This window comes from Triturus cristatus, chromosome 3_1 (assembly GCF_964204655.1).
Source record: "Triturus cristatus chromosome 3_1, aTriCri1.1, whole genome shotgun sequence".
In the NCBI taxonomy this organism is placed as follows: Eukaryota; Metazoa; Chordata; class Amphibia; order Caudata; family Salamandridae; genus Triturus; species Triturus cristatus.
The window spans coordinates 443,505,772-443,577,860 of NC_140583.1; positions in this window are offsets into that span (position 1 = coordinate 443,505,772).

Below are 72,089 nucleotides of genomic sequence, written 5' to 3' on the forward strand. Positions count from 1 at the left end.
GGTCCAATTCAGTCCCAGGCCTGAGCCTCTCCGGAACTTCTCAAGTACCAGCTCGATGTCTCCAAGCCCCTGCTGGATGTCCCTATGTAAATGAGGACATCATCTGCTTATAGGGAGATTGCATGACGCTCATTTCCCAGTATGATACCCCACTCCAATCCATCACGATGCAGTCATTGGGCTAACAGTTCTACTGCCAACGTGAAAGGGAGTGGCAACAGCGGACATCCTTGACGTGTTCCCCGACTGATCTCAAAGGGTGAGAAGGAGCAATCGCGCTGGAAGCCCAAACCGCAAAGGCGCTGCAAATAGGTATGCTCAGTCCACTGTATCGAATACTCGTTAACAGTCTATCACATAACAAATGGCAAAGGGCCAGTGGAATGGGAGCAGCTCCAACACTCTATGAAGTCTACGTATGTATGCAATTGGGAATAAAGCTGTTCTGATCAGTATACACCAGAAGCAGCATATATTCCATTACGCTTCCCGCTATGACTTTGCTGAGAATCTTATATTCCTTGGCTAACATTGACAGGGGGAGATATGATGACACCTCAGGCAGATCTTTGTCAGGTTTCAGTAATAAGATTATAAGTGACTCAAGTAACGTCAGCGGCAATCTCCCCTCCTCCAGGGTCACCCGATATACTACTAACAATTTTGGGACCAGGATACCCTCATAAGCTTTATAAAGCTCGGTCAGGAGACCATCCAGGCCAGGGGTATAGTCGCCCTTATTTCCTGCTCCATTATGGGTTGCAGCAGTTCCTCTTGGGCCACTCAATAATTGGAGGGTAGCTCAAGGGTTCTTAAAGAAGTTTTGTATATGTAGCTCTCTGGCAACCGGGGAGAGAGGTCATATAATGCTTTGTAGTATAACATGAATGTGTCATGTATGCCCAACTGGTCAGCGACTGTGCTAATAGGGGATTGTCGGATCGCAGTAATTAGTACTGTTGGGTTCACACTGCGCAGCGGCTAGTACAGCAGGCTCTGAAATCAAATCTTTACAGCTAAGCCTCTAACTGTGCATGCTGCTCCCTACCATCCACAAGGGCACGTTGGCCCAGGAGATTCCCCTGAGATTTCTTCTCCTGGGCGCCCAGGGACGCCTCCAACGTAACTAGGTCCCTGTGCGGTCTGTCTGCAACCCCACAACAGTATTGATACAGTGCCCCCTCAGGACCACTTTCAGAGCCTCCCATTCTGTTTGTCTGGACGCCGCTGTGCCCCAGTTTTCCTCACTATAGCAGTTTAACATTTCCCGCATCCCGTCTCGAAATACGCTATCCTCCAGCATGGCAGACTGCAGTCGCCAGGTGGGGACGGGCGGGTGGGGCCCCAAGCTATGTGTAATAGCAGTGAATTGTGCCCTGAAAAAGTCTGGCCTAGGTACTCTCCAGCCGTTAGTTATGCATGAATAGTTGGATGGCAAAGAATCCGGTCTAACCGGACATGTAAATTATGGGGGTGGGGGGATAATAGGAATATTTCCTCTTGTGGCACTGATCCCCTAAATAGTCCTTGCAAAGATGAATGCACTCTTGTCAAAATTCATATTGACAAGTTACAGTGGTTTCCACAGGGTCCAGTTCCTGGGAAAATATTTTTGAAACTTTATGAGCATTCACTGAATGTCTGTGGAGAAACAACTGTTGATTCCAGTTCTGCATGGGATTGGATATCAGCGATTAATGACTTCTATAGGTTCCACTTGGTAGATGTCCTCTAGTTGTCACTGCTGGATATATATGTTTGAATTTTGAAAAAAAGATGTTCCGTTTGATCCACTACAAACCATATGTGAGATCAACTAGCACTTCCTTCAAGGTCTGCAAGAAACTCTCATAACAGTTTCCCAGCTGAAAAGCTATTAAAACTGGAGACATGCATCACTTAATTCTTCAGTTTGCTTAACACGAGAAAGCTGATGCAAGCTGCTGTAAAGGGTTAAGCTGCACAAACGTCCCTCATGCAAGAATTCTTATTTTTTATGGAATTGATACATTCACAAAATAGGAAAAAGGGACAGCTTTTCGAAAATCCTTCTCCTATTATTTCCAGACAGAATTTATTTTCAAGTTTGGCTTGACTGTGCATCTATCTGAAAAAAAACCTATTGCTTCAATTTTTTAAAAATACTTAGTGATCATTGGCTCCGCCCTCAGATTCACTTTTCCCTCACTTTATGCCATTTGCTGTTTGGTGGATTATTAGGCCTCCCATTGAGTGCACACATTGCAATGAATGAGGAACAACTTTACATCTCTAAACTACACAAAACTATTGCACATTAAATTACTTGCCATACATACAATGTTTACATTTTAACTGCAGCAGGCTTTTTAGGTCTGGTTTAACAGAGCATCTCTCACCTTGACCTCATGTCATCAGCATAAAAATATAGGTTCAAGAAGTACTACCGAGAGAGGGGCTTTGGCTACGGTATTCCAATATTGCCTCTATGCGGGTCCAATCTGTTTCATATCACATTGCCACCACAGTGCTGTCTACCGTTTCTCTCTCGCCTTGAAGTTTGCCGTTCAGAACAGAAAACAAAGTCATGTTAATACAGCGCTCCTTCCAGTGTGCAAACAAAAATATTAAGAAAGGAAAAAGACATTCTCACAAACAGTGTATGTAACTGCGAAATGTACTCTCTGAAGGCATGCAGCAGAGAAGGGAGACCTCGCAGGAAGCCTGGATGGCTGGAGGAACTAAGCCCCGCCCCCTGTAAAAAAGAGCTCTTCTACGGCCCAAAATTGGCAAAAATAGCCGCCATTTTGACCTGTGTCTGAGCCTAGTGTAGTTAAGCTATACGGGTACTGAGGCCCAGTCAAAGACCCATACAATGCTAGCAATTCACAGCAGGTTACGGAGAAAACACCCAGAAAGAGGAAACAGTATTCCTACCATCACACCCTACCCCTAACTTGATACAGCAAAAGAAGCAGCCAAGGATCTGGGGGTGCCCTGAGACTGCGGCCTGTGGTAATAGGATGCTCGAGACTCATCAATTCCTCCTAGAGAGCAAACCCTGGCGTAGCGAGGGAAGGCCTGAAGTCGCTGCGCAAGCTTTGGCATATCACATTCAGGGCAAACGCCGTGGGTCATAATAGCTAAACAGGCGCTCCCACACTGCTGTAAACCAACCCCACTAAATGGAAGACACAGTAGAGCTACAAGCAACGCACACAAGCTCTCAAAGATCCTTGAAACACCGCTAGAGAGATCTTGGATGACCCACCTGGGCTCCCATTGGGGGTGCAAGTGACTCACAAGTGAACCTCCTGAGCAGGAGTTTACAGCCTCGTCTACATTGCTATCCCACTTGTATGGCTCTTTGAAAATTTGCTACTCAACATGACTTATTGACGTCCTTTGCACCAAGGCTGAGGTGAGGTAGACAGTCCTGCTGCGAGGCAGGCATCATTGCTGCTGCACCAAGGCCCAGTGGGCTCCAAGGCTTCTAAGATGTAGTTTAAATATGAGCTTGTGGGAAATCTGTTTTTAATACATGAGGTCAGAATTTATTCTTTGATGGCTCGTTGCTTCGAGCGTTACCTCTCTCCACCCAGACTTGTGCTAAGAGTACAGAAGCAACGGTGGGCTGTTCTCCAATTGCTCCAGATGATTGAAAGTCCGTTTCCCATGCACGCTCTGCAAGGTTGGTTTGTGCACTCAGATGGTACCACTGCTGGTAGATCAATCTTCGAACCATGACGTGAGTCCTGAGAGGGGAGAAAAATAGATATCTTCAGGGCTGGATAAAACAAGCATTGGCTTAGCCAACAGGTCTCGCTTTTGGGATCTTATAAGTATTTAGTTATGCAGCACAATATCCTTGGTGCACCAACATTAACTGTTGCATGGTTAAACACTTATAAGGTCCCAAAGGCGAGACCTATTGGCTATGCCAATGCTTGTTGCTCTTTTTTAGCCCAACAGCAGCAAATAGGAAGCGAAAAATGGTGGCACAAGGAATTAATCAGGTGATGTCATGAAGGAGGTAAAAGGGTACATGATGTCACTTCTGCTACCACTGACCTTCTGCTCAAATGACATACAGAGGAGCTCCTGCTGGAGTATTCTGTTACATTCCGCTAACGTACAGCTGGCATTTAGAGTAGCCCAGTGGTGGCAGAGAGAAACTGCTTTGAGTCAATTAAGTGAAAAACAAACAACTGAGTTTGCTAACGAGCCAGAGGACAGTATCACAGAGGAGTGGACGCGGCTCAAGTCAATTCTCACCTCCCGCTTTAAATCAGACGGCAAACACCCTGGGAGAATATCTCTGTGGCACGATTGAAACAGTCGGGTCACTTTAAAAGACTGACTCAACAGACCCCGCGGAGACAAACAAAGCTCTGTATCCAGTCAACATGCACCACCTTGTAGGGACAGTGGGTCGAAAAGATTGTTTACAGACCTCAATTTTGTGGGCAGATGGGTGTCACTTATTCTGTCACAACTCAGTATCATCTAAAATACGTCAAACGTGTGTCTGCGTGTAGATGAGAACAATATGTAAGAAGGGCTCGTTAAGATCAGGCAGAAGAACATGTTTGCAAAACTATTTATTACAAAATCCCTTGAGAAAAATTGGGCAGAAAATTGCAAACTATGAGATATTACATGACTTTTCAAAAGCAATACTTTACCTCAATTAATACATCCCGATCAATTAAAAGAGAGAGATAAACAGTTCAAAGAAAGAGTGTCTATAAACGGTCAAAACGGCTCTTTACATATCTGGAACCTGACAATGGAAGACAGCGGAGAGTACGGCGTGGAATTATACAACAAGGACTGCGCGTGAGAGAGAGGGGGAGCAGGAGGTGAGCCCGGGAGTGGTGCTTGCGTGCACGCGCAGTCTGCTCATTTTCAAGCACTGCACTCGTGCTTGTGGCGCGCCGCTGTGCGCTCCCTCAAGGTGGATGCCGCCACAAGCACGAGTGTATGCTTGAAAATGACCAGAGCGACGGTCTAAAGGTCCTCCCTTGCAGCGCATGTGCGTTGCGTAGGCGAGACCTAAAAACAGCAGTCTGTCCGGTGGGATTGGGTTCTCACACGAGCAGCACTTGATCTATTGGAGAAGAGGCTGCTGTGCCCACTCAGTTAAAGCTCGGACCTCTTTATAAGGTCTGCTGGTATTGAATCAATGGCTTGCAACCAGGTTGGGACAGCGGTTTGGGGGAGGACATCTTTCCGAAAGGAGTTGGTCGTAACATGCCGGTCATCTTGCTAGGGTCAGAGAGCATGTGGGCAGTTTTACTGTTTTCTGTGCTTCCGCTAATTACAGAAACTGAATATTGGTTACGTTACTTGTGTAGTAGAGGCCATTCGAGTACTTCGAATCGTAAGCTATGAACATTGTAAAACAGTTCAAGATTGTACAGTTCCCCTGTCTAGGGGCCTCAAATTCACACTATCCTTAGACAGATTGTTCTACAATCTGTGAAAGGTGGGCATAGCTCCAGGTGTGCAAATACCCTAATTGTAGAGCAATCCGTTTCCTATTCAATGAAAACATTTCCATGGAGTACAATACGGTGATCACCTTATTTTCTCAAAATAAAGGCGGAGCTACTGTTGCTGCTGCTCAACTCGGCTTTTTGTGCATAGAAATTCCGTACTCGCCCTTTGAACATCTTATACTTTATAGTTGATGTAAAGAGGAAAAGGGTAAAAGGGCACCTGAGGGAGAGCTGGAAGGAGAACAGAGTTTCAGATGGATGGATACCCTGTAGGGAAACCAAGGCATATTCAGAGATAACGGGGCATATTATCAAGGGCAGGCGCTTTAGCGTCCATTTTCGGGCGAAAAGCGGCGATAATGTTATCGCTTTATTAACAAGGACACGCTAGTGCGTGTTTCCTTGCCTCAGCGCCCGGTTTCCTATTGCCACGCCTTGCATCGCTAATGAGATGCAAGGTAGGCGAGCCCCTTACAACTACATTATAAAATCTCGCTAGCGGTGCTTCACTGTATTTACAATGAAGCCCCACCCGGTTTAGCGCTGATTTTCTTCATGCTAACTGGGCCTTAACGCTGGAATTTAACGTCTGTTAAATTCCAGACTAAGGCATACCTAACAAGGGAGGTGGATTGTGTGGCTAAGACCACAGGCCCTATCATCAAGAATATTGCCGTTTTCCATGGAACATCGCTGCAAAACCAGCGTTGTTCCATGGAAAACGGCGATATCCCCGCTATCGCTGGATTTATCGCCATGGCGCTGAGCGTTGTTAATACAGCGCTAACATGGCAAAAAGTACCAGCGATAGGAAAATGCGCGCTAAGCGCGGTCAGCGATAATTATCGCTGCCGCTTGCTAATATGCCCCAACGTCTTTTATGACTACACATTTCCAGCTTCAAAACTGCACGATGTTCGCACCTGTTGGACTGAACCGTGTCCACCTATTTTGTCATATTTGCTCGGGAGTAGCAACGGGTCAAATCCTTTAAGGGCTGACCTAATGCTACATGTGTTTCGATCGCAATTGCCACAACTCAACTTCCCTTCTGAATACTGGAAGCTGGCTGATGCAAACTTGAATTCTCCTGGTACTTCTCACCCTTCCACAACTCAGCCCCTCCTTGGACACCTTTGTTCACCGTATAGTCTCCCACATCATCATGACTATCAATATGAAGAAAACGGGAGTGAATTAATTTAAAATGATATACCTTTTGAATCTCTCGAAAACATAGGCTAAAAGATGCAAATATAACCCCCTGGAAGAATTTCCAGACACCTTCTTCGGCGATCAATATCACAGTGGCCAATATGGGAAGCTTAAAACTGACCTCATCTTCTTCACCCATAACACTTCATCCTGGACCAACATTTTCCACAACAAACACAATATTACATCTTTTACCAACATTACCCATCCCCTCAGGCTGAACTCAACTCCCAAGTCAACACCCCCCTTACCCGCACTCATCCTCCCAGGCATACCTCCTAACATCTACTGCACCTCCCAGACTTACCTCCTATCCCCTACTCCCTCTTTTTTCCCCCAACAATGCACCCCCCACTCAACTCCTCTTAACTAGCACTGATATCCCACACTCTCAAGTACCATTCTCAACCGTCTTTGAAACTGCCACCCCCTAATCAGACCCCACTGGCACACCTCAATTCTGCCAGATCATACACTGACCAACCTATCCTCTGACACCACACCTCCAATGTCAATGTATACCCCTTCTCACACCTTGCTCATACACACGGGGCATTCTTCCCACACAATGACAAACCCCTTCACATACCACTCTCCCCCTCATTACAAACACCTCAATACACCACTTCCACCCCTGCTAAAAATCCTATGATCTCTCACATTGCACACCACCTCATATGATAACCCCTGCCCACTTCACCTTGCACCTTTCCCTCTCAATCTACTACACAAGAATGCCCCTCTTATACCAAATCTCCACTTGTACAATCATATCCCCTGACCACTTTACTGACACCCTCATACCTCAATGATTAATCTCACCTACAGCTACCCCGCTCCATCTGTGCACGCATCCTCCTCATTCACTCAGACTACAATTCCTCGTATATCTCTCAATGTACCCCTTCTCCCCACATGACATTAACACACAGCAACTGGCATCCATCCCCACTTTATCCAGCCACCAGCACAAAGGCCATCTCCTGAAACCCCACTGAGGACACGTCACACATAACTTCACTTCGCTCCTGTGCACTGCACCTTACACTCTTCTCCGCCTCACACACATGTGCAATGTAATCTTCTCCCACACACTATCACTACAGACTACACATTTTCCCACTTTCCCTTCCAACTCTGCTCCCCCTATACCTTCATCTCCAAAACGCAACATCTAGGACACAAAATAGATCTCCTCTACTCGAAATTCTCCCAGCTATATGGCCTTGTATCCCAACTAAGCACAAGACTATCTTCTCTCTTAGACTCTCCACTCCCCCTCTTGAAGGCACACTATACCTAGCGTTCAATACCAAGGAATAGTTATCTACCTCTCCCCAAAATATTAACACCCATGCTTCCTCTACTCTCACAACCTCCAGCTCTCTAGGCAATTTCAACTCAAACTATTTCCTTGGCTTGTCCCAAGCACCAGACTTGCCCATAGAAATTGCAGGCTAACAGGAACATTATTTCCATCATACTTAAAACCTATGACATTCTTCACATCAAATAAGTTACCTTAACTTTACACTGCATGCTCCACAACTGCAGATCTGCAATAAAGAACAAGCTGGAAATTGCAGACATCATTACACACTACTACCTCAATCTCTCATTTCTTACAGAGACCTGCTTCATTCACACATCCCACAACACTATTTATTTTCTACTCCCTCCAAATGACTTGTTCATTAGAAAGGTCCAGGCAGGCAGAGTCAGGGGAGGTATTGCAGCCATTATCAGAGACTCACAGCTGTGCAGTGAGATGACCAATGGTTGTTCTTCCACATTCCATTGCCTCACTCCGGATCTATGCACTCAACACAATTCCCCTTTCAGAATAAATGCAATCTACCACCCACCAGGTGATAACGCAGCTTTTTTGTCGAGGAATGCATCAACCTCGCAAATGACATAGCAGCACAAAGCGAAAAAATGATTGTTTCAGGAGACATTAATCTTTACTGGGGCACTACAAAAAAAAATCTGCAGTGAACAACATTACCGCCACTCTCTCTGACAATGATCTTATCCAAAATAACCACAGACAAAAGTTTCCATACTAGACCTAACTATCTCCAAAGAAGACATGTACATAGTGGATAACCCCATGCTGGTAGACTGGTCCTATCATTTCCTTGTCCCCTTCTCCTTATGACACTCCTAGACTGTGACAATGGGCTAAACTCAAAAGAGCAATTACCTGGTTTCAAGACACCACGAACATTGACATCAGTATACTTAGCAACACTGCTTAGAAGGTACCACCCCCCATCGACCCCATTACCAATGTTAATGACTTAACGTCCCACAGTCTAGGATGTCTCTCCGATCTGTTTTATAATATAGCTCCACTTCAGGACAAAAAGAAACCATTTATACAATCATCCCCATGCTTCAACATGGATTTATAGGACAAAAGGAAAGTCTTAAGAATTCTAGAGAAGAAATTGAGACAGTCGCCCTCAACCATGAATCTCAAATGTCGCTGAAGTGCAATTTTCCTGTCCAAAAGACATATCTTTTGCAAGCAATCCAATCACTTTAGATCCCTCCTGGATCTAGCCAGGAACATATCCATATGACTCTGCAGTCTGGTCAAATCTTCCAACAGCCCCTCTACTTCCAAATCCATCAAATTTGATGATTCGCCGATGAAAGCAGAAGAATTTCGACCATTTTTCGACTCCAAAGTAAATTTACTTCTACATCACGATTTCCACCCACCCCTGATGTGCAGTGAAATATTTGAAATAATTACTCAAAATTATCATGAAAACCAAACCCTCATCCCATAAAACTTTGCTAAAGATCTTCATACTCACATGCTCCCTACTGAGCAAAATTGAGAATCCCTCCCAGAGTCAAGGAAGATTTCCTGACTCCCTCAAAACTGGACAAGCTACCTCTCTCCTCAACAACTAGTGCCCGATCTCCAACCTGCCTGTCTTTCCAAAAATCATTGAAAAGTGTGTAGTGGAGCCGCTCACCCAATACATCAAAGATAACATCCACCTAGACGAATGCCAATCCAGTTTCAATCAGGGCCAGAGCACAGAAATAGCTTTACTACAGGTGGTCGATGATATACTTCAAATCCTAGACTCAAGCCTCTTGATTCTTCGCGACTTATCATCAGCCTTTGCCATAGTCGACCACCACACACCTTCAGACATGCTCAAAATCGAATAGGTATTGATGGTGTAGTCCTAAAATGGTTTAAATCATTCCTCATGGGCAAATCGCAGAGGATAAACATTGATGACTGTCTCTACACCGATAATGGTTGAGCAAGGTGTCTCCCAATGGTCCATCCTTGCCCCTGCCCTATTCAACCAGTATATCCAGCCACTTGGTGTCCTCCTCAAGAAAGCAGGGATTTTCTATCATCAATTTGCTGATGACAAATAACTATATCTTAAACATCTACTCGCCAAAGAACATCTCGCGCTCCACCTTCACCCTAGATGCTGTTCAAAACTGGATAACTTATGGCCAAGAAATGAACCCTTCCAAAACTGAATTCCTCCTCATCTCCCCTTCAAAATAATCACTTCTATTCCAATCCTGGATGGACATACGGAACATCCTCAGCAGTAAACTCACCATTGTTGACAGTTGCAAATCCCCAGGAGTCATCCTAGACAAGAAGCTCAGCCTGCAGTCTCAGATCGGCACCATGGCGCTGTCAAGTGCGTCCTCCCTGGGGAGTCCCAGAGAATCCGCTGCGTTCCAGAGCGAGGTCTGAAAGCTCTTGCTCATACATTGGTGCTCTCCTGAAACGATCATTGCAACGCTCTCTTGACTGGTATCCCCAAAACCCACCTCACCCCCCTGAAATCGTTCCTACTCACCACCTCCAATCCCATGCACTACCACCGCACTGGCAACCTTCAACAAGGAACTGAAAGCCCTCTGCCTTCAAGGATACTTGAGCTGATATATTACTGCAGATCCCCTCCATTGATAACATGTTAACTCGACTCTTTGCCCAAAACTACACCGTGTCCACTTCATCAGTCGCTCACAACCTTTTCACAGCTGTAAATAACTATTGCATAGCCTGTTTGTTGTTTTAATGATTTACCATTTTGGGGTTCTAGAGCTTATGTAACTATATACTTGGTAATTTTTGGTAATCATTGAACCCTCTGCAACTATCCATGGAACAACATATGTCTACTGTAAAGCGCTCTGGGATCTTCGGGTAGTGTCCGCGCTATATACAAAATATATAAATATTCACACTTTGTGTAATGGGATGTTGTGGTGAGGATCTTCATTGGTCTTTGCACGCCACCTAGTGGCATTTCATTGAATAGTACATATGATCAGAGCACTGTTATTCCTGTATCTCATCTTTCCAATGAGCTTGTGTCCATTTCAGAGTCTTCTTTACGACACTTCAAGCCTTGCTTTATTATGCGAAAAAAAGCAATCCTATTCGTGAATTAGCATTCATTTAAGAAATAACGCAGATATCAGCTAATAATATGAGGCTGTTGGTCATTTTGTAGCTGCCTTTAATGCTCATTCTGTTGCTGCCTTTGATGTTCCTGTCTGTGTTGAAGTATAAGCGTCCCACATAGCGGAAGAACAAAATGGCAGATGAGAGCCACAGGCTGGCACTGTAAGACTGTCGTCCACATATAGCTGCCGCCGCCTTCCCTACTCTGGGACAGCCCCGGTGCATAAAGAACTCCCTGGGTCGCTAGTATGCCACCTTCAAACTGTGCTTAATTTGAAAAATAATACATGATAGGAGCAACGTTTTGCTCAGAATCTTGGGTCCGGTGCATACAAAGGTGGGGGTGCAGAATACCAAGCCTCCATAGCCCTGAGTCCACACGGTGCCTTTTTAATCCACCATCAGATACCCCCTGACACTTTATCTCACTCTCTCAGGTTCTTTTTCACCTCTGCTTTCCCCCTTTCCATCTTTTTCTTCCTCCTTCTTTCTACTTTCATGTTCGTTTCTCTCTTGCTCTGGATCAAAATCTATTAATGAAAAATAAGTGCCCGTCCGCAAATATTAGTGCCAGTGGGCCCCACCGGCAACCACCAGCTCAAATTAAGCACTGCCTCCAGACCCAGATGAGTTCTGTGAGCATCAACCAACCCGCTTCTCCCTCTCATCACCCTTCCATGGGCACTTATGTTACTCTAATATCTAATACTCGTTTTTATACTTTGCAGTATTTGCAGTCTTGACCGCGGGCATCGATGTCAATGTTGCAGCAGGTGCAGCTGCACCGGCTCACAGAGGCCTAAGGGGCTCAGTGAATTTTGACTGTCACTAGATTTTACTGCATGACCATTTGGTGGAGCCCATTTTTCTTTCTTGCACTAGGGCCCATGACTACGCCTCTGGTTTCTTAAAAATAAACCACTGGATGAGCTACGGTGTCTGAAATCGGTAAATTGAGTGCTCAGCCTTCTGCAGCTAAACCCAATGCGATAGTCAGGAAATAGTTTTTGTACTATGTGAAGTTAGTTGAACTCCATAAGTAATAGCCACATTATTTAGGTTCTCAGTCTTTACACTAATAATAGTTTTGTTTTTTTTATCAATCAGTTCTTGTGCAACACACATCCGTGATAAGCAAGAGGTGGGAGGGTGATAGATTGGGTTTCTGAAGAGTGCCTCTTAGGTCAGCAACAAAGGGAATGCAAAAGTGAGACAATCGGAGACAGAGGTCTGAAAGGCAGACCAAGCAGCAGGGCACAAGTCCTAAAAATAGAAGTGGGGGGACGCTGACGTCACGACAAGAAGTGACGTTACAAAAGGTGGCTTTCACCATCAGACTCATTGCCTTCCCTCGCTCACCCCTTAGATGCGATTGCATCAGAGAAGCCAGCGCGTGAGCAGCGTTCTGAATGAGCTCCGATCTCGCCCCAGAGAGGCCAAAGAGTGAATGTGTGGCTCCATTTGCTCCAGTTATCGAGCTCCCGGTAAAATAGGTGGGGGGACGCCGTGCACCCGCGTGGTACCCCGACTCGAGCCCTGCCAAGCAGTTCTTAATGATAGACTAAAATGTATAAAGATAGGAGAGGCGCACAAACTAGTGGAAAACATGGACAATTGACCAACGTAGGTGACGCCTATTCGAAATGCTGACACAATAAGATACAAACTTCATAAAGTGAGAGAGAATGAGGCACCATGGAGAATATACACACAGGCAGGATGTTGGGGTTAAGAAACACCAGCAGAAGGGGGTGTAAATTAAAAAGTGGAGGTTCCAAAGTGTGGATAATAGCTCATTCAGATGTTTGATGATGCCGCCCACCCTATACCTCTCGATCGGACCCCAGCTGACTCGGAGTCACCTGTCTTCACATTGCCACACACTACTCTCGCTGCAAACCACTGGTTTGTGTCACGTGACTGTGATGTTGCAGCAGCCGAACACTTACTCGGCTGATCGTCCTGAGACTGCCGCTGCCCGCGTCCCACGCAGTGGGACATCAGCAGGGCAGCTCTCTAGTGGCCGCCCGTCGCAGCCTTCCCCCTCCCCCTTCTTCTGCCTCGCGCGCGAGGCCGCGCCCAGGGAGGAGATCTCCCAATGAGTGTGCAGGTGGAGGTGGGCCGTTAGGGGGGCGAGGCTAGCCCCCCCCTACATAGGCGTCCCTCTCGCCCAGTTCCTCCTCTGCTTCCTGCGCGCCGCTCCTGCCCGGACACGCGTATTTCAGGAGGTCGTCGTCTTCGCGGTCGTCGTCCTCGTGTACACGAGATGTTCTCCCGTTCACCTTGCGGTGTGTCGTCTCGTCGGGTCCAGCTATTTGCGGTGAGTACGGGCCATTGCCGAGTGCTGCCTTCCTCACTCTTGGTGCTCCCACTTTGGCCGGTCCCGGCGTGGCGACCCGGAGGTTTCCGTGTTGGGGTTCGAGAGCGGGTCTCGTTGTCGGCTCGCCACGTGGTTCTGGACATGTCCTGCCCTGCTGTTGGAGGGGGGAGGGCAGTGTGTTGCGGCGTGGTTTGTGCCGTATTGCGAGGCGCGGAGTCTCTCCTTTAATTTTGTCGTGCTGTTTTATTATCGTCATGGGGAGCGAGCGGGATTTGTATATTTGAGGTTTTTGACTTTTGTGGAGTTTGTGCGAAGGGTTACTGTGCCTGCCGCAAAGACAGAGCAGATTACAGAGTGCGTGTTATGTGAACGGGTCGGCGGGTTGCTGTTTTTTTAAAAAGAGGCATCGTTTTGTTACTTGCGATTTATAACTTGGAGCCCCGGTATTCTACAGCGAGCTACAAACGCCGTCTAGAACTGCATGCAGACCGCGAAGCATACATCATTAGAACTGGGTTTAATGTTGCTAGGAGGGTTACTATGGCTGGATGGTGCAGCTTCACAGTCCATTCCGTGTTCTCATGTGGCGCTGTAGCCTGGGTCCCTCGGGCCCCCTCTCGCTGTGGGTTTGCTTCAGAGAAAGAGACCCCTACCCCCGCTCCTTATCTGTGCAAATCTTAAAGAGGCTCGGGGGTGTAAATAAATAAAAGTGCCAGTACTCCGTAGCGGGCGGTACCGGCTCATTTAAAGCCGCTTTTGGTTGCCTTTGTCACCCGAGTCCGGTTTAAACCAAGACAAGGCACGGTCCAGCCAGGGAGCGCTGCACCTACACTGTGTATCCTGGCCAGGGCCCGGTGCTATGCTCCCGCGTGCACGGCTAGGCAGTGCGATTGTAATGGCGCTTCAGCCACACTGGAGGTGGCTTCAGGGCGCAGTGAGAATTGTTTCCCAATGTAGGCGTCGGTCCTGGAATTGCCGTTGCAAGGAACGCTGTACCGCTGGCCAACCGTACACCCCGAGGGGATGGCTGGCTGCAATGCTGCATCTTTCGCTATGTATTTTGCAAAAAAAAAAAAAAAAACGGGAAGCTTCACAGGCACTGCGAAAGGGTAGTCTTGAAGTGCTAGGGGGGTAACGTATCGAGGGAAGAGAGGATGTGGCATAATGGCAAGAGGTGCCGTCTTTGGAGCGGGGTATCCCGGTTCGAGCCTCGGCGACGGCTCAACATCCAGTGAGTGTGGAAGAATCACCCAATCTTCCTTTTCCTTGTAACAGCACCAGGGATTGCATGAGTGCTTAAGTAGTTGACCTACAGTAACCCGCGTATTATCATGAGTGTTACGTTCTAAATGCAGGATAAAAGGTACACTTGGTGACCTATTAAAACTGCTTTACTCTGTGCACATTTATTGGCAACCCCCCCCCCACAACTTCAATGTGCTTGGCCGGCATGGGTCAGGATTTGCACACCGCAACTCCATGTTCAGTGTAATGCCCAACATCGTGGACTAGGAGTAAGTCAGATCGCGCTCTCCTGCCCTGCCTGCGTTTAGTTGCGGGATACTGACAGACAATTCTGAGTTTAAGTTGAACTAGGCATAGCGGTTGTGGGGAGTGTCCGGCCCAGTGTAGGTTCGAATACTGCACGCACGCGAGACGTAATGGGATCGATGCCCGCACTCTCCGTTAAGAGGATATGGGCATACATTTTGAAATCATGTAATCCCCGTGGTGAGGTGGTGGTCCGGCTGCTGCGTGGCTGCCTCGGGTGCGGTACAGCAGGTTGCGAGCCTCGTGGTCGCGTCTACATCCTGTGATCCAGAGCAAATCATTTAATCCCCCGTGCCTCGAGTAGGGTCCGGGTGGGGCTCCGACTCATGGGTAGTGGTTCCGGATGGACGAGCATTGGATTAGCACGCAAGGGGTAGAGGGACAGAGGCCCGCACTCTACATGGAATTTGCTTAAATTGTCAATTGACGTAATCGCCATGACGAAGTGGGTGCCCTGGCTCTTAGTTGTTTGCTATGTCCCCTACCTCCTAATCTTTGTTTACGGGGGGATTTATCAAGGGTGTCACTTGCTCCTTTCCGGGACCGCTCTGGGGCGGTTCAGAATCGCGCTTTATGTATGACGATCGGATCGGATGAGTCGGGGAGGGGATGTGGCGCTGCGGTTAGCCGGCCGACTTTGGGGCTGAGTGCCGGAGTCCGAGTCTTGGGGTCGCTTCCGCTTCCCGGGATTCTGGGGCATGTCGCTTGGTCTCTCCGTGCCTGCTGGAGTAATGTAAATATGGTGCTCGTGGAAAGCGCTCCGCTGCCTTCGGGTCGAGTCGCGCTATATGGGTTCGAGTCTCGGGAATGACGCCGAGCATCCTGTGATTCTGCAAATCACCTATCTACCCCTGCCTAACAGGGGCTGCCATTCCCCTCCTCTACATGGTAATAATTGCAATGCAATCGGTCTCCCTTTTCTCCGGAGCCGGCGGCAAATTGGCGCCTGGAGGCCCCGACGCGTGATTGTTCGGGCTTTACAGGTGTGGTTCCTTGTTTGGAAAGCCGGCAGCTAAAACAGCCCCGTGGGTTGATGCAAACATTCCCAATATCTGTGTGTGAAAACCGAAGGTCAACGGTTTGATCCTAGTTGGTGCATTGGGTAAAAGTAGCATGGGTTACATTTTGTGCGTGTCGCCGCTACGCGTGCACGGGTGTCAGGCTTCTGGAACTGGTGATGGGTTCCGCCAGCCGTGGGGCGCTGCTTCGTGCTGGTGCAACCGGCGGAGCTCGGGCCAGCCCCCGCCATTGCGTGAATGCTGCCATGCCCCTCCCCCCCCCCCCCGCGTTGGACCGGGCGCGATGTCATGGACGGCACTACCTGCGTGTCTGCATTGTACTACGGAAATGTGGAGGTGCGCTTGCAATGTCCGCCGGAGGACTCCTCTGAGGCTCTTGTTTGCTGAAAGACGGTTTGCACTGGTTTTTGTCGTACATACACATTTTGGTGCTTCTAGATTACACGTACTGGAATGGTTGCCTTTTGCTGCCCAACACGCTGAGGCGGGATATGTTGGTGTCTTCAATGTTGATCTAGATACTGCTTTGAAGCACCTGATGCTGCGTTTCTTTCCGCTGCAATTCCAGGCCCCACATGAATGTCAGGATAACTCGTGTGATCAAGAATTTGTATAGTGGAGGTTTTGACTTCAGTGTAGTAGTGCAGAGGGTTAAATATGCCCGCTGCAAAGAACGTGTGCCAAGTAGATTTTCGGAGTGCGTATGATGTATAGAGGTCAGCAGGTTACTGTGTTCAAAGGAGGCACCCTTTTGTCACTTGCAATGTATATCTTACAGCCCTAATAGTCAACAGTGAGCTACGAACGCTCATCCTAGAGCTGCATACACACCACTAAGCAGACATCATTAGAACATTGATTAGTGTTGCAAAGAGGGTTAATTTGGCTGACTCGACCGAGCTTGTGCTTCTCCACTCCAAGCAGCCTTAAACTATACGGCCTGCCAGTGGGGAAGGCCATGAATCGCCTACACTTTGAGTCCTTTGGCTCAGGTCTCCTTTCCTATACACTGATTCATATGCATATGATTGATTGGCTCGGCGGATTTTGTGTGAGATGCAAAGTCGCGGACACCCTACACTGGTAGGAGTGGCGCTATATAACTAATTAAATGCATCTGAGAGTGTGGTCATGGAAACGTCGTCATCAGTAACTTCTGGTATTTCATGCCCTGCGCAATTGATTTCATTTCTCTCCAGTTCCCTGGGAAAGGTTTGGGGGGCCAGGGTGATCTATGACGAGTCTGTACTCATTACGGTTTATGGTAAGCGTTTTGAGAAACATATGGTGTAGTTTTTGCTAGTTTAGCTTTTGGCCAATGGTAGTTTTCGTCAGCCAGATTCGGAATAGCTGGTATTGCAGGACACTAGAGGCGGTTGTGTGTATGTCCAAGTTGGGGAATGGCATGCTTTGCAGATTAATTGATTAAATGAATAAAGTCGCATGTTCTAGCTCGAACAGAGCAACTGTTACTAATCGCAATGACATGGGTTCCCACGCACTCGAGAGCCCCCCCCCCCCCCTTTGCATTTATTCCCTGGTATCTTTGTCCCAAAATGCAGCATTTATTAGGATTATCCGGTACTAGGGGGAATCTCGTTGGCATTAGTTCCATGCCGGTGGGTACGAAGGGACGAAGTTGTGTCCCAAGTGGTGCAACAGGATAAGGGCAGGTATATAGGTAGATATATGTTCCCTGGCAGCAGGTGTACAAATATGTCGATGTTCAGCCTAAATCCCAGTCACAACCATGATGCAATGGTCAGCTTGTGGAAAGGTGTAAAACAGAAATTGAGCGACCAATGTTATTATTGTAAGTTCAACGCTGGAGTCAGGAGATGCTGCTGTCTCTCATCTTTGCCTTGCTATTAAAAAACAGCTGGGGTAAGGTTTCTCTCAAATTAGTCATAGTGGCACCTTAGCGTATATGGACAAGTCAGCAGCCTGTGCTGTGTTGAGGCAAGTTGTGGGCTTGGGTTTGTGTATCATACATAACATCTTGAAGGTATTGAGTAGTTCCACGCTTAAATCAAGAGATGCGGCTGCCTTTCATCTTTAGCCTTGCTATTAGGAAACAGCTGGTGTGATATTTTCTGCAACTCAGTCATAGTGGCAGCTTAGTCTATATAGGATAGGCAGCAGCATGAGCTGTTTTGAGACAGGCGGAAGGCCTGGGCTTGTCTATCATACTTAACATCTTTGAGGTTATTCTCCCTGTCCACAGGGAGGCCAGGGAAAGCACAGAGTGACATGGTTGACCGAGACTTAGCCTGACTTGCCGCTTCTGCGACCTTGTGAGGTTTGTTTATGTATTGTATGAAGGTGACAGAGGCTGTCACTGTGGTTTGATAGGCGCCAGGGCCAGATGACATTTAAGTGCATTGTGTGATGGAAACTAAGGAGCGGGTCCATTTAGTAAGCACAAGGAGCACGGGGGGGCGTTCCTAGCTCTAAAAAGAAAGTTGAGACAACCAAGTTAAGTTTCAGTGCAAGGCCACATTTGGGGGGGCAATTCCAGGCGAAAAGCATTAAGCCAGACAGCACTGGGAATTAGGCAGGCGTAAGATTAGCTAAGATTTTGTTCAAACTGAGGGAGAGCATATCGACCACAAATAATTGTGGAACCAGAAAAAGCTTTACAAAGCAATGCTGTAGAATGCTGTATGGATAGGCATCAGGGATAAGGCCATGACCTTTCTGGAAGGGGCATTCTTCTTCGACCTGGGTCGAACTGGGAAAGGAAGTAAGGAGGGCTGGATAACTCTTTGTGCTACCTGCGTTGGCACATCTTGCCAGGAGTGAGGGTCAAAGGTTTTGCTTTCAGCCAGCCTAGGTTAACGCCCATCCACTCCAAGCTAATTGTTCATGGTGGTATTGGGCCGCATTTACACAGCCCAGTATTTGGCCCCTGGGGTTGTCAGTGTCGTGAATTACTAAATTTCACTGAACTGGAGGTGTGGCCGGGTTTTACACGAGCAGAAGTTTGGAAGTGCAAGCCTCCACCTAGGGGGTGGCTGGCCGAATCTGATGAACTACTTCAAACGGTTCACAGCACTGCACGTGGGAGAGTGTCAATGACCTGTGCATACTTCAACCAGACACCTGTGTATGGCATGCCCTCAGCTACATAGTAATAATTGAGAGAGCAGAGAGGGACCATGAGCATGACCAGAGATGTGCTGCTCTCCACAGACATTTGACAGGTTAATGGGCAAGGCTAGCGAAAAGCCAGATGTAATGTCGTCATTTAAGGCGGACGTGACCCAGGTATTGGCAAGATAGAGACACTGTCAACTATGAAGATATGAACGAAATCATAACTGGGGCTCACAACAAATCATTTGATAAAATAAGACGTTTCATTTTCAAGCCACTATGGCGGTGCCACGAATTACCTATAGCACAGCAACACCGGTATAACAAGGACTGTAGGCAAACCTATTGACCCTTTCCAGCAGCAATAAAGTCCGAAAGCTAGCTTCTATTCAACAAGCGAGGCAATTGGATACGCTGTCCCAGTGGAGAGCAGGAAAAGATTGGGATGGACAGCGGGACTAGTATAAGACTCTATCGTCCAATTTAATGTAGCTTAATTTGCAAGTAGAAAGGCAAAAACGAGGAGATGTTGCTAAGATATGGGTCAGTTTGCAGTAAACAATAGGATAATACCATGTGAAAGGAAGCAAATTTATATACCCGTGATGTCAGCTTGTGTTTATATACGTAGGTAAAGTGGCTGACTCACACGCTACCTTCACCCTGCTTGTTGTGCTGTAGCTGTTGGGAACACAATTACAAGCCAGGAAGGCACTTAATTTGGCCAATTGAAAAATCTTAATAAGATTGCAGGTCCATAAGTGCCTAATTCACCTATGCCTTGTTACCAATGCCATATTTCCCAGCGTGAGAAACAGATTTAGGTGTTGCTCTTCTCGCTCAGCCTTTCTTGGAGCCAGGGAGTTGGGAAACATTCACAAATTTGGGTCCCCGAGCTGAGAGATGTATTCTTCGGCAGCTCAGTCAGTCATATTGGGAGTCATGATAAAGGCGTCCGATTAGCAGTTGCGTTAAATGGTTTTGCCCAGCCGAGAAATCATGCAATCCTCGCAGTAGCCGCAGCAACTCAGGAACCATGACGCTATCAATACATCACCTTTGTAGATAGAGTGGAAATTAAAACCTTCGTGCTAGGATATGGAGGGAATCGATGGATTGAAGAATTCAGCTATGGTTCATTTCTGGCTCCATATGCAGGTGCTAGATCTTCCCATAATTACGTTAGGATGATCTGCTGTGGCATCGCTTAGAAGGTTAGGAACACCAGTCACGTCTAAGCTTACGGCAGTGGGGCCAACAGACATCCTTTGTTCGTCTGCCCTGGGCTTCTGAGTAATGTTGCAAATTAATGCCGTCTTTTACGGGTTACAGAACAGGACCCCTAATTTAGCCCATTATAAGCTGGCTCGCAGGGGCAGGGCACATATAACAGCAAAGGGAGGAAGGGGGGGCTCTGGCAGCGACGGTAGTCTCCCCAGAGCTGTGGCGGAGTTACAGGGCGATCTGGAGGCAGACGGGTACAGTAAGGGTACCTCTGCGACAGGCGGTACAGTAAGGGTACCCCTGTCCGGCACAGTAAGGGTGCCCGAGCCAAGGTCCACGAGCCGAAGGGGGTTCTGGGAAGACCGCGACGGCGCCCCGTTAGTCCTTCGGGCGGTTGGGGGACCTGACCAACCGGGGGTGTGCCACAACACGCTCCGCCCCTGTCAGAAGGGGCGGGAGTAGGAAACAGATCACGTGACCCAGTCGATGATCTGAAAATAAATATGTGCCGCACTGCCGGGCATCGACCCACCGTGCGTGCCGGCTCACCAGGCGGGTGGAGCAGCGAGGGGCTGCTTGCCCTGGATCGCCCGTAAGATAACCCATTTATCGTCATACTTATGTTGTATGAAATAAACCTGCAGCAGTTCTTCACCCACAATGAAATTGTCAGTGTAATCCTTGGGTGACGTCTGTGCATGCGTGTTGAATGAAGCGGATGACGGTGTGGTCACTATGCCGCTGCCCGCGTCCCACGCAGTGGGACATCAGCAGGGCAGCTCTCTAGTGGCCGCCCGTCGCAGCCTTCCCCCTCCCCCTTCTTCTGCCTCGCGCGCGAGGCCGCGCCCAGGGAGGAGATCTCCCAATGAGTGTGCAGGTGGAGGTGGGCCGTTAGGGGGGCGAGGCTAGCCCCCCCCTACATAGGCGTCCCTCTCGCCCAGTTCCTCCTCTGCTTCCTGCGCGCCGCTTCTGCCCGGACACGCGTATTCCCACCCTTTCCGCTTACCCTGCGTGGCAGAGACAGCGCGTTATTGGAATGTTTTAATGTTTTCTTTTGCGTTGCAGGCGGAGTTACAGGGCGATCTGGAGGCAGACGGGTACAGTAAGGGTACCTCTGTGACAGGCGGTACAGTAATGGTACCCCTGTCCGGCACAGTAAGGGTGCCCGAGCCAAGGTCCACGAGCCGAAGGGGGTTCTGGGAAGACCGCGACGGCGCCCCGTTAGTCCTTCAGGCGGTTGGGGGGCCTGACCAACCGGGGGTGTGCCACAACACGCTCCGCCCCTGTCAGAAGGGGCGGGAGTAGGAAACAGATCACGTGACCCAGTGGATGATCTGAAAATAAATATGTGCCGCACTGCCGGGCATCGACCCACCGTGCGTGCCGGCTCACCAGGCGGGCGGAGCAGCGAGGGGCTGCTTGCCCTGGATCGCCCGTAAGATAACCCATTTATCGTCATACTTATGTTGTATGAAATAAACCTGCAGCAGTTCTTCACCCACAATGAAATTGTCAGTGTAATCCTTGGGTGACGTCTGTGCATGCGTGTTGAATGAAGCGGATGACGGTGTGGTCACTATGCAGCAGGGGCGATCTTTCACTTACAGCCGGGCAGAGGCCGGTTGCACGCTGGCCCTGCCCCGAACTGGCTTATGGGCTAAGGGGCTGAGAGAGTCTGTTGTCCTGCAGACACTACTCTGCAGACACTGGCATATAGATTCACTTCAAGGTTGAGGTTCCCAATATGATTGATTTCAAATGGTTTGTCCTTCTGGAGCGTACCATTTACTGATAAACAAGCAGTAGCCAATAGGTCTGACTTTTAATATGCAAACACAGCCATGCACAAATGCTGTGTGTATACTTCAAAAATTAAATAATTAAAGCCAGGCCTAGTAGTGGGTTTGCCAATGCGTGTTTGTCTTATTTTGTACCTTGGGCAAATCCAGGCACACCGTTCAAAGTTTGCATTAGCATCGTAGCATAGTCCTCACATTTTTACTTTTTGAAGATGTTGTGACATCTAGTGATCACAGTTTGCAATTCTTAGAAATGGTTTACATGTGCAATTAAATAAAAAATCCCAAAGAAACCGCTAGAAAAAATCCCTTGACGTTGTTTCAAAGCAGCAGAACAGTTTTATGTCTATAAGGAATGCTGTGTATTTATGTGCCTGATGATTTTTGTAATTACGTTTAATAGGTTAATTTGCATTTCAAGTTATATTAAGGTTCAAAAGTTCATTTTGTAAATACGCTTAATTAATAGAAGTGTCGCCAAGGTGGTGAAGAAGCGTTTTTACAGTGCCGTGGCCTAGTCTGCATGTCCTAGCCTAGTTCGGTTTTCTAGAACATGCCAGGCTCCTGTTACCGTCTACATCTCACCGTCGGTCCCATGCAGTTCTTAGTATTAGTAGGCAACTTCAGAATTCATATTTTTTTAAAAAAATGTTTGAGTTTTATATAAAAAGTACACGCGGTTGATCAGTTGCAAGATTGGGAGTTCGTTACAGTAACAAATGTAGGGTTGTGCCCAACAAGACATCATTTACACTACTCGAGCAGAGAGATATTACATGAATATACTTAAACGTGAATAAAAATAATTCTAGGTAATGCGTCAATAATTTTCAATTTTATTAAGGACACAGAGGCGAGGATTATGCTTCTATTTCTTTACTAGAAATTACAGCAGCCAATCAAACTTTAAACTACATAACCCATGAGCCCTCACAGCTCTTTTCCCCCACCAATCACAGTGCCTATAATTGTCCAAAAGATCATAGTCCTTTCTCTTTTTTAGCGCAAAAAACAGCATAAGTCTATAAAATCTTGAACCATCTGGACTGGATCCGAACATCCACCGGACCACTTCACAGCCAACTCCAACAGGTTAAGACGAACATCCTTCTCAACGAACAGACACAGTGTCAGCCCAACATCCGGCCGCTTCTAGTCGCCTTGGCATCCGTCGCCTTGGCATCCACGCCTGAAGTGAAAACATCAAAGTCATAATACCCGATCTCCAGAACTTTCTTTCATCAAATACAGGGTTGGGTAATCACATTGGTCACAGTAAAACATACTGTTATAATATCACAAAGCATATAAAAGCAAATACTGCAATATCTCAGTATACAACCTCCAAGGGCGGGATAATCGTCACCTCCATGTCCTCGATAGAACTGAAAATTCTTGACATATTAGCTAGCAATTTATTTATTCTATGTCAGGAACAGAGGCTTTGGATTATGCTAGCTAAAAGTTGAGCCACCACATTAGATATAACATCTATAATTGGCTTATGACAAAATACTTAAGTCAAATCAGAAGACCAATCCGACGCAGCCATAATGTCCCCCAGACAAGAACCTGTGGAAAAAGTCTTAGTAGGTCATCGCCCCTCTCACTGAATGAGCTCCGAAAAGGGAGACATCAGTGCCAGCTTTGGACAACATCCATTTAACCTAACGGGCTAAGGTAGCCAAAGAAACCTGGTGGAAAGGTTTCTGCAAAGAAATTAACAATTGCTCTGTACAATCATTGCGCAATTCACACGTTCAGTCTTCATAACACTTTAGACACTTGACAACACACAATTTCGGATGATGTGGAAAAACAGGGTCGTTAACACATCTGGAATCCGTTTTGGTATGTCTAGAGATAGTAAAAGACACCCCCAAAGGAGCAAATACTCCACCAGATAAATCCAAGGCCTTTACATCTGAGACCCGTCAATAAGAAATCAGATATAAGAGGAGAATGAGTTTCCAGACAATTGTTTGTGCAAAATAAAAAGGCCCTCATTCACAGGCCAACCTCTGAAGAAACATAACGCCATGTTCACATTCCACACCATGGAATACGTTGGCTGAGGTGGCTGAACCACTTGAATCACCCGTAGCAATTTGCAAACTATTCGATGCTCACCTACAGGTTTACCATCCAGATGAGGATGACCTGCCGAAATAGCCGAACGGAAATTGTTCAATGTCCTATAAACCAGGCCCTGACTAGCAATATCCCACAGGAAATTTACAATCAGACTGGATTCCACACCTGCACACTTCACCAACCAACCCATTATGCCAGGCTGTTTCATAACGTGTGTGTGTAGAGGGAACCCAAGATTGTTACAGAAAGGACAAAGAGTCCGGCCAAACTCCAGGCACTTGCCAACGTCACCGGAAGGTCTCCAGGCCATGAGGAACAACAGCCCCTGAGTCACCAGCAGATGTGATAGGCCCATCGGATCAGAGAGAAGATCTGGGAAGGCAGTGAAGACATACCGGAAGTCCACAAGACAGAGACATGGGCGCTGGAAACCAAGACTGAGCCTTCCAATGAGGAGTTATCAGAACCAACAATGCCAGTTGTTGACTCACTTGTGAAAGGACTCAGTATCATGGTGAATGGGAGAAATGCATTAAGCAGACTCGTTGACCTTGAGTGGAGAAAGGCATCCAAACTGATTACTTACGGATCCAGTCTTCAACTGTAGAAGATGGGAAGCTGCACATTCAGACTGGAGGCAAACAGGTCTATTGTGCAAGGACCCAAGCACAAATTCAGAAGTCAGAATATTTTGGGGTGAAGACTCCAGTCACTTGAGTCGTGGAGGAATAGAGAATTCCAGTTCACTACCACATTGGACTTGCCTGGAATATATTCAGCTGTCACCGATATATGATGTTGTAGATAATAATGCCAAAAGTCCTTGTCAATCTCCACTAGAAGACGAGACCTCGTTTCACCCAACTGATTCATATACAGGACTGCTGATATGTTGTTCATTCTCAGTAGGATGCAACAACTTGGTCTGTTTGGAGATGGAGTACGAGCCGCAAATAAAACCACCAGGAGTTCAAGATAGTTGATATGAAGGTGCAGTTCCTCCGGGGACCACCTTCCCCCCCATTGCCACAGAGCCACCAAGAGCTCCCCAGCCCCACTGACTGGCATAGGATTCTATTATCACTTCTGAAATTGAGGCCAATATGGCCTTGCTGTTCCAAGAATCCATATGCTCCAACCGCAAGGACATTTCTGTCCTGGCTTCCTCTGACAGAAAAATCTGCTACGAATAAGCCACACCCCTGCGAAAATGCATTATCTTCAAGCGCTGATCAGCCTGATAGTGGAGGGAACCAGGAAAAATGCCTGAATGGAGGACGCCGCAATGATGGTGAACCCCAGATCCCGAAGGAGCTGGGTCATCCAAGAAAGATGAGATGGACCAAGTCCTTGAGTTGAGCCATGATCAGAATGTCATCTAAATATATGATCAGTCAAACCGCCTGTTCTCGGAAGTATTGAACTACTGGCCAAAGAAGCTTGGTGAAACACCAAGGGGTTGAATAGCATGGTGATAAATTCGAACTTCAAAATTCGATGGTGCCACTGACACTGAAAAAAACTGCAATGGGGGGGGGGGGGAGCAAAGATAGGGACAGCTAAATAAGCATTTCCGAGGTTGAGACAAAACATCCAGTCTCCCCCTTGTATCGTTGTTTCCCTTCCATCTTGAAATGGCAATACACAATCCATGAATTGATTTCTTTAGATTCAGAACCAAAAAGAAATCCTGATCCTTCTTTGAATCCAAAAATATCATGCTGATAAAACCACGCGGGTGAGGGGTAGGTTCTGTCATCACCCCTTTCTGAAATAACAAGAGCACTTCCTGATCTTTGAAATTGCTGTCTGTTTGGGAAAAATGGAGAGGAATCGGTTGTTTCCTTTGATATGGGTAAGAGTAGAATTCCAAGTGAAATCTTAAAACAGTCTGCAACACCCACTGATCCTGAGTAAGTACCTTCCAATAGTGTGAGAATAATGCTAACCTCCTGTTAGACCTGGCACCTTGGCGTGAGTTTCCCTTCCACTTTTTTATGGTGTGCCTCGACTGTTTTGCTGGTGTTGTCCGCTCAGGGCACTGCGCCACGGCTAATCCGTGCCGCAGTGCAAGTGCTCCCTAGGTAAAATATACCTGTAATTGGTGTCCATGATTGGGTTATTGGATTCACTGTCAGTCCCCAGTAAAGTGCACCGGGGGTGCCAGGGCTTGTGAATGCCAATGCTGCTGGTGGGCTTGCAGCGCTGGTTGCGCCACCCACGGAAGCGGCCTTGTAAAGTGTGTCTAGGGCCTGCCACCGCAGACCCTGTGCGCGGTCCGGGACCGTCGCGCTGACTGCGCAAGTGCCCCCACTTGCCAGTCCCTAAACCTTCCCTTACCTACATATTAGCCACCCCTCTGGTAGGCCCAAGGGCAGGGTGCGTTGTAGGCATAAGGTAGGACAGGCCCTGATGTGTGTGGCCTGTCTTAGTAGTGAATTACAGCCATTTTCGTTCTTCACTATTGAAGGCTACCTGCTCTCCGTAGGCCAGAATGGGCTGCCGGGATCACGCCGACGCTGTGACCCCAGTGGACTCAGAGAGCATGGTAGAGTGTCAAGTTTGGTATGCCTGAACTCGGAATAATAAAATACTTCTTGTAGTCAAGTTTATTTTAATATCCTGGGTTTGTAAATACTACTTTTAGAAAGTTAGTATTTACTGGCCTGACCATCTCAGTCCGCCTCTGCTGTGTGTATGTGTTCTGCCTGGCAACAGTAAGGAGCAGGGTTGGGGAATCCCCAGAGACAGGTTGGCTGCCAGGTGGTGGGTAGAGAGATTACACCTGGATGGGTGGGAGGAGTACACCTTGACTCTTGAATAGACCTGTGCTCTGCCACCACAAAGCCGGCGCCACCCCCTGTGGGGCGGCTGATGTCTCTGCCCTGCTGCTGAAAGGAAAGAGCAGAGTCACCATAACAAAGTGCTCCAGAACTGGACTGAGCCAGGCCTAGGCCCCCTGGCGCTAAAGAACAAAAGAATCATGGTATAAAAGTAGGAGCCTGGCTCCTAAGAAATCAGAATCCTGTTTACCACAAAGAACCTCTGCCCGACTAGAAGGAGAAGAAGACGCTGGAGGAGCTGGCCTGCTGCTTGCCTTGCTGAGAAAGGAGAGGAAGAGACTTACTGAAAAGACTTTGCTACTTTGTGCTTGAACATTCTCCAAGGGCTTGATCTGAGCTTGCCCCCTGACCTGAACCCCAGGACCAGTGGGTTCTCTGTGCTTTTGCTCGTCCTCCAATTCGAGCCGTGTGTGCATCCCGCTGGAAAGAGACTGCGCCCCTCATCGCCCCTCCTAGGGCCGTGACACTCAGAAGCTCGCCTGCCTCAAACCCGTGAGAGCCCCGCTCCGTCCAGAGCCGCTCTCTGTCCCCGGGCCAGGCCGCCTGCATCCCTGTCACCGCCTGCTACTGGAGCGCGCTGAACGCGCTATCACCCCTCCCGCCGGAAGCCGTCCGACGACTGTGATCTACGCCGGGTCATCCAGCTGCACTGACCGTGCCCTGCGACCCCGCTTCGCTATCCCCGGACATCTCAGGCCGCGCCGCCCCCGCTGTGGAGACCCTCCTGCACCGCCGTGCCAAAGGGTCGCGGGCCGCGCCTGCCTATTTGCCCACACCTGCTGATTGAGGACCCAAGAACACTTCCCGAAGGTGAGAGTCGCACCGACCTGTGCCGACTCTCCTAATCACGAAAGAAGTCCAGTATCGGGCTCGGGGCCCGCAACGCCTTATTTCCCCGTTCGCAGGAGCCGACCTCTGTGAGTACTGGAAACTACAAGTAACATTTGCGAGAGACTACAAAGTATCCATTTGAAACTACGAACAACGAACATTTGCCCGCTGTACAACCTGGTGGCATAGCGAAAACGTTATTGGTCTTGTGATAAGTCTGTTGAGATATATATACCTTATTTTTACATAAAGAAGCGTATTTTTATATATATCCAAGTCTGGTGTCCGTTTCTGGGGGGATTAATGTATTTACTGTGTGTACGATTGTAAGTGCTTAACCAACAACGCCTGAGGAATCGCCTTGGCTGCTCACGCCACGCACCTAGAGGGTGAGCAAGGGTCATTCGCGAGGGGTTATCCTGCGCCCTGACGTGGAGGAGAGGGTTCCTGCTTGACACAAGGGCAACCTTGCGCCAACCAGAGATCCCCGACTCTAACATTGTTGGCAGCGGTTGGGATTTCGGATTTGCACTTGTAATTTGCATACAGTGAATTATTAATCACCAGATAGTGAGAGCAGACCAAATAACGCAGCCACAGGTTTTCAATTGTTGAACTTTGTTGAGACATCTGCCATTACTGCAACCATGCCTGGCTCGCACTCCGCTGGAAGAGCACTCTCTGTGATTTCTGGAATAGATGAGGTGGATTGGGAAAGACTGGAAGGCTACACGATGGAGCAATTGAAAGGCTACAGTGTAAAATTCAGAGTCCCCCATGCTGGATGCAAGAGGAAGCCCCAGTACACCAAGGCGTTGAGAGCCTGGAAGGAGTCACGAGACCTACGGAATGCGGGGGACATCGTTCCACCCGACAACCTTGAGGAGCCCAGCAGAGTCCGGTCGCCAGAGGAGCTGGCAGACAGGGCAGCAGACAGGGCGCATGCAATGGAGATGGCAAAGTTGGCCGGACAAATGGAAATGGAAAAGCAGAAGTTGGCCCTGGAGGCACAACAACGCCAAATGGATCATGATATCAGATTGAAGGAGTTGGAGCTGAAGGCGAAAAGTTTGGACACCGCTCCTTCTGGTGGCAGCACTCCACCAGCGCAGGTAGAGTCCAAGGTGTACATCCCCAAAGATGTAGTAAAGGAGTATTTTAGAAAGGATGACATAGGGCAGTGGTTTAGAGCCTACGAGGTGGCCATGTCCTCACACCGGGTCCCTGAGAAAGACTGGGGAGCGGGGTTGTGGGGAAGGTTCCTTGCGGAAGGGCGGGACACACTGTTAGATTTGCCCTTAGAAGTCCAGACCTCATACCCCCATATGAAGGAAGCTTTAATGACCAGGTATGGGTTAACTCCTGAGCTATATAGACAGAGGTTCAGGGAGACCAAGAAGATCCCTGAGAGTACGTATGTGGAGTATGTGACCTTTTTCTGCAGAGCGCTGGATGGTTGGGTGAAGGGTAGCAAAGTGAATGATTATCAAGGGCTGCTTGATTTAATTGCATGGGAGCACTTGTCCAGTCAATGTTTTCCTGAGCTACGCCAGCACCTGATTGATAGCAAGCTGTCCAACCCGAGGAAGCTTGCTGAGGAGGCGGACCGCTGGCTCAGCACCAGGGTCCACAAGGGTCAAGTGGGAGACTCCGCCAAAGGTGGGCAGGGTCCCCAGCAGAAGAGTGGGGGGGACAGGGGTAAACAGAAAGGGTTCCAAAAAGGCCCCCAAAGTAATCCCCAAGGGAACCAGCAGAAGGGTTCTCAGCCTCCCCCACCCCCGCAGCAGAACGGGGCCCCGACAGGTAGACCTGTTCCAAAGGGGCCCTTCAATTGTTATAGGTGTGGTGACCCGGGTCACATTGCCTCTGATCCTAAGTGTCGCCTGTTTGGTAAGACCGCACCCACTGGTGCTCCCCCCCGGCAAGTAGCTAGTGTTAACTTTGGGGAGGAAGTAGCAGTCCAGGAGGGTGGGGGTCCCGGGCAGATGACCCTAGTCTCGCTAGGAGACAGTGAGATGGTCCCTGTAACCTACCTGCCCTCTAACACTAAGAAATATGGGCAAGTGGTGACCATCAATGGAAAGAAGGTGGAGGCTCTTAGAGATACAGGAGCCAGCGTGACCTCGGTGAGGCAACACCTGGTGTCTCAAGAGCAAATTGTACCCAATGCCTACTGTAGGGTTGTCAATGCTGACAACGTAGAGAGTCGTTGTCCAATGGCTCAAGTTCCCTTTGAGTGGGGGGAGGTCTCTGGTACTCTACAAGTCGCTGTGAGAACTGACATGCCTGTAGATTGTCTGCTAGGGAACGACCTGGAGAGCTCCCCTTGGGAAAAGGTGGAGAAGACCACGCATCTGAGGATGGTGGGTCTACCCGACTGGGCGTGCGTGACCACCCGGTCCATGGCAGCCAGTAGGGGTGTTGAGAGGGTCCTGGAGCCTGAGGGAGAGGTCCAGGAACCGGCCTTAGGGAGAAGGCGCAGGAGGCGCGGGAAACCGGCCCCCGAAGTTCCCACGGCCCAGGAGGAAGCAGACCCGGAGGGGGATGCTCTGGAGCCTACCGGGGAACAGATTGCCGAACTGGGAGACTTGCCTGAGCTGACCCATTGGCAGCAAGAAGGAGGTCCCTCCAGGGAGGAATTCTGCAGGGAGCAGAAAGAATGCCCTTCTCTCGTGGGTATGCGGCAACAGGCTGCAGACCAGGCCAATGGTGTTCAGGCCAAAACACACTACGTGTACTGGGAGAGTGACCTCCTGTATTCCGAGCCTAAGGCTGCTGAACCTGGGTCAGCCCGTGTGCTGGTGGTACCCCAGAAGTTCAGAACCTTCCTACTGGGGCTGGCTCATGATGTGCCTTTAGCAGGACATTTGGGGATGGACAAGACCTATGACAGGCTTGTCACCCACTTTTACTGGCCCCAAATGCATAAGAATTCAGATTCCTACTGCAGAACCTGTCAGACTTGCCAGGCAAGTGGTAAGATCGGAGGGAAGCATAAGGCTCCTCTGCAACCTTTCCCTGTGGTCGGTACGCCATTCCAACGAGTGGGTATTGACATTGTGGGGCCTCTGGACCCCAAGACAGCCCTGGGCAACAGGTTCATCCTGGTCTTGGTGGACCATGCCACCCGGTACCCTGAAGCCATCCCTCTGAGGACAGTGACGGCCCCCGTGGTGGGACGGGCACTGATGGGAATTTTCTCCCGAGTGGGATTCCCTCTAGAGGTGGTGAGCGACAGGGGGACCAATTTCATATCCACATATATGAAATCCCTGTGGAAGGAGTGTGGGGTAACTTACAAGTTCACCACTCCTTACCACCCCCAAGGAAATGGGTTGGTTGAGAGATTCAACCGAACCCTCAAAGGCATGATCATGGGCCTGGACGGTCCAATGAGGCGTAAGTGGGACGTCCTCTTGCCATGCCTGCTCTTTGCTTACAGAGAGGTGCCACAGAAGTCTCTAGGGTTCAGCCCCTTTGAGCTTCTGTATGGTCACCCGGTAAGAGGACCTCTAAGTTTGGTAAAGGAAGGCTGGGAGCAATCTCCCAGGAAACCTCCCCAGAATGTATATAGTTACATGCTGGCCTTCCGAAACCAGACTAGGCGTTTCAGGCAACTTGCTGAGGCAAATCTGGAAGCCAGCCAGGAGGAGATGAAGCGGTGGTACGACCGGAATGCCACTCTGGTAGAGCTTCAACCTGGACAAAAGGTGTGGGTCTTGGCCCCAGTGGAGCCTTGTGCACTTCAGGATAAGTGGACAGGTCCATTTGAGGTTGTGGAGCGCAAAAGTCCTATCACCTACTTGGTGGACATGCAGACTCCCAGGAACCCTTTGAGGGTCCTACATGTTAACCGCCTTAAGCCCCACTTAGAGAGGACCGAAGTGGGCATGCTGCTGGCCACTGATGATGGAATGGAAGAGGAGACCGAGCCTCTTCCTGACCTCTTAGTGGCCTCTGAGAAAGATGGGTCAGTGGATGGAGTTAACCTCTCACCCACCCTGACGCCCGAACAACAGGAAGACTGCCGCCACTTGCTGGGACAGTTTTCCGACAGATTCTCCCTGGTTCCTGGTGTCACAGATTGGTGCGTCCATGATGTGGACACAGGAGACAGCTTACCTGTAAAGCACAAGGCTTACAGGGTAACTGACAGGGTCAGAGCTTGCATCAAGGAGGAGGTCTCCAAAATGCTTGCGCTAGGGGTGGTTGAGTCCTCCAGCAGTCCTTGGTCCAGCCCCGTGGTCTTGGTCCCAAAGGCTGCTGCGCCGGGAGCCACACCTGAACTCCGGTTCTGTGTGGACTACAGAGGACTCAATTCAGTCACGAAGACTGACGCGCACCCCATCCCCAGAGCTGACGAGCTCATTGATCGGCTGGGAGCTGCCCGGTTCCTCAGTACGTTTGATTTAACGTCTGGGTACTGGCAGATCGCCTTGACCGATGGGGCCAAAGAGAGGTCAGCATTCTCTACACCAGATGGGCACTTCCAGTTCCGAGTCATGCCATTTGGGATGAAGAATGCCCCTGCCACCTTTCAGAGGTTGGTCAACCAGGTACTGGTTGGGCTGGATGCGTTCAGTGCCGCCTACCTGGATGACATCGCAGTGTTCAGTGCCACCTGGCCTGAACACCTGCGCCACCTCTGGGAAGTGTTGATGGCTCTGCGCCGAGCAGGCCTCACGATCAAGGCAAGCAAGTGCCAGATCGGGCAGGGTTCCGTGGTGTACTTGGGACACCAAGTGGGGAGTGGCAAGGTGGCACCCTTGCAACCCAAAATTGAGACCATCCTGGCTTGGGAACCCCCCAAGACGCAGACCGCAGTGAGGGCCTTCCTGGGGCTCACTGGGTACTACAGGAGGTTTGTCAAGGGCTATGGAACGATCGTTGCCCCCTTGACAGAGCTGACTTCGAAGAAGCAGCCCAGGAACGTGATTTGGACTGACACCTGTCAGAAAGCTTTCGACACCCTGAAGACTGCCATGTGCACGGCGCCCGTGCTCTTGGCCCCTGACTTCTCCAAGGAATTCCTAGTGCAGACAGACGCTTCAGAGCATGGTGTAGGGGCTGTTCTTTCACAGATGACTGAGGAGGGCTGGGACCAACCCGTAGCCTTCATCAGTAGGAGGTTACTTCCACGGGAAAGTAGGTGGAGTGCAATTGAGCGAGAAGCATTTGCTGTGGTCTGGGCGCTGAAGAAGCTAAGACCCTACTTGTTTGGGTCTCACTTCCGGGTTCAGACGGACCACAGGCCCCTCAGATGGTTAATGCAAATGAGGGGTGAAAACCCGAAGCTGTTGAGGTGGTCCATCTCCCTACAGGGTATGGACTTTACGGTGGAACACCGTCCTGGTACAGATCACGCCAACGCTGACGGTCTGTCCAGGTATTTCCGCCTTAGTGACGAGGAACCCCCTGGGCAAGGGTAGTTCTCCCCACATTTCAGCTGGAGGGGACACGTGTTAGACCTGGCACCTTGGCGTGAGTTTCCCTTCCACTTTTTGATGGTGTGCCTCGACTGTTTTGCTGGTGTTGTCCGCTCAGGGCACTGCGCCACGGCTAATCCGTGCCGCAGTGCAAGTGCTCCCTAGGTAAAATATACCTGTAATTGGTGTCCATGATTGGGTTATTGGATTCACTGTCAGTCCCCAGTAAAGTGCACCGGGGGTGCCAGGGCTTGTGAATGCCAATGCTGCTGGTGGGCTTGCAGCGCTGGTTGCGCCACCCACGGAAGCGGCCTTGTAAAGTGTGTCTAGGGCCTGCCACCGCAGACCCTGTGCGCGGTCCGGGACCGTCGCGCTGACTGCGCAAGTGCCCCCACTTGCCAGTCCCTAAACCTTCCCTTACCTACATATTAGCCACCCCTCTGGTAGGCCCAAGGGCAGGGTGCGTTGTAGGCATAAGGTAGGACAGGCCCTGATGTGTGTGGCCTGTCTTAGTAGTGAATTACAGCCATTTTCGTTCTTCACTATTGAAGGCTACCTGCTCTCCATAGGCCAGAATGGGCTGCCGGGATCACGCCGACGCTGTGACCCCAGTGGACTCAGAGAGCATGGTAGAGTGTCAAGTTTGGTATGCCTGAACTCGGAATAATAAAATACTTCTTGTAGTCAAGTTTATTTTAATATCCTGGTTTGTAAATACTACTTTTAGAAAGTTAGTATTTACTGGCCTGACCATCTCAGTCCGCCTCTGCTGTGTGTATGTGTTCTGCCTGGCAACAGTAAGGAGCAGGGTTGGGGAATCCCCAGAGACAGGTTGGCTGCCAGGTGGTGGGTAGAGAGATTACACCTGGATGGGTGGGAGGAGTACACCTTGACTCTTGAATAGACCTGTGCTCTGCCACCACAAAGCCGGCGCCACCCCCTGTGGGGCGGCTGATGTCTCTGCCCTGCTGCTGAAAGGAAAGAGCAGAGTCACCATAACAAAGTGCTCCAGAACTGGACTGAGCCAGGCCTAGGCCCCCTGGCGCTAAAGAACAAAAGAATCATGGTATAAAAGTAGGAGCCTGGCTCCTAAGAAATCAGAATCCTGTTTACCACAAAGAACCTCTGCCCGACTAGAAGGAGAAGAAGACGCTGGAGGAGCTGGCCTGCTGCTTGCCTTGCTGAGAAAGGAGAGGAAGAGACTTACTGAAAAGACTTTGCTACTTTGTGCTTGAACATTCTCCAAGGGCTTGATCTGAGCTTGCCCCCTGACCTGAACCCCAGGACCAGTGGGTTCTCTGTGCTTTTGCTCGTCCTCCAATTCGAGCCGTGTGTGCATCCCGCTGGAAAGAGACTGCGCCCCTCATCGCCCCTCCTAGGGCCGTGACACTCAGAAGCTCGCCTGCCTCAAACCCGTGAGAGCCCCGCTCCGTCCAGAGCCGCTCTCTGTCCCCGGGCCAGGCCGCCTGCATCCCTGTCACCGCCTGCTACTGGAGCGCGCTGAACGCGCTATCACCCCTCCCGCCGGAAGCCGTCCGACGACTGTGATCTACGCCGGGTCATCCAGCTGCACTGACCGTGCCCTGCGACCCCGCATCGCTATCCCCGGACATCTCAGGCCGCGCCGCCCCCGCTGTGGAGACCCTCCTGCACCGCCGTGCCAAAGGGTCGCGGGCCGCGCCTGCCTATTTGCCCACACCTGCTGATTGAGGACCCAAGAACACTTCCCGAAGGTGAGAGTCGCACCGACCTGTGCCGACTCTCCTAATCACGAAAGAAGTCCAGTATCGGGCTCGGGGCCCGCAACGCCTTATTTCCCCGTTCGCAGGAGCCGACCTCTGTGAGTACTGGAAACTACAAGTAACATTTGCGAGAGACTACAAAGTATCCATTTGAAACTACGAACAACGAACATTTGCCCGCTGTACAACCTGGTGGCATAGCGAAAACGTTATTGGTCTTGTGATAAGTCTGTTGAGATATATATACCTTATTTTTACATAAAGAAGCGTATTTTTATATATATCCAAGTCTGGTGTCCGTTTCTGGGGGGATTAATGTATTTACTGTGTGTACGATTGTAAGTGCTTAACCAACAACGCCTGAGGAATCGCCTTGGCTGCTCACGCCACGCACCTAGAGGGTGAGCAAGGGTCATTCGCGAGGGGTTATCCTGCGCCCTGACGTGGAGGAGAGGGTTCCTGCTTGACACAAGGGCAACCTTGCGCCAACCAGAGATCCCCGACTCTAACACCTCCCACCCACCATCATTTCCGAAGATGGAAAAACATTTTCTTGAATAGGTGGCATAGTTGGTGTTATTTTCTCCCTTGTATCGTCCTCTTTGGGCATGTCGTTGGACGCTTCTTTTGCTGGCGGAGTAGAAATTGGAGTGTGGGGCACCACCTTGCCCTCGATGCTCATTTCCTCTTGAAGCCTGGTAAAAACCCCGGCAAGGAGCCCGACATCAGAAACGTCCAGCCCGACAAAAAGGTCACTATTGAAGACTTTTTCAAAGAGGTCTGAGCATTATCCAGGGGAGAAAAGGTGGATATGTATTTGCCCAGATCTTTTAGGAACTTGTCTCCAAAGAGTAGTCCATTGACCAAGATGCTCTCCTCCATAGAAATCTGCTAGCTGAGGATCAATCTTCATGAGGAAGGATTTGAGCCTTTTGCTAGGTATGCCATAGTTAGCTTTGCCCAGGAAGCAGCATGCTCGTTGTGCACATTCCAGGATCTCATTAGGGTCTAATTCAGTGTTGGCATCTTTAGCTTGGTCAGCCAAATCCGACTATTTTGTGAGGGTCCAGAAACATCAGAAACAGTTTGTCCTGACATCCCCGCCAGGCACTGTCCAGCCCTATCGTCGGGTCCTTCCCAATGTTTTTCAGAAATATTGCCATGTGGGTATCTAGCTCAGGGGTATCTGTAACTTTGCCTAGAAGAGACGGAGGGGGACATTCTGACTTTAATGTATTGTACACGTCCCACTCAAAACCCTGCCAAATGTTATCTTGCGCATAGTGTGCCACCTCCATGCAGGGCACCCATTCAGTGGATCTGGGATTAACATTATTTCTGGGATCGAACAGGAGGTTCTTGTTGGTCGGAACATCCAACACAATGTGGTGCGCCTTGCATTTGATTTATTTGCGGGACGTTGCTCATCCTGGGGATCTTCAGAGTCAGAGGAGGGAGGAGAGGAAGTTGAGGACACATCTGCCACTCCTGGGGTGAAAATCGTGGTGGTTCCCAATGTGTCTTGTGAAATGGAGCTCCCATAGCCATGATCCCGAAGGAAGAAAAGATGCCATTTGTGACAAAACCTCCACAGAGGAGGAATCCATAGAAACAACACCACGGGCGAAGCCAGATTCACTCACATCTATACCCTTCTAATAGGAATCCCCTGACGTGTAAAGGGTTGAGTAAAGGATTGCAAAGCCGTAAATCAATGCACGATTCACAGAGTTCTGCACATGTGAATCTAATGCTTCTACCAACTGCTCTTCCATATGGTGATCGTAAGGCAACTCTTCATACTCTACATAGTCAGGACTCTCCTCGTCGTAGTACACCATCCTGAGAACTGAAGGGGTGGAAGAGGTTCAGGGGGAGAGTAAGCCCAAAGGGTGAAATGATAGGTTGAGGAGACACTCACAGGGCAAGACGCCCAGGCCAGCAAAGTCTTTGTATGGGCAGTAGAAAAGAAAATACTTTTTGATTGATTGAATATTTGTGGAGGGAGCCACCCTAAAGCTCTCCTAGGGCAGAGCCCTGTTATGCCTTTGCGCCCCGTTAGAGCACACACAGAGCGAGGAGCCGAACGGAAGAGAAATGCTTCGATTGGCTTCCTGCACAAAGTACGTCTGTCCCACTCCACTGGCTGGCCAGGCGATTGGGAGACAATGCCCCTGCAAGCGCTCACACGCCAACAAAGCAAGTACTGATTACCACACACACATAAAAAACGTTCTAAAAGTAATCAAAGTCAATCACAAATATCGTTACAATATAAGGAGAGAAACTCAATTTAGCTGAGCTGTTGCCGCAGCAAAGAGGGAGGAATATGATCTTTTGGTAATTTATAGGCAGACATGACCCTGTGATTGATGGGAAGAAGGAGCGTGAGGGCTCATGGGTGATGTAGTTTTTTTTTAAAAACAGACTTTATTGGTCAATTTGCATATATATCGCAGCGCTCTGCACTCCAGAGTCATCTGCCAAAGCAAACCAAAGACAAGCATTGCAGCAAACGACTTGCCCCCCCCCCCCAAGAACAACAATACAAAACGTAATAGCATTTGACGATATTGCCCTACCCCCAAAACACCCTCCACCGACTCCACACCCCAAAGGTCGCACTAGTCCATACCCCCTCAACTACAGCATCAAAGGAACAATCCACAGGTCCCAACCCAACCCCGCCCCCCCCCCCCCCCATGCTCCTGCCCTCTCCTCCCCGTGTGCTGACCTCCGGACTTAAACCGATAGCGAAGGCTCCTCCATTACCGGAGGTTCCAGCCAGAGGCCCCGGTACTCGGCCCATCTCTTCCATATTTTATAATGTTTGCGCGGGCACCCCCTGGCCACGAAGCTGGGCTGTTCCAGACCCATGCAGAAGTCTAGTCCATTTTTCCAGGCCACTACAGAGGGAGCCCTCGTCGCCTTCCATGCTGGCAATATCTTGTTTCACCAAGGTTAGGCCTAGGAGCAGGAGATGACGTTTATATATATTTCTCCCCACCCCCTCCATAACATGCAGCAGCGCCAGCTTTGGTGCTCGGAGAAGCTCCCATCCCAGAACCTCTGAAAGACAGGCGAAGACTCCCCTCCAGAAGCTGTCCAATGCCGTGCAGTGCCAAACTGTGTGTATAAATGTACCCTCCGCCCGATCACAACGAAGACAGACCGGAGAGGCAATCATCCCTGCCCGCCACAATCGTGTCCTGGTGAAATAAACTCTGTGTAGGTATTTGAATTGGACTAGGCGTAAGTGAATTGCTATGGCCTCCCCCCGCGGGGCTGCCAGGGCCTCCGTCCAATCCTCCTCCTCCAGTCCATCTACATCTGCCTCCCAGTCCCCCCGAAGTTTCCGTAGTGTAGGGGAGCAGTGTATGACCAGGGACGCGCCCGAAGGGGGCCCTAGTCTTGCTCCTTCCCTGGCGCCGTGAGGACAACGGTTTTTCGGCATCACAGACCAGAAGGGCTTTCAGAGCAGGGAGCACTTACCAGAATCAAGACCCCCAGGTCTGCCGTGAGGGCAACGGCTCAGCACAAACTACCACTCCCAGGCTTCTTGGACTGGCGCAAGCAGGTGACGTCAGTGGCAGGCGTCACCTGCCTACATCAACGCTGCACGCCTCCCGCAGCGCGGGAAGCGCGGGCAGCGCCCGGGCCAAGCCCGGGCCCGTCCTTGCCCGTCATAGCCCGGAATAGGCTGGGCTGGGCCACGCTACTTGGTCTCATCTCAACAAAGGACCCTGGTTTGGACATAGGAGAATAAAGGTACTGTCATTAAGGATTACCTGATAATACCGGGCCACCCCTGTCTACCGCCAGTCTGACTGTTCAGGCTGGAAGATTTGCAACTCTTAAACATCAGTGTATCACTGTTGAAACTATATATTGTTTATAACTGCAAACAATGAACAAGGCCAAGGCTAATTTGGGGAACAGGGTGGTGGGTACACTGGATGCCTTTATCACCAGGGCTAATACGGTATTAACCCAGGAAATAAATGAAACAGAACGTACACTCTCCCTAGACCTTCAAAGCTCTATTAACAGGTTATCCCTAACCCCTGAATTCCTCCCTATATTGCAACCCAGTGCCATAGAAGATTCCCCTGCTAATACATTGATATCCCAACCTCCCATAGAGAAGGACATCTTTTTAAAGGAATCTACGGTAGAGAAAAAAGGGATGATGACTAGGGGAAAACAGGCTAAATCTAAAACAGCAAAAGATAACATCTCAATTACGAAGGGACGACGGGAAAATAAGCAAGTGGGTGGTCAGGGCAGTATGGATGTGATAACACACAATGAACAGAGTACAGAGGTAATCGTACTTGAAACTAGTCCTCTGGGAAAACAAGACAAGCATCTAAGTGTGACCTGTCTATGGGTCAGGTGAATGAGTATAGCTTGGTAAATCTAGAAACCATGTTAATAAAGCTACTGGACCCAATATTGAAGAAGCTTAATAATATAGAAGATAGGTTAGCACTATTAGAGGGGAGATGTGGCTGTAAAACAATTATTAGACCAGCCAACCAGACTGACAACATAGTAGAAGCCCTGTCAATCGGCACTCCCAGGGTCTCTAAGAATGATCAGAATGGGGTACATAATGTTGGTACATGCAAACCAAGAGATGCTCCTGTTAATTTAGTTTCTCATTCCAACTCATCTATTGAAATCACGTCCTCCTCGGGGCCTCCAGAAGCTAGAAAGCTTAACAGTATCACTGATAAATCAGGGAGAAATCGGGAGGGGGACGTGCACGCCCAACACTTCCAGGGAACCCAGACAATTGATTTACCAATGGAGTCCACCCCATACACAATAATTCTGGGGAATGTCCACCAACTAAAGGAAGGGGCTACAGAGGACTTTGATCAACTTAAAAATAAATTGAACCAATGGTTTACTAACAATATATATATGGGTCACAATGTTATTAGATATATAATAATGGCCCGTAGATTTAGCTGGATTGGCAACAGGGCAAAATCGTGTCAAGGAGACTGTATTGTCGTAAACTTTGATAACCCGTGCTCCGCTGAGAAGATACTGCAGGAGACACAAACGCGTTACCTGGGACCCAGCTCTAACATAGTTATCTTACCCCTGGGCTACTTCTATACCCAAGAGCCCCGTAGGCTCAGGTCTGACACATGTCGTAGAGCTTATACACATACAAGGGACACTACAGAACAGAACTTCCATCATCGAATCCCCCTTCGCTCTCACTCTTCCAGGGACATGGATAGTGTTCATCTTTTCCCAAGATTAGAATTAAGAAATAGATTTTTACCCTTATCCGACTTAGAAGAGTGCGACTGACTAAGCTCCCAGGCAATAAGTGGAACAAGCTTACACATTTCCTCACAGGACCTTATTAAAGAGGTAGTAAAAGACAGCTCGTCAATTGTCAGCAATAATATTTTATCATGGAACATTGCAGGGCTGGCCAGGAAAAGCAATGATCCATTATGGCTTGCTTTTGTCAGACAGTTTAAGATTATTATCCTACAGGAAACATGGGCCATGGACTGTAACTATTATTTGGATGGTTACAAGGTCTTTTTTGTCCCGGCCTCCCCCTCAGCTAGTGGCAGGCCCAAGGGAGGGTTGGTAACCTATATCTCACTTGACATTAAATTTGAGGTCCGCATGATTCCACACTCACACCCAGGAATTCTGGCAATGACATTAAGGAGGGGGGGGGGGGTCTGAATGGGGTTTAATACATTTTTATAACTCCCCGACTATCCCTGTTGAAGGAGGTAACATCAAGACATTGGCTAACTTCATAAGTAAACATATGGCCAATGTGAGAAGTTGGCCTGATGTATGATGTCACTAGTTCTAGTGTACACCTTATATCAGTCCAAATACCCTTATGGTGATTGGTTGTAAAGTCAACCTTATAGACCAGCTATCCTAGTGGTAGCATGGACAAGAGCAGTCTTAGGCTAAACTCTGAATGGCATGTGAAGCCAGCTGTGATACCATATATAATCCCTTGAATACCAAATGAAAGGACACCACAACAGATATATATATAAAATAAAGTGTATTTATTCTAGTCAAACCCTCAGCACTCTTTATGAGATTAGAGGTAAGTACAACACAGTCTTATTTAAGCATACATTAAGTCACACAGGTAAGTAATACAGTTAGGCCCTAGGGGCCACGCAAACCATATACTAAGTAAGTGGTATAAGGACCACTGTCACGGAAATAGAATAGGCCTAGGCCTAGGGAATCGCTGGGGCTACACTACACTAGCGTTAGTTAGGAAGTGGGAGGCCTACGGGATTCGTGTGCAGAGTGGAAACACTCACGCGTAATGCGTAAAAGTCACTAGCAATAGTACAGTTTAGAAAACGATAGATTTAGGACACTTCCGGAGTAGCTAGGAAGTCGAGACTGGAAAACTAGACACTAGGATAGTCACTATCCTGATGAGCACCGGAGTACCCAAGTTACCTAGCCCACAGGCTGCGGGTGCATAGGGGTGAAGATGCGTCGGTTTTCGTTGTCGACTCCTATGGATGCCTGAAGAAAGATGCTGACAGGCAGTCAGTGAAGAGTGTCCGGTGGATCCCAAGGCTGGGATCAAGAAGAGAGGAGACCTGCAAGCAGAAGGGACAGAGTCAAGGTCACTAGCCAGTGACCACGTGGAACCAGGAAGGAACCAGGCGATGTCGTGAAGATTGCAGGTGAAGGTGAAGCTTGTCGCTGCAGCCAGGAGGACCAGGAAGCGTCGAGGACAACCAGGACCAGGAGGCGAGCTGTCCCACGAAGGCTCTTGCTGTCGGCGGCGTCGAAGTTGGACTAGGACTCACCAAGCCTTGGCAAGCGGAACCCACGAAGAACGGAGGACTTGCTTCTGGTGCAGACCAGGAAGGTCTGGGGTGCTTCTTCTTTGCAGAGAAGTGGGAGCCAGTCTGGAGGAGCCAAACCAGCGCAGAAGATTTCAGGGTGCGTCGTCACAAAGGCCACTAGCCAGCGGGCAAGCAACCGGACAGATGCGGCAAGCAGGAAAATGCAGAAGGGCCCCACGCAGGACTCGTGGAGTGTGGGGGCTGATCTTCGGTGCAGATGGTGCTTGGGGTTGGGGCTTCTCAATCCCCGGTGCACAACTTCGAGGGTGCCTCAGAAGCTGCGCTTGAAGTTACTAGCCACTTTTCCCAGGTAGCCGGTCCCACGTCGTTCGTCGCCTCCACGGATCTCAGCTCTGCTGTGGATGTGGATCAGGGTCGGAGAAGTCTGGAAGTCAAGGCTCTGGTCGGGCTCTGCAGTCGGTTCCTCGTAGAACGTGGGCAAAGCAAAGGGTAGTCTCTTGATGGTGCCTGTTTGCACAGGGTAGCCACTCCTTGGCCACAAGGGAGATTCTTCAGTCTTCTTCTTTTGTCGAATGTCGAAGGTCCAGAGTTTCTGTTCAAGTTGCAGGTTCAGGATAATCTAAAGTCTTGAGGCCCAACTCCCACTCTTATACTAATCTGGGGGGCTGGGATACCTGCTAGGTCACGCCTTATGGGTGGGACCTGGGAGGGGGTGGTTACACCCACTTCCCTTTGTCCAGTTTCGCGCCAGAGCTGGGGCTGGAGTGCCCCAGCGCCGGTTTGAACTGGACTATGCAAGGAACACCTTGTGTGCCCCAGGCATGTCTCATTCCTTTCAGCCCACCCTGCCCCAATACACTAAAGGCTGTCTGGGGAGGTGCTAGCACCTCCCCAAGCAGGAAACCTATTGTCCAGGCCTCCCTGGCTGGGATCACTCCCAGCTGCAGGAGGTCAGACTTGTGTCGTGGCAGCAGCATCCATTTTGTGATGCTGAGGCTTTGGTCAGAGGCTAACAGTGAAGTATGATTTTAACATGTCTTTCCCTCTAGAAGGGGGGAATAATATCCTCATGTCCAGAAATGGCATGGGGGTATTATTCCACAGTGTTAGACACCTTACACGACATGTTTCGATAAAGCCAAACCATAGTTACCATAACCGTCTAAGATTATAAGGCACTTTAAGAGTATATGGTAGGCTATATCATAGAACAGCTATAAGGACATGGTTCCGAAAGCTGTAGACAGGCTCAGCTCATGCTAGAGCACCATCTCACATGTTACCAAGCACTCTGCCTCCAGGATTGTTAAGGCCTGCCATAGGAGTGACTGATAGGTACACATGTGTCTATATGTAAGTTAGGTATAGGAATACTACACCTAAGCAAGGGGTGATTACACGACCTTGCCCCAGCTGAGTGATCAGCCAGTTGTGTCAAAATGGAAGGCCAGGCCAGGGGTGGCATAATACATGCTGCAGCCCCTGGTAGGCCTAGGGTACACCTATGCCCTGGGTACCTAGGGTACACTGTACAGGGGCCAATAAGGTGATCCTATCCAAATGGGTTATGCACCTAAAGTACATAGTATTAATTTAGAGAGAGAACAGCAGGGCTGTGGGTCTGGTTAGCAGGCCCACAGCCACATCTAAGTCGAAAACCAGTCAAGCAAAAGCAAAAAGTGGGGGTGAACATAGAAAGCAGACCCTACTCTCCTACACAACCCCCCCCCAAACTTAGGGACATTAAACTAACCTTGACCAGTTGAGTCTTCATGTTCTAAGTGGAAATATCTGGAGAGTCCATCTGCATTGGCATGGTCAGCCCCAGGTCTATGTTCCACTGTGAAGTCCATCCCCTGTAGGGAAATGGACCACCTAAGAAGTTTGGGATTTTCACCCTTCATCTGATTTAGCCACAAGAGGGGCTTATGGTCTGTCTGAATCTTGAAGTGAGTGCCAAACAAGTATGGCCTCAGCTTCTTCAGGGCCCAAACCACAGCAAAGGCCTCCCTCTCAATAGCTGACCAACGTTTCTCTCTAGGGGCCAGCCTTCTACTTATAAAAGCAATGGGCTGGTCTTGACCATCTACATTCAGTTGTGAAAGAACAGCTCCCACACCTAACTCAGAAGCATCTGTCTGGACAATGAACTCTTTGGAGTAGTCTGGACTTTTCAGAATAGGTGCACTGCACATGGCCTGCTTCAGGTCATCAAATGCTTTTTGACAGCTTACTGTCCACTGAACTTTCTTTGGCATCTTCTTGGAGGTCAAGTCATTAAGTGGTGTCACTATGGACCCATAGTTCTTAACAAACTTTCTGTAGTACCCAGTCAGGCCCAAGAAAGCTCTGACCTGAGTCTGGGTAGTTGGAGGAGCCCAGTCCTTTATGGTCTGGATCTTGCTCTCCAGTGGTTGAACCTGACCCCCACCAACTAGGTGGCCCAGGTATACAACCTTGCTCTGCCCTATCTGGCACTTAGTGGCCTTGATAGTGAGGCCTGCCTTTTGCAGGGCCTCTAAAACATTCCTCAGGTGGACCAGGTGATCCTCCCAGGTGGAGCTAAAGACAGCAATATCATCAAGATAAGCTGCACAATAATCATCCAACCCAGTAAGGACTTGATTCACCAACCTTTGGAAAGTGGCAGGTGCATTCTTCAAACCAAAGGGCATTACCACAAATTGATAATGTCCTCCTGGGGTCGAGAAAGCAGTTTTGGCCTTTGCACTCTCAGCTAGTCTGATTTGCCAGTAGCCTGCTGTCAGGTCAAATGTGCTCAAAAACTTAGCAGCTGCCAGTCTGTCAATGAGCTCATCTGCCCTAGGTATTGGGTGGGCATCTGTCCTGTGACAGCATTGAGACCTCTGTAATCCACGCAAAACCTCATCTCTCTCTTACCATCTTGGGTGTGAGGTTTTGGCACAAGAACTACAGGACTAGCCCAAGGGCTCTCTGAAGGTTCAATGACTCCCAGCTCCAACATCTTTTGTACCTCAACTTTTATGCAGTCCCTGACATGGTCAGGTTGCCTGTAGATTTTACTCTTCACAGGCAGACTGTCACCAGTGTCCACCTCATGGGTGCACCAGTTTGTCTGACTTGGGGTCAGAGAGAACATATGTCTGTAGGATTGCAGAACTTGTCTGCAGTCCTGTTGCTGATGGACAGTGAGGCTGTCAGAAAAGACCACACCATCAACTGAGCCATCATCAGGGTTCTGAGTCAACAGGTCTGGGAGAGGGTCACTCTCTTCCTCCTGCCCCTCATCTGTAGCCATGAGTAGCCCCATGTCTGCCCTGTCAACATATGCCTTCAATCTGTTGACATGAAGCACCCTGTGGGGGCTTCTGGGAGTCCCAAGGTCCACCAAGTAGGTGACTTCTCCCTTTTTCTCAACAATAGTGTGGGGTCCAGACCATTTGTCTTGGAGTGCTGCTGGGGCCACTGGCTCCAACACCCACACTTTCTGTCCTGGCTGGTAAACAGTCAGTACAGCCTTTTGGTCATGCCAAGCTTTTTGGAGTTCTTGGCTTGCCTCAAGGTTTTTAGAAGCCTTCTTCATATACTCTGCCATCCTGGAGCGGAGACCAAGTACATAATCCACTATGTCTAGTTTGGGTTGTCTGAGAGGTCTCTCCCATCCTTCCTTCACCAAACACAGGGGTCCTCTTACAGGATGCCCAAACAAAAGCTCAAAAGGGCTGTAGCCAACCCCCTTTTGTGGGACCTCTCTGTAAGCAAACAGAAGGCAGGGTAAAAGGATGTCCCATCTTCGCCTAAGCTTGTCTGGTAATCCTTTTATCATTCCCTTTAGGGTCTTGTTGAATCTCTCAACAAGCCCATTGCACTGTGGGTGATAGGGTGTGGTGAACTTGTAGTTAACACCACACTCCTTCCATATTGCAGTCAAGTATCCTGACATGAAGTTGGCACCTCTGTCAGAAATGACCTCCTTTGGAAAGCCCACTCTGGAGAATACTCCAAGCAGGGCCCTTGCCACAACAGGAGCTGTTGTGGTCCTCAGGGGAATTGCTTCTGGGTACCTGGTGGCATGGTCCACTATCACCAGTATGAATCTGTGCCCAGATGCTGTTTGTGGGTCCATTGGTCCTACAATATCTATGCCCACTCTTTCAAAGGGGACCCCCACCACAGGTAGTGGTATGAGGGGGGCCTTTGTGGTGCCACCTGCTTTGCCACTGGCTTGGCAGGTGACACAGGAGCGACAAAACTCCTTAGTATCTTCTGACATATGGGGCCAGTGAAAGTGAGGGACAAGCCTGTCCCAAGTCTTGTTCTGGCCTAGATGTCCTGCAAGGGGAATATCATGGGCCAAGGTAAGAAGGAAGCCTCTGAACTTCAGTGGTATGACCAACCTCCTGGATGCACCAGGCTTGGGGTCTCTAGCCTCTGAATACAGTAGCCCTTCATCCCAATACACTCTATGGGTACCTTGAGCATTCCCTGCAGCCTCAGCAGCAGCCAGCTGTCTGAGGAGTTCAAGAGAGGGGCAGTCTAATTGAGCCTGCCTCAGATCTGCCCTTGAAGGTCCCCCTGTCCCAAGAAACTCAACCTGATCAGGTTCAAGTTATTCTAGGACAGTTCCTTCAGGGCTCTCAGAATCATCCTCCTGGGAGGGCTGATCCACCACCTGAGGCAGGGGGGAAGGCACAGCCTTAACCCTACTGCTCTTTCTCTTGGGTTGTGACTGGTCCATAGTTTCAGGATCCAGCACTTGTTCAGTGGTGCACTTTTTGGCCTGTGACCTGGTCACAGCAAGGACATGTGCATCTATCCCCAGCATTTCTGCATGGGTCCTATACTCCACTTCAGACCAAACTGAAGTTTCAAGATCATTGCCCAGTAAACACTCTACAGGAAGGTCTGAACTAACAACAACTTTCTTGAGGCCAGTTACCCCTCCCCAGGAGAAGTTAACAATAGCCACACTATGGGAGGTAGTGGCATTGCTAGCGTTGGTCACTAGGTAATTCTCACCTAGTATGATCTGTCCAGGGTCCACAAAAGCAGGTGTCACCATTGTGACACTAGCCCCAGTGTCCCTGTAGGCCTGAGCCATTCTTTGGTTGATAAAAGGAGTCTGTCTGTACTTGCCCAGGTTACTGGGGCCTACAGTAGAGGACAAAGCTAAGTCCCCATCACAGATCAGAACAGCCTGAGTAGGTACTCTGACTAGGCCAGAATCCTCCTCAGTTCCCAGGGTTAACCCTACTACACCCTTTTGCTGGGAACCACCACTTACAGCTGAACTAGGGGGTACAGTTGCCTTAGGGGCAATGGTGGCTGGGGGCTTATCCTTTTTGGTGCACTCACTAAACCAATGTGAGTTGGACTTACAATAGTTGCACCATGGTTTCTTTTGGCCATCTTTCTTTTTATCCTTTTTGGGACCACCCTCCCCCTGAGCCTTTTGGGGGCCTGGTGAAGACTTCTGGTCTTTTTGTTTCTGATCATTACCCTTCTGGTCTGCCTTTTTCTGATCACCGCCCTGGTTCTGGTTTTTCTGCTTAACTCTAGTCCTGACCCATCTATCTGCCTTCTTTCCCAATTCTTGGGGAGAAGTCAGATCAGAATCAATCAGGTGTTGATGCAATAGCTGGTTTTGACAGTTGTTAAGTATTTGTTCTCTCATGATCAAATTATACAATCCTGTATAGTCCTTAACCTTACTTCCCATTAGCCAGCCTTCCAGAGCCTTAGTGGCACAATCTACAAAGTCAGTCCAGTCCTGAGTCTGTGTCTTCTGGGTATCCCTGAACAACAACCTGTATTGTTCAGTGGTTAGGCCAAACCCATCAATCAGAGCACTCTTCAGGACAGTGTAATTATCTGCATCCTCATCACTAACTGTGAGGAGCTTGTCTCTACCTTTCTCAGAGAAGGAGAGCCACAAGATAGCTGCCCACTGACTTTGGGGTACCTGCTGTACTTTGCAAGCTCTCTCCAAAGCAGTTATCCATTTGTGGATGTCATCCCCACACTTGTAGGGAGGGACAATCTTGCTCAGGTTTCTATTATCATAGTGCCTGTCTCTATCCTTAGGGATATTGCTGCCACCAGTGGGTTCTGACCCACTTAACTTTTGCTCTCTAGCCAGAGCAAGCTTCTCCTTGGCAAGGGCAAGTTCTTCCCTCTGAATCCTCAGATTAGCTTCCCTCATTCTGGCTTCATGTTCCTTTCTCTCAGGGGAAGTCATTCCCCTGTGAGAGGAAACACTAGAGATGCTAGAGACATGGGAGTGGATGGATTCCCTTGAAGGGGATCTGTCCCTCCTGTTTCTCTGGTTAAGCCCACTTGGGGGTCTGTATGGGGGGACCCCATGCAAACTCCCATGTAAACTTAGGTTAGCCTGGCTAAGTCTTCCTACTTGGCCCTGGCTGTCTACCTCTCCATCTGAAGCCCCATCTGACTCCTCTGTGGTGGGTAGACCCTCCTCTGTACCTAGGGTACCTGCCTGAGAGGCCCTAAGAGTATCATACTCCTCTAGGAGTTGTCTTAACTGAAGGAGGGTAGGGTTTGCACCCTGTTTTATTCCTCTGGAGGTACACAATTGTCTCATCTCCTGGAATGTTAAGGTATCATATCTAGAGGGGGTCTTCTGCAGACCTGACCCTCCTGAGAGAGCATCTACTTGATCTCCTCTCAGAGACATGATCTAGTGAGGGTGTGGTGTGTGCACCTACCTACACTAGTTGTTTCTACTAAACCTCTCTAGTAGTTGTAGTCAGGGTGTGTTACTCCCTTCAACCTACAACTACTAAGTCCAGTAGGACTTAAGTATTATAATCTATGTTATATGTACCTAGACAATATCTGTGTGATCTTTCAATTTAGTATCTCAAGATTACAATGGTATTACAACAGCAAGCTCAGATCCCAACCGCTGCTCACCAATGTGAGAAGTTGGCCTGATGTATGATGTCACTAGTTCTAGTGTACACCTTATATCAGTCCAAATACCCTTATGGTGATTGGTTGTAAAGTCAACCTTATAGACCAGCTATCCTAGTGGTAGCATGGACAAGAGCAGTCTTAGGCTAAACTCTGAATGGCATGTGAAGCCAGCTGTGATACCATATATAATCCCTTGAATACCAAATGAAAGGACACCACAACAGATATATATATAAAATAAAGTGTATTTATTCTAGTCAAACCCTCAGCACTCTTTATGAGATTAGAGGTAAGTACAACACAGTCTTATTTAAGCATACATTAAGTCACACAGGTAAGTAATACAGTTAGGCCCTAGGGGCCACGCAAACCATATACTAAGTAAGTGGTATAAGGACCACTGTCACGGAAATAGAATAGGCCTAGGCCTAGGGAATCGCTGGGGCTACACTACACTAGCGTTAGTTAGGAAGTGGGAGGCCCACGGGATTCGTGTGCAGAGTGGAAACACTCACGCGTAATGCGTAAAAGTCACTAGCAATAGTACAGTTTAGAAAACGATAGATTTAGGACACTTCCGGAGTAGCTAGGAAGTCGAGACTGGAAAACTAGACACTAGGATAGTCACTATCCTGATGAGCACCGGAGTACCCAAGTTACCTAGCCCACAGGCTGCGGGTGCATAGGGGTGAAGATGCGTCGGTTTTCGTCGTCGACTCCTATGGATGCCTGAAGAAAGATGCTGACAGGCAGTCAGTGAAGAGTGTCCGGTGGATCCCAAGGCTGGGATCAAGAAGAGAGGAGACCTGCAAGCAGAAGGGACAGAGTCAAGGTCACTAGCCAGTGACCACGTGGAACCAGGAAGGAACCAGGCGATGTCGTGAAGATTGCAGGTGAAGGTGAAGCTTGTCGCTGCAGCCAGGAGGACCAGGAAGCGTCGAGGACGACCAGGACCAGGAGGCGAGCTGTCCCACGAAGGCTCTTGCTGTCGGCGGCGTCGAAGTTGGACTAGGACTCACCAAGCCTTGGCAAGCGGAACCCACGAAGAACGGAGGACTTGCTTCTGGTGCAGACCAGGAAGGTCTGGGGTGCTTCTTCTTTGCAGAGAAGCGGGAGCCAGTCTGGAGGAGCCAAACCAGCGCAGAAGATTTCAGGGTGCGTTGTCACAAAGGCCACTAGCCAGCGGGCAAGCAACCGGACAGACGCGGCAAGCAGGAAAATGCAGAAGGGCCCCACGCAGGACTCGTGGAGTGTGGGGGGCTGATCTTCGGTGCAGATGGTGCTTGGGGTTGGGGCTTCTCAATCCCCGGTGCACAACTTCGAGGGTGCCTCAGAAGCTGCGCTTGAAGTTACTAGCCACTTTTCCCAGGTAGCCGGTCCCACGTCGCTCGTCGCCTCCACGGATCTCAGCTCTGCTGTGGATGTGGATCAGGGTCGGAGAAGTCTGGAAGTCAAGGCTCTGGTCGGGCTCTGCAGTCGGTTCCTCGTAGAACGTGGGCAAAGCAAAGGGTAGTCTCTTGATGGTGCCTGTTTGCACAGGGTAGCCACTCCTTGGCCACAAGGGAGATTCTTCAGTCTTCTTCTTTCGTCGAATGTCGAAGGTCCAGAGTTTCTGTTCAAGTTGCAGGTTCAGGATAATCTAAAGTCTTGAGGCCCAACTCCCACTCTTATACTAATCTGGGGGGCTGGGATACCTGCTAGGTCACGCCTTATGGGTGGGACCTGGGAGGGGGTGGTTACACCCACTTCCCTTTGTCCAGTTTCACGCCAGAGCTGGGGCTGGAGTGCCCCAGCGCCGGTTTGAACTGGACTATGCAAGGAACACCTTGTGTGCCCCAGGCATGTCTCATTCCTTTCAGCCCACCCTGCCCCAATACACTAAAGGCTGTCTGGGGAGGTGCTAGCACCTCCCCAAGCAGGAAACCTATTGTCCAGGCCTCCCTGGCTGGGATCACTCCCAGCTGCAGGAGGTCAGACTTGTGTCGTGGCAGCAGCATCCATTTTGTGATGCTGAGGCTCTGGTCAGAGGCTAACAGTGAAGTATGATTTAAACATTTCTTTCCCTCTAGAAGGGGGGAATAATATCCTCATGTCCAGAAATGGCATGGGGGTATTATTCCACAGTGTTAGACACCTTACACGACATGTTTCGATAAAGCCAAACCATAGTTACCATAACCGTCTAAGATTATAAGGCACTTTAAGAGTATATGGTAGGCTATATCATAGAACAGCTATAAGGACATGGTTCCGAAAGCTGTAGACAGGCTCAGCTCATGCTAGAGCACCATCTCACATGTTACCAAGCACTCTGCCTCCAGGATTGTTAAGGCCTGCCATAGGAGTGACTGATAGGTACACATGTGTCTATATGTAAGTTAGGTATAGGAATACTACACCTAAGCAAGGGGTGATTACACGACCTTGCCCCAGCTGAGTGATCAGCCAGTTGTGTCAAAATGGAAGGCCAGGCCAGGGGTGGCATAATACATGCTGCAGCCCCTGGTAGGCCTAGGGTACACCTATGCCCTGGGTACCTAGGGTACACTGTACAGGGGCCAATAAGGTGATCCTATCCAAATGGGTTATGCACCTAAAGTACATAGTATTAATTTAGAGAGAGAACAGCAGGGCTGTGGGTCTGGTTAGCAGGCCCACAGCCACATCTAAGTCGAAAACCAGTAAAGCAAAAGCAAAAAGTGGGGGTGAACATAGAAAGCAGACCCTACTCTCCTACAGCCAACAATCGACATAACTTGATAATAATGGGGGATTTTAACATTCACCCCTGTGGAAACCCTATCACCACCTGTCTAGCCAACTTAGGTTTCCCGCGCTTGACAGGTCTGCATTTTGAACACACGCCGCAAGGAGAGGAACTTAATAATCTTCTGAGTGATAATGACATGGGGGTGGCTATGTCTTATATGAGTCCTGCTACAATGTTCCCGATTCCAACGTTCAAAGGCAAGGGGAGGGGTACCTTCATTGATTTTATCCTTATCTCAGCATCCCTAGCCGCCCTTTTAGGGGGATTTACCATCCTAAATAATGAATATAGTGACCACAATCCGTTGTCAGTTCACCTTGGTGGTATCTTTACCGATCTTACCTGTAACATCCCAGTAACAGCCTCATTAAGTACCACAGATGGTAAGAGGAGGCTAAGGTGGTCTCAAAAATCATCTGATGTCTTCAACAACAATGTAAAGGTCTACTGTTCGGGAGAAATAGTTACTTGCACTACAGATGGAGCAACTGCAAGTAGTGTCCTGGATGCATTTTCTAACATGACCGGGAAAATAAGTGAGTTACTGTTAGGAAAGCCAGGATTTAGAGTTAATCTGGGTCCCAAATGGTTTGATACCAACTGTACCAAAGCAGCAAAACAGTTAAGGGAAGCACTGGCAAAAAATCCCAGAAACCCGATTGTAGTGCGCTCCTTGAGAAGGGAAAATAGGGAAGCCCTTGCAACTCGTAAGGCTTCGTTAAAGGACAAAGCCTGGGAAGAATTAATAGACAGCAGTACCCTGAAAGATAGCGCCAGGTTCTGGAAAGTTGTTAATGGTCCTTTGTTCCATCAGGAGGGGGTGGCACATATAGGAGAAGGGGATTGGGTTCATCACTTTAAGCTAATGTTAGATAGCCCGGCCGAGTCCAGTAATGTGCTACTAAGTCACGGGGACATCCCAGCTATAACCTTTACCCAACCCGAGATCCTAGATGGAATCGTGGGTTTGACTAGCAACAAAGCCCATGGCCCTGATGGGATTCCACCAGACCTATTTAAATCAGACCCCAACTTTTGGGCATCTATCCTTTACCCCGTTTTTAATGCGGCTGCCATAGAAGGGTGCCCGAACTCTTGGGCATCGTCAACCATAGTGCCCGTTTTTAAGAAGGGCAACAGAAGTGATACTAGCTGTTATAGACCGATATCACTTATTGATTCGGTTGTGAAGGTAATGGGGCGAGCCATCTTAAACAGATTAAAGGACTGGGCAGATAACACCAAGATGTTATCAGACTGTCAGTATGGTTTTCATCCAGGGCGTTCGACCACCACCCAGTGCCTCAACTTGTATTTGCTGCTCAATAAATACACTGTGGTGTACCCCGGTTCAATACATCTCGCCTTCATGGACTTATCATCGGTGTTTGACTGTGTTAACAGATCTAAACTTTGGCAGTCCATGGAGGCGAGAGGGGTAGATGCGGGGTTGATACATTTTTAACGGGATTTACATTCTTCAACCCGGGCAAATGTTAGGTACAGCAAGGATTTGAAAGTAACGAAGGATTTCCCCATCAAGAAAGGCGTAAGGCAGGGCTGCATTATGGCTCCTTTTTTATTTAACTTTTATATAAATGATCTTGAGAGCACCCTAATAGAGACAGGTGCAGATTTCCCGCGTATAGCTAAACGGGGTATCCCCGTTCTGCTATACGCGGATGATGCTGTTCTAATAGCTAGGACAGAATCTGGGCTCCAAACCCTGTTAAACTCTTTTTACGAGTTTATGAATAACCTAGACTTAAAGATCAACAGCACCAAGTCGTACACTATGAGACTGGGTAAGTGCACTAGAAAGGCATTCCAGTTTAAAACAGGGGGTGACATAATTCCCAGTACCAGGGTGTTCTCATATCTAGGAGTTTTATTTGACGATAAGTTGAAGTGGGAGGCTGTGATACACAAAAAAACAGGGGGAGATGGCCCGGGCAAATGCTGCAATTTTTAATTTTGCCTCAAAAACAGGGAAGAAACCGACGGGGGCCATGCTTCAGGTCTATAGAGCCAAGAGTGTCGCCATAGCAAGCTACGGCAGTGAGTTGTGGGGACGCGGTGTAATTAAACCCTTACAGGTCGAGGAAAATACGTTTCTAAAAAGATTACTATGTGTCCCGCAAAGTACTCCCAACTTGGTGGCTCATGAAGAACTGGGAGTACCTTATTTATCCGACCAATTAACACTGCGCCCTATGGTCTTTTGGCTACAGTGCTGGCTTAACCCGGATATTCCCCTGACCCGAGCTATATTTAAAGACTGCCTGGCATTAGAGAACATGGCACGAATCCCCTGGTTTAAGTATATTAAAAAGGGATTTGACCTACTGGGAAGGGGTTCCTTATTTACCAATCCTGAAGAAATCCTTAAAAATGACATCCCACTAATCAAAATCGCTTTCTTGAATCATAGGTTTCAAGAAAGGGAGGGGATCGAGATCATGAAACCAAGTGTCCAGTCCTATCTTCCCTTAATCACGACCCCCACTGCTGAGCCCTACCTGCTGGCCACTCTTACCTCACATGAAAAATTTCTGTTAACTAGGTTCAGATGTAATACATTTCATTTTTTATTGGCTAGACCAAAAGGGGGAACTAGAGGTCAGTTGTTACCAGTATGGGCTGTAATGGGCAATCGCCGCAAAACTTAGAACATTTTATGTTTTTTTGCACTTTTTATTCAGTCCCAAGAAAATCCTTTTTGATCCCAATTTTAAAGAAAATGAATTTTACTCAAGTTAAACCTGCTTTAACGTTTTTACAACTACTGAATATGGATTGTACATATTTTATTGTCCGTTTTTTAAAATCTACTTTGAAATCTAGAATGGACATGGACTGTTAAACATATTGATGGGACTTGATTTTTTTATCGTGGATGTGTACTTAAATTTGTGCTTGTTTGTGACTTTTTATGAATTTATATTCTAAATTCGAAATAAAGTATTTTTGATGATGATGACCAGGGACCTATAGATGCGCGAAATCATTTTGTCATGCAAGTCTCCCATAAAAACATTCGCTTCGACTGGGCTAAATTCGGGTATGGACTCCATGCCCTGTAAGCTAGGGGAAAGCGCATGGCGCAGCTGCAAATAACGATAAAATTGCGCCTGAGGCATATGGAACTCCTCCTGGAGATCACGAAAGGATTTCAGAGTCGTGCCCCTCAGTACATCACCCAGGGTAGAAATGCCAATGGAGTCCCATCCCCGAAACCCCGGAAGGGCCGCCAATTGGGGCAACCGCCCATTATCCCACAAAGGAGTCTCCTGGGTCAGGACGTTCCACCAGCCCATGCGCCGCAGCGCCTGCCTCCAATCCGTGAACACCACTCGAGTGGCTGGTGGCAGCTTGCACCAAAGCCTTGCCGAGTATAATATTGTATGCAGGGTGGGGTTCCCCATGAGATAACGTTCCAGGGCGTACAACGGGTCCCCCCTCTCCCCATACCACCACTCGTTAAGGACCAGCAGGTGCGAGGCCTGATAATACGATAGGAGGTCCGGGGAAGCCAGTCCCCCACTATAGGTAGATAAGAAGCATGTTCGTATGGCCACTCGCACCATCCCCCCTCCCCACAGGAACTGTCCCAATATGGAATTTACCACTCGGAATCATTTAGGCGGAATCGAATAGGGGTGATTTTGTAGCTGATAAAGAAGTCGGGGGAGCGCCACCATATTGAAGATGGCCGATTGACCAAACAGTGTCAGGGGCATACGGGACCAGGTCTTAATGTCCGCCCGAACACAATCCCACACAGGTGTCAAATTACGCTCCCAGGCCACCGCCGGCACATCAGAGAGTACCACCCCCAAATATTTCAAGCCACTTGCCGCCGACTGGACTTCGGTTGCCCACAAGCCCACCTCCGTCCAGACTCCCAACACCCACAGTGTGGATTTGCGGGGATTCATATATAGACCCGATGTTTCTCTAAAGATCCGCATTATCTGCAGAAGCCGTGGCCCCGTCCTGTCAAGTGCCGTCAGAAAAAAGAGGACGTCGTCTGCGTATAATGCTATTCTATCAGAAAGGCCCAGGGCCCATTCGAATCCCCTTACCTGGGCGTCTACCCGCACCCAGGCCGCCAAGGGCTCCATGGCGAGAGCAAACAGATAGGGCGAAAGGGGGCACCCTTGCCGCGTTCCCTTTTGAATAGCAGAGGTAGAGGAGGTGGCACCCGCCACCCGCACCGACGCCGTCAACCCCGTATACAGAAGTTTCACATAGGAAAGAAAGCGTGGCCACAGATTGAGTCTAGGAAGCAGAGCAAATAGGTAGACCCAGCTCAGGGAATCAAAGGCCCTGTCCATGTCTGCCAAGAGTATAGCCGCCGGTTCCCCCAACCGCTGGATCGCCACAATCGCCACCTGCGCCCTTCTAATATTATGCCGGATGGCCCACTGAGGAATGAACCCCGCCTGATCAGGGTGCACGAGTGAGGTGATATGGGACAATAATCGATTGGCCAACGCCTTCACCAGAACTTTGGCCTCTACATTTAAAGGAGATATGGGGCGGTATGAGACATGATGCTCCGGGGGACGGCCAGACTTATGGAATACCACCACCTCTGCATGTCTTCAATCCGGAGGGAGAAAGCCCCTGTCCCGAGCCTCCTCCACTACCGCGCGGTAATGGTGGGCCAACTGCACATGGTACCGACGGAAAAATTCACTCGGGAACCTGTTAGGTCCGGGAGCCCTCCCAGGGTTAAGTTCCCCCAGGCCCGTCCCCAGTTCGTCATCTGTCAAGGGGGCCTCCAACCCATCCTGCAGCTCGTCCGATATCGCCCTGGGGGGCAAATCTATAATACATTTCTCCACCATATCCCCTCAGTGTCTAAGACGCCCGGCAAGGCTTGAGCGTGAAAAGTGCCCTGGTATAGGCGATGCAACATCTTGCTCGATTTGTCCCCCCATTGGTACACTCTGCTGCGTGTTGCCAGCCATACCTGCCGTGCCTCATCCATCAGCAAGGCTGCACACTCCGGTTGAGCCCACAGTAACCGTCGCACTTCCAGAGCACTCCCCGAGTCTGGGCTTTGTCGCTCTAGGATCTCTATGTTCGCCTCAGCATGGGTCAACTTCTCCCTATGCTGCCTGCGAGCCGCTGCGCACCACGAGATATCCACCCCTCACAGCGTGGGCTTCAACACCACCCACAAAGAGGCCGCACTAGACACAGATTCCACATTTGCCGTCAGGTACTGAGCTATGGCCTCGCCCATATACGCTGCATATTCCGCTTTCTGAAGATTCCACACTGCCAGACGCCAACGAAACGGCTGCCATCCCCTGCCTGCCTCCAATTGTATGAGAACTGGGGAGTGATCCGAGAGCCCTCGTGGCAGAATCGTCGCCGCCGCCACATTCCCAGCCATAGCCTGGGGAACAAAGATGTAATCCAATCTAGAGAAGGAATGGTGGACTGCCGACATACGTATACTCCCGAACTGTGCCATGGGCCCGCCGCCATGTGTTGACCCAGTCCAGTCCTGTCACCAGAGAATGTAATTTGGTTGGGAGATCTCTCCCACGACCCTTCACCCCCCCTGTCCTGTCCACACTTGTGTTCATAACATCATTCCAGTCCCCACCCACCGCAGACATGACATCCGGCATATTGGCCCACAACGTTTGTAGCCGCTCTATTAAGTTCCACTGCAACGGGGGAGGGGCATACACACTACCTAAGATCAAGGGATCCCCACCAACCCAAGAAATAGGTAGCGACCCTGCCCATCAATCCACTGCTGTTCGTGCGTGTAGGGGACCCTGCGATGTATTAGGATAGCCACACCCCGGGACCCTCTCATAAAGCCTGCATGGAAGACCTGTTGGAACCCATACCGCTGAAAGCAGTGGGCCTTTGTGCCCATGAGATGGGTCTCCTGCAACAGCAGAATATCTGCCTTCGCCCGCTTCGCATGATAAAGTATGGCCCCCCGCTTAACCTTATCCAAGACCCCTTGCACGTTCCAGCTCAGGATACAGAGACCTCCCTGCGTCCCCAGCCCCCCACCAGACATATCAGCCATGGAGGGTTGTGTCACTGTCCCTTATCATCATGGAGCCTCGGAGGCGTGGGTACAACCTGCATTGGACCTGTAGTGGCCGTGCGACCTGAAACCAACAATGACCCTTTCCCAACAAACCCCCCACCCCATACCTCAAAAAAACACTTGAAGTATCTGTTGCGGCGGGGCTGGCCCCCACCCCCCAACGGGGAGATGGGAACCTCCCCGACCAATGGATCCCCAAGTCACAGCCCATAACCTCCGGACAGGGCTCCAGCCAGTTCACTTCCGACAGTAGGTCAAGCCCAGTTCAGGACATCCTGGTTACCACTAGTCACTGTGCAGTACCAGTGTCCTCCATTAAGGATCCAATATCTGTCCCCCAGGGGCTGGTCCCCCGTGGTCGAAGGCGCTACCGGACCTCGAGCGCCGCCGTGACCTTGATCGTCTGTCCCCTTTCTGCCTCCCACCACAAGGGCCCCCCGCGCTGCATCCCCCGAAGATTAGTCTGATTCCCTACCCGGCGGATTGTGAGGCCTCACCTGCACCGTTTCGTCCGTCCATGTGAAGACCTCTTCCGGAGTATCAAAGAAGTGTGTACGAGACCGAAAGACCACTCGGAGACGGGCCGGAAAGAGCAGAGCGTATGGGAGTTTAAGCTCTCTCAGCAGGGCCTTGGCGGCCATAAATGACTGACGTTGCTGCTGGACCTGTCGCGTATAATCTGGGAATATCAGGATCTGTGAGTTATTGAAAAGGAGGGGTTCTTTGGCCTTAGCCTGCTTTAGGATAGCATCTCTGTCCAAATAGTGCAAGAATTTGGCGATGACAGGCCGCGGGCGGGCCCCCACTGGGGGCTTTTGCAGGAGAGCCCGATGAGCCTGCTCCACCACAAAGCATCTGGACAGCGCATCGGGGTGGAGCCAGCCAAGCGGTGAGAAAGCGCTCCATGCTTCCCTCTTCGCAGCCCTCCGGAAAGCCAACAAATCGTAGATTGTTACATCGGGCCCGTCCTTCCGCATCTTCTGCTCGGTGCGTGAGGCCCTTTTGGATGGTCTCCATCGCTGCCACCTTTCGTTTCAACTCTGCAACGTCATCCTCCACCCCTGAGATACGTGTCTCGGCATCCGTAATTCGGGCCGCTGCATTGCGTAAGTCTTGCCGCAGCAAAGTAACATTCGCTCCAACTGCCCCTATTTTCGCATCTAGCATGTCACTGGACTGGGTAATGGTGGCCATCAGGGCCGCGTTGTCTGGCACCGCTCCTGGTTGGCCTCCAGAGGCTCCCGCCACCGCCCCTGGACCTGTAAATTTGTCAATAGGCCCCTGCCTGGTCGAGCCACCGCCACCCTTGTCTCTTGTCATGGTGATGCTGTGTGCACCTAGGGCTGGCCCGCCCCGCTCGAGCGATTCACAATCGCAGAGGACAGCGGATCCCGCGGCCCGATCCAGCCGCCGAGCGCGTTCTGATGACCCCCGGACTCCACTCCTCCGACCCTCCGAGCACCCCAGATGTGGCGGGCCTCGGACCCCGCCTCACCATCTCCGACCAGATACCAGGCGGGTCGCATCCACTCGCACCGGCTAGGATTTTGCGTAGGCGACGACTCGCTCCCCCAACAGTCCGTCCCTCACTTCCGCAGCTAAATCCAGAGGGACTCCCTGGGTAGGTCCTGACACGGGCGGCGGGGTGCCAGCAGGCGACCCGATCCTCCGTTCCAGCCTCGCGACCCAATAGTGTCACCAAGTCACGATACTTATTCCCCTCCGTGGGGTACTGTCATGGGGCGCAGGATCCTCCCTTCGGCTTCCACACCAACGACACAGCAGGCCCAGGCGATTGCAACCGTTTGCGATGGCAATTCTGTGGGACCATGAGCCCCCAACGCGGACCAGCTGCCCCTCCGCTCTCCCACTGTGGCTAGTTTTGCGAAGGAACGGGGGTTGCGCCACCACACCGCAGACAGACCCCCATGCAGATCCTCCCACGCGGGCCGATCCAGCTGCCGATCCCCGTCTGCACCACTGACCATGAGGGGGGGGGAGAGAACCAGGGCTCATCCACCGCTGCTACCCCGGAGCCAGAGGCAAAGCAACCAACAAGACCCCCTGTATCCCCGACATGGCCCTCCTCCTTAACGCCGCGGCCCAGCCGCCGAGCCCTCCTCCTCCTCCTCCTCTCTGGGCTCCACCGCTCAAGCAGAGGACAAGCCTCCCGCCACAGGACCAGTCCGCTCTCCGCCGCCGGGTGCGCCCTCCAGCCCGGCTGAGCTCCTCCGTCTGCCCCTCTCCCTCTGCTGGGACGCGGCACGCCGCCCCTGGGGCTTCCTGCGCTCAGCTAGGCCTCTCCCGCGTTGCGGCGAGATCACGGCGCCACCTCGGCTCCCGGCTCCCAGGCTTCACCAAACGGAGGGGAACCGGGTACTACGCTTCAGCCACATCTTCCGTTGCCACTAGCTATTCCGGGATGCCAGGATAATCGTCGGATGTATTTCGGGCTGGCGGAGCCGGCCTGGAACGCGACCGCCATGTTGGCTTTCCAAGCCACCATGGGTGATGTATTTTAAAGTTTGATTGGCTGCTGTAATTTCCAGTAAAGAAAGGGAATTATAATCCGAAGCTCCATTCCTGACATAGAATTACCTTACGCGATGCATCGTGAGCCACAAGGAGGATGATGGCATACATTTGTTTTGTTGTAATAGGATGTTATGCCGCTGCCCGCGTCCCAAGCAGTGGGACATCAGCAGGGCAGCATTTTAGTGGCCGCCCGTTGGAGCTTCCCCCCTTGCTGCCTCGCGCGCGAGGCCCACGCCCACTAGGGTTATGACCCCTATAGTGTCGAGCTGGAGGTGGGCCGTTGGGGGGCGGGGGGGCGCGGCTTGCCCCCCTACTTAGGGGGCCCTCTCGCCCAGTTCCTCCTCTGTTTCCTGCGCGCCGCTCCTGCCTGGACACGCGTTTTTCCTGCGCCGCATCGCGATCGGGACACGATGTCCAGTCATGGCGGGGGTCGTCGCCACGCTGTCTTTGTCCGTCGGGGTTCTTAAGGTGAGCCAGGGTGTTAGTGTGTCGTCCCTGTCTCTTGCCCGGAGTACCTCCGGCGGTTGTGGTTTTAGGCTCTACCGGGTATTAGCCATTGGTGGCTTGGTGTGAGAGTCCCCGGTGGTGACCGCCGAGGTTATGGTGTGTCCGTGAACCTTTCAGGCGGTTTGAGTGCACGTCCGGCGGGGCGGGGGACAAAGAGGCCAAAGAGGCGCAGGTCGTAAAGACTGGCGGTGGATCAGGCTCGTTACTTGCAGCCAGCATGCACTAGATGATTGTGCCCCATGGCGAGGTTATTGTTGTTATTTGCGGATGTTACTCGCTCTTACCTGGCAGCACGAGAGAGTGTTGGTGGTTTGTAGTAGGACGTACTTTCTCCAGGGAGGCACGGGCTCCCGCACTGTACTTGACACTTCCATGAGTTGACCGTCCCTTATTTTCATTGAAATGTGTCTGTGGGACTCGGACTCGTGTCCCAGATCCTCACGTGCTTTCCCCAAAGCACAGGTGGTGGTAGAGGTTTTTCCACTGCTGTAGTGTGCGTGAGGGCGGCAGTCATTGCACGTGTATGTGTTATAGTGGTTTTCGGGCGCATCTAGGAGAGTTCACCACCTGTGCATGTTTTCAGCAGCTGTGCAGCTCCTGTCCTCTGTATTTTATGACAGCAGACAGGATAGTTACCGTACATTGTTTAATATCCCTTTGTTAGGACGATATACGCTTCTTCCGGCTGTATCAGCCAGTGACGGAGCCAGCTCTTTCTTTTCAGTTGCCATGCAGTTTAGTGATATTCCCCGTACATTTCCATTTTTGTTATAAGCGGATATTTCGCCTGTCTAGTTTTGCCTCGTTTTTACGCGAGTCTCCCTCACACATAGTTCAGTTACGTTTTTAAGGGAAGAGCGCTTATGATATTGTGCTGTGCTTGTTAACACTTGCACATGCAAGCCATTAGCAAATACAGTGTTCGTATCCCCTGGAGCTCGGATTCGCAGGTCTCTGAGGCGGGATTAGCAGCAGGAGGACTCACCCGGCCTCTCTCGCCACTGCCTGCCATGGTCCCGCCGCGCACAGCAGGCTGTCCCTTCCTCTCCTGGCCGCGTTTCCACTCCTTTCCCTGTTCTGGACCGCAAACAACCGGCTTCACGCCTCTCTGTTGCTGTAGTGTAGCATTTATGTAGCGCTTCATGTTCCATTGCGAGGCGTCGAAGCGCATGATCACACAAGTAGTACAACACACAGACAGGGTTTACATAGCTGGAAGGGTGTTTGCTGAATGCTTTGTTATGAACCTTTGTGGGTGCGCTTTGAAGTAGCCCGCTAGTGACGAGTGAGGTGCTGTGATCTTGGTGTGTAGCGCCTACCTGTGTGACGGAGGAAAGAAGTGCTAGAGTCAGGCGCGCAAAGGTGTAATTGTAGTTAGCTGGTGGTAATGGTTTACTTTGCAGGTCACGAGTTGTGCTTATGAGTTCTTTGTGTCTTCCAATTTATCTCCCATGATTTGCCTCCCGCATTTGGGGTAAAGGTTCTGAGGGCCTTGTATAGAGATCACTGAAGTACTTGCTAAAGTGCACAGTACACACCAAACCGTCTCCTCGAGTGATTCTTTTCTATCGACGCGTCCTGGTGGGTCCTCGCTTACCAGCGATTGGCCGCTTTCGGATCGCTTCTCTTCCCGCGCCTGAATATGTAATGTAACGCACTGCACGGCACTTCTGGAGGATGTCCCTGTAATTGGTGGCCGGCCCCGTCGGCGTTGTTGCCGTCTCCTTTGTTCCGCGGGACACGTTGTCCACATCGCGCATTGGGTCTGTGTGTGCGGATGTTGAAGGCTGTGGCGCCGGAGTGCTGGATGGTTTTTTCTGGCCGCTGAGGGGCAAAGGGGGTAGCAAGAGGCCGCGGCCAGCCTCGCATTGCCCTGCAGGCCAGCTCGGTCATTGTTACCTTTTCTTCTCTGCTCTGCTTCAGTTTGTACCTCCCAATGTGTTGACCCACCGCCGAGAGCTGAGGCGCATGTTCAGGTTTTAATTATACTCACGCTTGCAGTTAAAACGAAGCCCACAGAACTAGAAAGTTTTAATCCCCTTGTTCCTGACACGCGTTGAAATCCGCTCATGCTCCCTACACGCGTGGCACACTGCTTCCCTAGTCACAGCAGTGCGCGTTCTAGCCTCCACACTGTTGCGTCAGCAAAAATGCCTGCACACGTACATTCCCGTGCCTGAAAATGCGGATCCACCTCGCACATAGCACAGTTGCATGGCTATAATGCAGGTTCCAATACGGAAACCTGTCTCAGCATTTCAGTGTTCCCATACGGTCCCATACCATCCCCTTCATCCCGCATTTCGCCGTCATAATCCAACGCATGCGCTTACCGAGGTTAAACGCGGACATAATGCCGTATTGCATGGCGCGTTTCCGCGAAATAATTGAATGCGTTCCCATCGCTGGGATGCCGGCGTGTCCTCTCTCAAAGGCGCTGTTGACTGCCCCGAATGCGCGACCGCTTGGTGGGGCAGCGGGGGAGACTTGTGGTATGCCACTTGCTGTGTCTATCGAGTGGCGCTATTGTCGGTTTCCTTGAGCCCTGGCAAATTATTGGGTAGGGTGCGAGTGTGCATCGGTGTATAGTAGGTGTTGCCAGGGCCGGAGGACTCTTAAGTGTGGGAGTCTCGTGTCGTCCCTACTGGTGGGCAGTGTAGTTAGGGTGGCTTGGTGTGGTAATGCACAAGCTCAGAGTTATAGCTCACTGTTGGATATTACGACTTTAAGTTCCAAATGGGAAGTAACAAAGGGATGCCACTTGTAGGGACAGTGACCTCTGACCTATTTACATCAGGCACACTCTGTAGTCTGTTTGGGGCCCGTCCGTTGCATCAGGCAACTGAAACAGTAGCTTGTTTAGTGGGCGAGGGTGGCGTTGGCAATGGCTGCGATGAATATGTAAGGTACCTGGGCTCATGCGTAGCGTTTCAATGCCTTGACATCTACATACACGTTCTATTTGTAGAATAGATAGGTAACTCACAATGTGCGTTGGATTAATGCTAGTGAGGGCGGAGCGCCAAGGTGTCCACGGGACTGAATGCCATAGTCAGTGCCTGAGCAAGCTGGGTAGCCCTGCAGATTAGTTTTTTCCCAGAGGCCACCATCACTATTCACACTATTGTCCCCAAGCTTTCCTTTGGTTCCTGGCTTCATGTCGAAAATGCATGGCTTTATATTTCTAATGTACTCCTTTGCGGCCCACTCGCCATTTGACTAGGGAAGTAGGCCCAGGCTGATTGTGATTAAGTTATTCACATGTGGTCACAGATTGGTAAAGGTTGGATTTTAAATACACGGTTGTTGGATAGGCACCAGGGCCAGATGACATTCCAGTGCATTGTGTCCTGGGAACTGGGATAGGGTCCAATTTTGTAAGCACGGGGAGTGGTAAATATTTGGTGTCACTCATGAGATGCACTGTGTTGGGGTGAATGATATCTGAGCAGCTAGGGGTCATGGTGCAAAATCTAGAAAGTCAATTTGTAAGTAACCCACCAATACTGCTCTAACTTATACATTCAGCGATGTTAATGTGTTGACGTGAAATGTTCACCTTGGCCACGTCACGACCCACAAGAATAAAACTACATGTGGCTTCCCCAGGGATCCTCTACAGGGACACCCTCTGGTGGAACAAGGTTTAGCGCACCAGGTCACTCATATTGGAACCCCCCCACCTCCAGAGGTTGGGTCCCGCACAGACCTCATGACTTCCCGCAAAGTCTTTAAAACATGGCTAGTTAGACAGGTACATGAGTACATACCACCCTAACCGGTTTCAGAGTAGCGCCAGGGAACCAATTTGGACGGGGCCCATCAAATTTGGTAAAACATAACAAATGTTGGATTGGTTTTCATAATCTTTTAGGAGCAGAACTTAGAGTGTTTGTTGCACAAACTGAGAGATTCGAAAACAGCTGCGTAATCACACAGGATGATTCACAAGGTGACAGCAAGCCGTACTGTGGGAATATACAAATAACGAAAAAAGAATTTACATTATTTTGAAATCAATTGAATGGAAGTCAACAAGTTTAACGATATGTTGGACGGATAGTGATGGTTAAAGGTGAGATAAGGTTACATTGTTTAACAAAAGCAATGCTAAATTGCAGTGCCAGTTGTAGCAGTCGATAACATCAAATAACAACATTACATAACGATCAGTACACAAACGGTAGAATTGTCAGGGCCGCTTAAAAGACTTTGCGCATATGTTCCCGATTGTTGTGGTTAGCATTAGGTTTTGAATTTGGGAAGGAGGTGCCGAGCCAATTCGCGTATTAAAACGGTTTGATTGCTACAAATATTGGTTCAAATTATGCATATGATTGATTGGCTCGGCGGATTCTGTGTAAGATGCAAAGTTCGGGGACACCCTACACTGGGAGGAGTGGCAGTATATAACTAATTCAATGCATCTGAGAGTGTGGGCAGGGAAACGTGGTCAGCAGTAACTTCTGGTATTTCTTGCCCTGCGCAAGTGAGTTCATTTCTCTCCAGTTCCCTGGGAAAGGTTTGGGGGGGCCAGGGTGATAGTTTTTACTAGTTTAGCTTTGGGCCAATGGTAGTTTTTGTCATCCAGATTCGGAATAGCGGGTATTGCAGGACACTAGAGGCGGTTGGGTGTATGTCCAAGTTAGGGAATGGCATGCTTTGCCGATTAATTGATTAAAGGAATAAAGTCGCATGGTCTAGCTCGAGCAGAGCAACTGTTACTAATCGCAATGACATGAGCACACGCACTCGAGAGCCCCCCCCCCCCTTTTTTGCATTTATTCCCTGGTATCTTTGGCCCAAAATGCAGCATTTAGGAGGATTATCCGGTACTAGGGGGGAATTTCGTGGGCATTAGTTCCATGCCGGTGGGTACAAAGTGACGAAGCTGTGTCCCAAGTGGTGAAACAGGATAAGGGAAGGGATACATGTAGATTGATGTTCCCTGGCAGCAGGTGTACAAATATGTCAAGGTTCAGCCTAAAACCCAGTCTCAACCATGATGCAATGGTCAGCTTGTGTGAAGGTGTAACACAGAAATTGAGCGCCCAATGTTATTATTGTAGGTTCAACGCTTGAGTCAAGAGATGCTGCTGTCTCTCATCTTTGCCTTGTTATTTAAAAACAGCTGGGGGTAAGGTTTCACGCAAATTAGTCATAGTAGCAGCTTAGTATTATAGAAAAGTCAGCAGCCGGTGCTGTGTTGAGGCAAGTTGTAGGCCTGGGTTTTGTGTGTCATACATAACGTATAGAAGGTATTTTGTGAGTTCCACGCTTAAGTCAAGAGATGTGGCTACCTTCAGCCAGCCTAGGTTAACACCCATCTACTCCAAGCTAATTGTTCTTGGTGGTATTGGGCCGCAGTTACACAGCCCAGTATATCGCCCCTGGGGTTGTCAGTGTCGTGAATTACCAAATCTCACTGAACTGGAGGTGTGGCCGGGTTTTACACTAGCAGAAGTTTGGGAGTGCAAGCCTCCACCTAGGGGGTGGCTGGCTGAATCTGATGAACTACTTCAAATGGTTCACGGCACTGCACGTGGGAGAGTGGCAATGACCTGTGCGTACTTCAACGAGACCCCCGTGAACGGCATGCCCTCAGCTACATGGTGATGATTGAGAGAGCAGAGAGCGACCATACTTCTTGAATTGTGCACTTAAACTTTCTAGTAATGGAAAGGGCTTAACGCCTTCTGAAATTAGCATGACCAGAGATGTGCTGCTCTCCACAGACATTTGACAGGTCAATGGGCAAGGCTGGCGGAAAAGCCAGATGTATTGTCGTCATTTAAGGTGGACGTGACCCAGGTATTGGCGTGATAGAGGCACTGCTCGCTATGAAGATATGAACGGAATCATCACGGGGGCTCACAACTTATTATTTGATTAAATAAGACGTTTCGTTTTTTCAAGCATCGATGTCGGTGCAAGGAATTACCTATAGTACAGCAACAACGGTATAACATGGACTGTAGGCAAACCTATTAACTCCTTTCATCAGCGGAAAAGTCCCGAAGCTAGCTTCTATTCAACAGGCAAGGAAAGTGGTTACGCTGTCCCAGTGGAGAGTAAGAAAAGATTGGGATACGCAGCGGGACTAGTATAAGACGCTATCGTCGAATTTAATGTTACGTAATTTGCAAGTAGAAAGGCTAAAGCAAGGAGATGTTGCTAGAGATATGGGTCAGTTTTTAATAAACAATAGGATAATAAGTTCTGTAGGGAAGAAATTGAGACACCGGTGATGTCAGCTTGTGTTTATATATGTAGGTAAAGTGGTTAACTCACACGTTACCTTCACCCTGCTTATTGTACTGTAGCTGTTGGGAACACCATTCCGAGTCAGGAAGGCACCTAATTTGGCCAATTGGAAAATCTTATTAGGATTGCAGGTCCACAAGCGCCTATTTCACCAACGCCTTGTTACCCATGCCATATTTTCCAGCCTGAGAATCAGATTTAGGTGTTGCTCTTCTCGCTCAGCCTCTCCTTGGAGCCAGGGAGGTGGGATACGTTCACAAATTTAGTCCTCGAGCTGAGAGATGTATGCATCGGCAGCTCAGTCAGTCAGTACCCTGGACGGGGTGCACCTGCCCAGGGTAGGGATGGACATGTTCCTGCTTGACGTACAGGAGGCACTGGCTAGCAAGGGACACCAGTAACACTTATTAGGAGAGGGGGGCTCTGGCAGCGACGGTAGCCTCCCCAGAGCTGTGGCGGAGTTACAGGGCGATCTGGATGCAGACGGGTACAGTAAGGGTACCTCTGCGACAGGCGGTACAGTAAGGGTACCCCTGTCCGGCACAGTAAGGGTGCCCGAGCCAAGGTCCAGGAGCCGAAGGGGGTTCTGGGAGGACCGCGACGGCGCCCCGTTAGTCCTTCGGGCGGTTGGGGGGCCTGACCAACCGGGGGTGTGCCACAACACGCTCCGCCCCTGCCGGAAGGGGCGGGAGTAGGAGACAGATCACGTGACCCAGTGGATGATCTGTAAATAATTATGTGCCACACTGCCGGGCATCGACCCACCGTGTGTGCTGGCTCACCAGGCGGGCGGAGCAGCAAGGGGCTGCCTGCCCTGGATCGCCCGTAAGATAACCCAATTTTATTATCATACTGTGTTGTATGAAATAAACCTGCAGCAGTTCTTCACCCACAAATAAAGTGTCAGTGTAATCTTTGGGTGACGTCTGTGTATGCGTGTTGACTGAAGCGGATGGCGGTGTGGTCACTATGCCGCTGCCCGCGTCCCAAGCAGTGGGACATCAGCAGGGCAGCATTTTAGTGGCCGCCCGTCGGAGCTTCCCCCCTTGCTGCCTCGCGCGCGAGGCCCACGCCCACTAGGGTTATGACCCCCTATAGTGTCGAGCTGGAGGCGGGCCGTTGGGGGGCGGGGGGGCGCGGCTTGCCCCCCTACTTAGGGGGCCCTCTCGCCCAGTTCCTCCTCTGTTTCCTGCGCGCCGCTCCTGCCTGGACACGCGTTTTCCCACCCTTTCCACTTACCCCACGTGTCAGGCACAGCGCGTTATTGGAATGTTTTAATGTTTCTTATTGCGTTGCAGGCGGAGTTACAGGGCGATCTGGATGCAGACGGGTACAGTAAGGGTACCTCTGCGACAGGCGGTACAGTAAGGGTACCCCTGTCCGGCACAGTAAGGGTGCCCGAGCCAAGGTCCAGGAGCCGAAGGGGGTTCTGGGAGGACCGCGACGGCGCCCCGTTAGTCCTTCGGGCGGTTGGGGGGCCTGACCAACCGGGGGTGTGCCACAACACGCTCCGCCCCTGCCGGAAGGGGCGGGAGTAGGAGACAGATCACGTGACCCAGTGGATGATCTGTAAATAATTATGTGCCACACTGCCGGGCATCGACCCACCGTGTGTGCTGGCTCACCAGGCGGGCGGAGCAGCAAGGGGCTGCCTGCCCTGGATCGCCCGTAAGATAACCCAATTTTATTATCATACTGTGTTGTATGAAATAAACCTGCAGCAGTTCTTCACCCACAAATAAAGTGTCAGTGTAATCTTTGGGTGACGTCTGTGTATGCGTGTTGACTGAAGCGGATGGCGGTGTGGTCACTATGCAGAGATAAGATGGGGTCGTTTGGTGAGTAAATGAAGTAAGACAATCAAATTGGGCGACTTTAAAAAGTGTGGGCAACAGCAACACCAACTAGACATGCTCAGTTCGAAAGAATACTATCGATAGACCCATAGACCCATCGAGCTTAAACTAAAAGCAATAAAATTTACCACCAGTAATAGTAACCAAAAGAATCAAAAAGAAAGGGACAGGTATAAAAAGAAGGAAGAAGAAAGAAAAGGGTAGCGAAAGAGGTAGAGACGGTATATGACTGTGATATGAGCGAGAAACCCCCAAGCTACTGCTCCTTGAAATCATTGATGTGAAAATCATGTCAGGGTGAAAATAGCTGTGATGAGCACACACATTTTGCGGAGGAACTACGAGGTGAATAGGGCATTATGGAGTATATAATGCAGAGACCTTCTGTGTGATTGTGACTTCAGCGATTATGGGGCGTTTCTGTAAGTACACATCAAGGCTGTCCCATAGCTTTTTTCGCTTTGTGAATCAAATGCGATTTGGAGCTCAGAATATAGTCTGCACTTCTAGTGGAGAAGAGAGCAGCGCCCACCCCTTAATATGATGCTCCCTGTAATTTCGGCAATTGTGGGTGACAACCTTGGGTAGGCTCAGCCTAACTGCTTGTAAACGTGTGTTGCGCACCCAGGACCCAGGAGCAGAGAGGTTGTTTGCTCAATGCGTCTGGCTGGCGACTGACTGCTGAACCCCACCTTTTGCCCTTTATTATATTAACCTTTACACTGCGTGTGGGAGAAACCACTCTTCGCATGCATGCAGGGGTTTTGCCTTTTCCCTCCTCCTCACATGGTGCTGCCCAATCTCCACAATCTCCACAATCCTCATTCGTATATTACATCTCTTCCCATCGTCAACTGAAACACAATATTTTTCTTTGTCAAACAAATAATTTAGTAACTGAAAAACGAGAACTGTGAATGCCAGGTAGCATACTTTATTCACACTATGTAGCTTTTTGAGCTGGCTGAAGGCATAGAGTTGTACCATAGATGGTACTTCGTAGGGTCACTTTTTAGGTCTCGCCTGACCCAGCGCTTGCGCTGGTCTGGCGAGACTTTAAGTAAGGGCTTCAAAAAATGCTACCGCCGGCTACAGCTTGCAGTGCATGTGCGCGGGCGCGCGCTTGAGCAGAGGCGCCATATGGCATTCCTCATGCTCATTAAGCGCATCACTCGCCGCGCGTTTGATCGCGATCACTTTCACTTTCGTGCCACGTGACGGCCGCGCGCGCACCACTCCCTTTATACTCCCTCTTGTTTTTCCAGACACGGTTTTCCGCTTTTGTTTCTTGTTTATTTTCATGTAGACAGATGCCCGGAAATGCTGTGAATTTTCACTCTTGACTAAACATGGTTTCGATTTCCGCTTCATATTCTGATACTGATTAGCATTCTAGTTCTTTATTTCTATATTCTTGTGTGCCTGGGGCTTTAAGACGTAGCATCGCTCTCTCGGCCAATCCCCCTGGTTTGCTTGTTCAAGTCCTGGTGGGTTGGGCAAGCTTCATGAATGGGGTCACATGACCAAACATCATGTGACGTATGCGGAGCGGCGGACAGCAAGAGCAGCATCTAGGCCTGTAGCGCCTCAGACCGGGGAGGTGCTCAGTGGCGGTGGTGAGTGATCGCTTGGCTCTTCTTCCAGACGACACTCCACCCACTTCCCTAGGCAACTGTACCCTCGAGTAACAACATTTTTAGTGAGAGGGGACTCTTACTACCCTTCATAGGGTAGTAAGAGTCTTCACCGCCCCCTGGGGGAATGACATTACTAGCCATATATTCACAGAATATCTCGCCCAAAACAGAACACCGTTTTAATCCAAGCCAAATTAAGGAAACTCTAGTATTCTCGTGAACCCAAGCTTCAGAGAACATGCATCGGGCAATAATAATGACCCAAGCCAATAAGTGGGGTAAAAGGCCGCTTTATTGGACAGGTGGCAAATAACTCACAATATCACAAAATACATATTCCGACCTATCACCCCCCACCCCTACAAAATTTCCCCAACAAACAACTTCCCCTAACGTTGTTCGGCCTAAACCTCCTCCCCAAACCCCTATCTACCTCTCGTGCCTACCCCTTGCCTCCAACCTCGCTCCCTTGCTTCCCTCTGTCCGAAACTATTCCTGATGCCCCCAACCCTTCCTGCCTGTCTTACTCTCCTCCAACTCTGCCACCTGGCCAAGCGACAACCACCCAAAAGGGTTTTTTTTTTTTTTTTTTTTAAATATTTATTTATATATATCCATATACATATTCAGAACAAATCACAACTCATATGTACACAGGGAGGGTGGGTGGGTCAAAACGCGACCGCCACCTCCGTAACCCCTCAGGAGCTGTGTGTGACGGTTATGACGTCAACACAGCGCTCGCGCCGCCCCGGCTCCCTACCTGACGCGCGCGCCACCTGTCAGGGCATACCATTGCCCGAAGCAACCCGGGGGTGGACAATCTGCGATTGCCACCCCCAGGAGCCCCCATCGGGCAATAATAATGACCCAAGCCAATAAGTGGGGTAAAAGGCCGCTTTATTGGACAGGTGGCAAATAACTCACAATATCACAAAATACATATTCCGACCTATCACCCCCCACCCCTACAAAATTTCCCCAACAAACAACTTCCCCTAACGTTGTTCGGCCTAAACCTCCTCCCCAAACCCCTATCTACCTCTCGTGCCTACCCCTTGCCTCCAACCTCGCTCCCTTGCTTCCCTCTGTCCGAAACTATTCCTGATGCCCCCAACCCTTCCTGCCTGTCTTACTCTCCTCCAACTCTGCCACCTGGCCAAGCGACAACCACCCAAAAGGTTTTTTTTTTTTTTTTTTTTAAATATTTATTTATATATATCCATATACATATTCAGAACAAATCACAACTCATATGTACACAGGGAGGGTGGGTGGGTCAAAACGCGACCGCCACCTCCGTAACCCCTCAGGAGCTGTGTGTGACGGTTATGACGTCAACACAGCGCTCGCGCCGCCCCGGCTCCCTACCTGACGCGCGCGCCACCTGTCAGGGCATACCATTGCCCGAAGCAACCCGGGGGTGGACAATCTGCGATTGCCACCCCCAGGAGCCCCCATCGGGCAATAATAATGACCCAAGCCAATAAGTGGGGTAAAAGGCCGCTTTATTGGACAGGTGGCAAATAACTCACAATATCACAAAATACATATTCCGACCTAT